Below are 63462 nucleotides of genomic sequence, written 5' to 3'. Positions count from 1 at the left end.
GTACCCCATCTATCCCCCAAAACCCTCCGTCCACCATGCCATCTCACCCCTCCACCCGAACCCTCATCTTCCCTCTCAAAAAACAAAATTAATATCAGTCAAGCTAGTAAAACAAGTGAGTTTCTCCGTCAGACGGCATACTTACTTGGGATCTTCAGCAGGATCATTCCTCACTCAGGGTTTCGGTGCTTTGTGAGCAGGTAAACGAAACATTAAGTGGTTCATTGATTGAACTAAATGTTCACCCTCACACAACTGCGGGTGCATTAACCATTAGTGGGCGTGAACTATTCGAGATAATGCGAAGAATAGAATGTGTCGTGATCAAAATTTGTCGAATTCTCAGGAACGACTCGTAATTTAGTTATTGGTAAACACAGACCATGAATCGTACCCCACTACTGTAAACACCTGGCAGGACCCTCCTGAAGAAGGTCTTGAGGCTTTCAAGGGTGAACAAGCGTAATCATAACACACACATCGAAGTATAAGACAAAGACACACATTACACATGGACGTAGTCTACGTATGTCATGTATAAGGAGAGCCTGAAAGAGATGGGATCTGGCAGAATATCACACGCATATGTGGATCTGCATTTGTCGTCTGTGTCCATGTCCGTGTGTGAGTGTTGACTACATGAATTACATCCACCAGGTGTGGAATAGACTCTGATTCCATTGGGATCTCTGCATTTTAACTATTGTATGTATATATATATAGAATGTGATAATTGAATCATTCTCACATCTCCCTTAAGTCGACATAGCCTGGTGTGGTGTGTAAACATCAGAAAATATGCGTGGTGCTCACCACCTTACACCTCAATTCGCTGCGCAGGACTTAATAGATGCTCGCTAACAGCACTCTCACCCGAAAAGCCCATAAGGCCATGGAGGGGATTTTGTCTGTTTCATGATATGCATGCGTCATCATAACTATCAGAAAGAAGCAGCGGTATCATCATTATCACCCTCTTAGTCAACAGCTTCATTATCCATCTGGAGTTGACATAAATGTGCAGCTCATCGTGTCGTGGGGAGATGTGTCCCTGCCATCGTCATAGGAAGGCATCATTCTTCCATTCAGATCTGTCAGTTGAGTTGAGTGTAAGGGGCTAAACGCTTCCTCGGTGGAACAGCCCGTCCGAAGAAGCTCAAACACAAAGATCCCCCCGTTTCGCCTATTACATGCAGACTGTCAGGGCAAGTGTTGTGAGTGCCAATGAAAGGCCGGCATGGTGCACAATGGAGTCGGTGATCAACCTCACGCCCAGCTTCTTCTGTCTCCTCAGTGCTGATGTTTACACACCGCACCAGCCACTCATTTAGGGCTGAGTCGACCTAGGAAAGACCCATAACCAGTTCAAACATTCGCCACTGTTTATGGGCGAGAATTGAACTTGGGTCCCTGGGTTCGGAGCACACTGTGCTAACCGCTGCAAAGACAAAGATCCCCCATATAGCCTTAACAGACTGTTGGGGCAAGTGCTCTGAGCGACCACCTATGAAGGCCAGCACAGCACACGAGGGGGTCGGTGGCCAGCACCACGCCCGACCGCCTTTATCTCCCTCGTGGCGAAGTTTTTACACATCGCACCAGGTAACTCATTTGAGGCTGCGTTGACTTAGGGGAGAACCAGGACCGGTTCAGATAATCGCCACTGGTGTTGGTGTGCGCCGCGAGCTGGAATCGAACTCGGGTCGCCGGATTCGTAGCGCTGCGCGCTCACCGCGACACTGCCGCAAACACGCGCGCACATATGTGTCGGTGTGTGCGTTTTTTCTCTTGAATTAAAGATTGGAGTCTGATCGACTAATCATGGGCGGGTGTTGTGGATGCTGTGGCAAGATTCACCTTGCCCCACCACTAAGCTCTGATTGGCTAGATAAATAAAATTGATCCATAATAGAGTTTTTTCGGGGTTATATCGCGTAAATATGAAGGTGTCGTTAAACCCACCACCACCCGATACAGTCAATCATTAAGGGTTGTCACGTCAACAAAACATGCCAATTCGCTATTAGTTCAGCACACCGGTGTGTTGTGGAGTAAGGGGCCGTCCATAAATGACGTCACGCACCTAGGGGAGGGGGGCGGTCAGACATTTGTGACGATGTGTGACGAGGGGGGGGGTGAGAAATGTGACGTCACGTAAAAATGCGCAACTTTAAATAAATATAGACAACACGTTCTACTTAATTAAATAGACTTTTTGATAAATGTTTTCTCCTATAACATCAGAGTGCAGCGCCACATTAACTACGCACTACAATGACAATAGTTTAAAGCGATTTAAAGCATGTTTTATTTGGTGGGGGGGGGGGGGCAGAGCTTTGTGACGTCATATTTGAGGGGGGGTCTGACTTTTTGTGACGCCGTGTGACGAGGGGGGGTCAAAAATCATCTAAAATCGCGTGACGTCATTTATGGACGGCCCCTAAACCCACAACATTTACAATTCGAGTACGACGTTTCGTCGGGAATTAAAACCAGCCTCATTCGGCGACAACCAGGGTTGTGGAGAAATCCTCCTGCTTTGTATTCATATTCTTAGGTTTTTTCGGTAAAGTCACGCAGGTAAAACATTAAAATTAATAAAAGTAAAATAAAATAAAAATGACGTTTGGTCTTACATTTCAGGATAAATGTGATGTCGTCACTTCTGAGCCAAGCAGGTGGGAAGACCAGTAGGGGGTGGGTTAATGTATTTACATACATTATAAAGGATCTCTATTATTGGTTGGGTTATTTACAGTTAATCAACATAATGTATGTACATCACGCATGCACATTATGGATACACATGATGTATGTACGTTCTGCCATTTTTGTGTGCAAAAATCGCACTACCTGTTATTGGCTGCTCGCAGTTAAACACCATCGACGTATGGTGACCTTTATAGGCATGCAGTTAAACAGTGTATACCTTAATAATACGCTACCAAGCAGCACTAAGCCTGTAGCTATCAGAGCGGTTAAAATAACTTTTATATCTCTCAATTTCATTAAATTATCTAATTAGTTTTGGGCAGTAATAAATAGTTTTGCACAAACTTCAACATTATCAAAATCGATTGAGTGCCCTTGTTGGCACGCATGTTACGGCATATTTCACATTTATTTATCTGGCTGTCGTCTGATGAGGCTGGTTGTAAAAGTGTGTAGTGGTATCGTGGAAGATTCCTATTTGGGTGCCGCGGTGGTATGCCTGGTATGAAGGAGGTTCGTGGGTTCGATCCCAAATCTGACGCCTGCTGTATATTTGGAGTTTGTGTGTCTCTCTCCCCGTGGTTGCATGTATTTTTCCTCGGGTCCTTCGGATTTACCATCCACATGTAGAATCAACATGCGTTTAGAGTATTTGGCTGATATAAATTTCCACATGATAAGCCACTTCGTTGAGCTATTCATTGTTTGTGGTCAGGTCGCTTCTGAAAAAGAGCTACATAGCTCAGTGGGCCTTACCTGGTAACATAATAAACATATCGTAATTGCCGGCAAATTGTTATACTTGAATTGTAAATGTTATGGGTTGACTGTCCAACACACCGGTGTGCTGAACCAGTAACAAATGAGCATGCTATATTTAATTGACAAACCTTACTAATTGGCTGTGCCAGGTGGTGGCGGGTTTAAAGACACATTTATATTTACGCCATCTCACCCAAAAACCTCTGATGGATAATATTGGTCGCGAAAGCTTACATGTTACATAGAAATGTACTTGAACCACAGAAATTCCGCCGTTCAATGGAGTGCTCCACGGCAATGAATATATACAACTTTTCCCGAGCAGGGAATCTCCTGGTGAGTTTGATAGGCCACCACTGAGAAATCCATCAGGTCCGTAAAATCCTACTTTGGGTATATTTGGACCTGGAAGGTAAACGGAACGAAATACATTAACTATTAACCTGAGGTAATAACAGTTGTATTTTTCATAGTTTGTAAATCTTAAAAAAAAAACTCAACCAAAATTAAAATGTCTCCACCTAGGAGCAATATAAAAGCAGTATATCCGAGTCCAAATTAATTTAGCAGAAGATCTTCTTGCATGAAACCCCTGCAGCACACACAGCTTATGAAGTACAGGCACTGTTTATTGGAGAATGCGTTTTCCAAGAATTGCGTACATTTACTATCCCAAGGTCAGGACTATTGATGCCCACCACACTTGGTTTCCTTCCACGAGATCCCGTAGTTGTAAAGTCGATGCCCAAATTTTAAAATCTGCTTTTACAGTCGTCCACAATCTATATTTAGGTATTCGCCTGATAACCTGCCTTCCTCCATCTTATATACTCGCCTAACCTATCACAACCTTGTTTTTCTGGTGACATCTACAACACTATGCAAAAATGTCCTCATAAACTTCAAAGTTGCTTACCATACCCTTAAAACATCCTTCCATGTGCGCCTTGACATCAAGATGATGATGTACATATGGACATGTTCTTCTTGCTAAACGTGTAGGCGTGTAAGACGTATCAATTCACCAATTAATATCCATCCTGTCAGCTAATGTTATTTCAATCAAATGTGTAAGCATTAGCGGATTTTTTCTATACGTTGCGAGTAACGGATTTGTGTGACCCCTGCAGCCACAGTGTTAAAAGTGATACATTCTTGAATCAAATCATGACAATTCATTAAACTGCCTCACCCCGGCTCGTGCCGCATTGTTTCCTTATCCAGTATGGCCCCACGGGCAGTCATATTTTGTTTTTGGGGTCATCTATCGAGCCAGTGGCATCTTACATGCAGCGTGCCAAAAACTCAGCACAGACTCCCAGAGTAAAGAGAGCAGGCAACGTGTGGAAAGATATCAGAAGCACAGTTGAGGTTGGTCGGCTATCCACAATTCACTGACCGGTAGTGTAGAGACTACAATCCTGTTAACTAGAGCACCATATTGTCTCGGTTTAGGATTGTGAGGGGCCACATGACTCGCATTATCACCTCGTCTTGATGGATGTAGAAGAGGACAACCTATGGGCAGGTTTGAAACACAGCAGGGCCCTACTATCAGAACGGAACAACATCATCAACATCATCTGGTGCAAACCCCTCGGGGTCGTAGTGGTCCCCACGATGGTTCACCGCCGTGCTAAATGCAGGCCAAGGTCATTGTGGTGAAGATCATCCTCAATTGCGTGTGTTCCTATCAACCGGAGCATACCCCGGAGTCGTCTCCAATCCTGCGGTGGGCCGTCGATAATCGTGTGGAGGGCTCTGGTGTGATCAGCTGAAGCGTTCGCCCGGGCAATGTGTCCGAAGAACCTAAATCTTCTGGCAATGTCAGACACTGATGGGCACCCTGTGCGAAGGCAGACCTCGGCGTTAGTGACGAAGTGAATGCGGAGAATTTATCACAGGCACCACTGGTTGCAGGCGTCCAGCTTTGGGCTCAGTGACACTTATTGACCACGTCTCTGAAAAATACAGTAGTACGGGAAGGATAACACATTCCTGCGGAGGGAGCTGGTAGGAACGTTGGGTTGCTCGGTCAATGGCCAGGGTCAACGGCGGCGTGGTGTATTCCGCAAATATGGCCGACTGTGAGGGCGGGCACAAGCCGGCGGGAGTAGGTTAAACGTTGAGTTTTATAAGGGCACCACGGGGTGACCAGCCCCTCCCCACCCAGCTCCACCCCTCCCACCCCCCAACCAGCCCCACCCTCCCCACCCAGCCCCTCCCCACCCTCCCCTCCCCACCCAGCCCCTCCCTCCCCACCCAGCCCCTCCCTGCACGACGGACGGACGGACACAATAATCCGTTGTGGGCTGGTGTAACCAGGAGGTTCCTACCAGTATAACAACATTGTTGTCGGCTCTCTGTTGGCTGTTGTAATGCTGAAGCACTATATGTGTTTGTCGAGCTGTTTAATACATTCGCGTGTAATTGAGATTCTCCTTTTAATTTCTGCCTCGCTGGTTCAGTATGTTGAAAATGAATACGGAGATATTTGTACGATGTGTTTTTCATGCAAAAAATTTGGCCAAAATGTACGAAATATCCCACCAACTGTCGGCCACCCTCATTTTAAGCTCATCGATTAAAATAATAACTAGTCCATCTTCAAACTTTGTTGACAGGTGTCGAAGCTGTAGATAGGCTCATGGTAATATTCTGGAAAGTAGACGTAAGTTTGCTGTTGGTTTAGTGTTGACCCTGCAACAACAGCCTTTTGATTTTTTGTGATTTTATTTTGAATTCATTATTTTCTTTTAGAATAAACATTGCCTTTGAATTTTTATCTTCTGTAAAAAGTACATTAATAAAAAACGTCGACGTGTTCACTCCAATCTTTCAGTCTACTTCGATGTTTTCATTACAAACATTGAAAGTTCGATTTATCGATGTTTTTTTCTCATGTCCCATCAGTAATTCCGAGTCCCATTCGGATTCCTCTCCCACTCGGTTCACGCGAACCTCACCCGCTGACATGAGCGTACAACCAGTGGCCTGCTTGTGAGTTGGCCTAGCCACCTAACTGTGTGTTTTTTTTTATGAGATTGCTATAATTAATTTTGACAAACTCAACACTTGGCACGACATGGCAATGTAGAGCCCATACCGGAAATAGTTCAACTGTTTGAGATTAAATTTTGATTTAAAGCTTTCGTGACTGCAGGGATTCATATTCTTGGTTCTTTCGGTAAAGTCACGTAGAAGGGAAATAATAATATATAACGTTTTTATATTAATATTATTTTATTATTTCCCTTCTACGTGACTTTACCGAAAGAACCAAGAATATGTTTGAGATTAGTGCAATGGCCTTTAGGCTACGTGATAATTTTTTTAGAAAATTTTGTCTCCAAACCTTCTTGGGTAGAGATAACGGCTGATCAACTAACATCACGGATTGAATTTAGTCACTCGTTTCGTAGGTATATAGAGTATAGAAAATAATATGCAGTGTATCTACTTGTTTTCGGAAACTGATTCATCCTCAATATGCATGTAATTGGTATGTTCAGGGAACACACTTTTCAGTCGGCTGTTTGGCTGTGCTGGCATCGCTTCTATCGTCGACTGCAGTGACGTGGTATACAGATCTGCTCCAAGGACAACATGAGATTGTCGAGGCTGTAGACTGTTCTCCATTTCACGTTGTTCTGTTGTAAATAATAACAATTGAAATTTATGAAGTGCCCTTAAACAATCGTTCTCACGATTGTGTAAAGGCATCAAAAGGCGGAAATATTTAACGTCAACGAAGGAAAGAAGAAGTGAGAAAGATGTTTGAAAAGAACTAAAGAGAGAACGCCATTTTAAACAGATATGTTTTTAGTCGAGATTTGAATCTTGATTTGATTCTCGACTAAAAATGAGAACCACTAAACTACTATTTGTATTGAAAAACTAGCCAACTTCCACTCAATATGGGAATATAACAACTGGTCGAAGTAGTTATTTTTTTTTTTATAAACGATTACTAAGAAATTATAAATAATTGTGGTTTATTCTTTTCACATTTAAACTCATAAAATATAATGATTGCCTCAACATTTCTCACGGTTTATCCCAAGAATACATACAACATATGGAGAGTGTTCCCAATGCAACGACACACCTTGCACATGGAACAATATGGCATCTTTCTTGCATTTAAAAATTGAGGCACACCGAAAGAACATTGGAAAGGACATTGGACTCCTTGCTTGGACAATAAGGATGCAATTGTTTATGAACCATACTCTATGCCTAATACTGTAGGAGTATGTTGCTTGAAATGCGATGACAATATGTAAACTTGTGATGTTGTTCATCCATTGACCATGCATGATGTTGCTTTGTGTCCTTTTTCTGTACAGAATTATGTTGCGTTTGTGATCCAGGTCTCCTTGGAAATAGAGACTTTGAGTCTCAACGGCTGCTTACCTGGATTTAAATAGATAGTAACTATAGACTTAGTATGGATAGTCAACAATCAGAAACAACATTTGCGGTTCTTTAGTGTAGTTTCAGCATGCTCGTATGGTGACTTATATTGTACAAAAATAGTTTGGAAACATGTACTTTCTACGGAAATTTTTTAAGTACATTTGGGATGGAAATTCCCAGTTTACAAAAAAAAAACACCCCCTGCCGTAACGAGAGAAGATTATTTTCCAAAATGGTGACTAAGCCTTGTTGGAAAATCCGCGGTGTGCTGCGTTTATAAACATATTAAAATTCCCAAACAAGCAACCGTTTCGAGACATTTTAGGATCGAGGTCACGATATGAATACTATTAAATGGATCTGGCTGAATAGTGGATGAACAATCAAAGCTAAAGATGCCAATCTGTTTGGAGTCGGTTGTCTTAGTATACTGCATTGTACTTTTTATGTCCAATAAATTAGATTCACTAGAATAATAGTAAGTAAGAGGGTTTGCTTAATTACTGAGAGGAGGGTATTGTATTATTCTCAGGTTATGTTACAGAGTGACATTTCTAACGAAACAAAGCAATCTTGTACTCTTCTTGACGTCACCGAGTCTCATCTGCAAAGTTGTGGCTTAATAAATGCATTACATAGCAGGCTTTAATTTTATAGGCCCGAGTATTACCACCCACGTCTGATTCTTTGATGTAATTTATAACTCAAAGGCGCTCTATAAATAAACATAAGATAAAAATGACTCCATTTTCAACCCTCAAGTCAATTTGGGGTTGCGATTTGATTCAAGCATCAAAGTGAGAGGAAAATCTAATCGTTTACTTTTTGTCCCATTTTTGCCACCTCGATTGGATGTTGTTTTTTGTCTCATTTGTACAGTTTTGCTCGTTCCATTAGCCTACAAAGTAGCATTGCAAATCATTTGTATAATGTGTTCATACATTATCATGTTATCGGTTCAATGTATGTACTCCGGAGCATATCTATATACGCACTTGTCAATGCGCATATTACAAAGGATTGTAAGCACGTTCACAAATAGTGTATAATGAATATAGTCTGTAATTTGGTATGATTAGTATAACGAGCTCAATATGTAGTGAATTGCACTTATCGGCTGTCATTCTTCTGCTAAATTAGTCCAATGCAAATGTGTTTAACCAAACAGTTCTGGGCGAAGTTCCCCTTGCCCTCAGCTCCCAGGTGTTGGACCCAACGTCCAGGCAGCGTTTGGGCTGAACAGATAACTTGGCCAAGGTCACAATAACAGTATTGGGAAGTATGCATGATCTGTATACGTGTGCACGCTGACCATAATGTCGGCTTTTGTATGTACGGAACATAAACGAAATAAAAACAAAATCTACGCGAGTTCCCAACCCTCAAACAGGTGGTGCTTTGCTCCCGTTAACAGCACCGAACAATGTATTGGAATTTTCGATTTAAAGCTTCTTTCGTGACTGCAGGGATTCATCTTCTTGGTTCTTTCGGTAAAGTCACGTAGAAGGGAAATAACAAAATAATAAAAATAAAACATAATAAAATAATTCTCACGACGTTTCGGCCACAATACAAGCAGCCGTCCTCAGTCGGAAAGACATCGTCTGTTTCAGACGCTGTCTTTCCGACAGCCCTGTTCTTCACCTGAGGACGGCTGCTTGCGTTGTGGCCGAAACGTCGTGAGAATTATTTTATTATGTTTGATTTTTATTATTTTATTACTTCCCTTCTACGTGACTTTACCGAAAGAACCAAGAAAATGTATTGGAACTTCTACATTTCGACGTCGATAACAAGTCAATCCATATAGTCCGTGTGCTAGAGCAGACATAGGTACCACTTAAGGTAGATCTTTATTAACCCATTTATTTTACGGCTAATAAGAGTGAACTATTTTTTATAACCCACGCATTTCAAATGGTTATCACATAATTCATTGTTATTGGCCACATAAAGAAGTTGGAATTACTTATGTTATGCCACTTCAGGTGGTATCAAGAAGTTAAATATCTGGTGGCTAGATGTGTTCACAATCTGACATCTTTGACGGCTGTGAATTCACAATGGCACCAGTCAGCTTGAAATGCACCTTTTGCAACCTTTAGCTAGTGGCAAAAATTGCACTTCTCCCTCACGACCAGTTGTTTTTAGAAAGGACATGCTGAACACAACAGTGACATCCATACACTTAATGAGGCTTTTGTTAGTGTAAACTCTAACTGAGGTCAGGCCAGGTTACCAGGTTGTTTGTTGAGTTCCAACTCAAATTGTGTCACTTTTAATTTTACGAATGTTTTGATATCACATCTGCACTCGCCTGAACCGTTGTTTTTAACTGCACTGTTTATCTACTTTTGTGATGTATTTGCCAGCTACTATGAATAAATGTAAAAAAAAACACGAGTATGTGTGTATATATATGCCTGGGTTAAATTAGAGAACTTTGTTGTGACACTGGGAGTCTGTTGTTAATAATTAATGTATTGCTTAAGGCCACAACTTCTGCTTTTATAAGCAGGTGGTGTGATGGAATCTTTTAAATATTTAATTGCTCTTGGTTTAGAAAGACAAGATGGAATGGCAGACAGAGAGACCCTGGAAAACAGAATGAGATAGACAGAGACAAAGAGAGAAACAGAAAAGCATATATGAGTGGAAACATTACTCCTACTAAATAACGGGACAATATTCAACACAAAAAGCAAGATTGTATCCAATTGTCATTTGGCATTAATGTGCAGAATTGTGGTTCAAGGCATTTCTAAGCAAGAAGTCCTTGCTTAAACAAATGCTGCTTTATGACAATTGGCTGGAAGACCAGTCGGCTAATGGACTAAAATATCATATAATTAATAATAATCTATGACTTGAATTTTCCGGCTGGCTGCTGGCTGGGCTCCTCTCTACCCTATCATGACGAGTTGAGTTAACTGGCTAAACATTTAATTGAAATGGCGGAAGAAGTTCGGAAGACATTTAATAACAGCGAAACTGAAAAGGTGGGAGGTAATGAACAGTGAAGACTGGCTCGGTTGATAAAAATTGCCTAAACCTTTACATGTGTGCTCCTATTATGCAATTATTTTGCCAGTTTATTCTTTAAATCCTGGAGAATAAAAAAAAAACTCCACAATACCTAAAAAGCAGATTACTTATAATGCTCCAAGTATAGGATTGTGAGAAGAGTATGGACATGACAGCTGTCTTTTATTTTCCATTACAGAGCAACGGGTTCTCTCCTAGTATTTAAAGGTATGTATTCTAAGGGTAAAAACAACAGCACACGAGTCAGGTCCAAGAGAATTGACCTCGGAGATTGAGACAAGTGGTGGACACTAACACATTCCTGCGGAGGGAGCTGGTAGGAACGTTGGGTTGCTCGGTCAATGGCCAGGGCCAACGGCGGCGTGGTGTATTCCGCAAATATGGCCGACTGTGAGGGCGGGCACAAGCCGGCGTGAGTAGGTTAAACGTTGAGTTTTATAAGGGCACCACGGGGTGACCAGCCCCTCCCCTCCCCACCCAGCCCCACCCCTCCAACCCAGCCCCACCCTCCCCACCCAGCCCCTCCCCATTCTTCCCACCCAGCCCCTCCCTCCCCACCCAGCCCCTCCCCACCCTCCCCTCTCCACCCAGCCCCACCCCTCCCATATTTGGATGCACGACGGACGGACGGACACAATGATCCCCTGTGGGCTGGTGGAACCAGGAGGTTCTTACCAGTATTAACCTAGCTCTCTACTGACTGTTGGGTTGGTATGAGAGAAGGGATATACTCTGTTGCTATTGACAGAGAGGAAGAGAATCAGAGTGTGAGAAATAACAGGGGAGAAATCATGGGGAGAGCCTTAGAAACAGAAGGCATTCGATTTGCAAGAATGAAGGAGAAAGGCGAGAGACGGTGAGTGGGACAGAGATAAATCATAGGCAAGTGAAGGGAGAAACAGATAAAGTGACAGAGTTGGGGATGCTACTGCTCATAGAGGGAGAAATACTGCCACTGACAGGCAGGAAGAAAACGGAAAGTGACGGTGAAACTGCGCAGTCAATGTAAGCACACCTAGGCCTCGGCAAGGTAATGTATAAGTTAAAAGGTAAAAACAACGAGCCTACCTTTACCCTACCTTTTACCCCTTACCCCATACAAATTACCCGATTACAGGGTAATTACTAGGGAACTACTACACATGAACAAGGTTTATAACGGTAAATGCTATAAGGTAGAGCGCTTTATTCATATAAAATACTCTCGATTATTCCAATTTTACGCGCTTTCTTTTAACTCACTCTGTCTGTTGTTGTTGTTGTCGTTATTGTTGTATCCTCTAATCTTGAAACTCAACTTTTACCCACTTTTTAATGTGGTACCGACTGCACACTTGGTATACTTAGGTCATACTGATGACAATACTATATTCTATCATTAAACATTTATATGTTTTTAAACATTATTTTTTATGTTATGTTTCGGCTTGGGTCTAATTGTCCACGCTCAACTGACGTTGACTGTAATTGGCCACGGCCCCTTACGTTATGGCGAGCTTCAGGGTCACTTCCTGGAGTCGTGGATTTCTTTAATTACTAGTACATTTCATAAAAGCGTGTTTTTAATAAAGTTTGTTTTAATATTAGTTATTAAATGTAGGCCACGGACTGCGCCACGGAGCTTCTAGCGGTAAACAAGGTACCGTATTTACCGGGTAATACTTCGCGCTACCTTTACCCTACCGGGTAATTCTTCCGAGCTACCTTTACCCTACCCTTTACCTTACCCCTTGGCATGTCGACATCTTTACCCTTTTACCCGGTAAAAAGGGTAAATTACCTTACCTTGCCGAGGCATAAGCATATCCTACCGAGAGGTAGAGAGAGCTCATGCACTGCTGATGCATTTCTTTACAATGCAAGAGCCATTGAGATGTATTATCCACTTTTTCAAGGTGAACCAGTGCCATTGTTGGTTTGTCAGGATATTGTTATTGTTGAGCCAGTATTGTGGTGACACATGCCTGTAATTGGCACTCAGGAACTGAGGTTTGCGGAACACGCAGTGATACTTTTATAAATAATTCCATACAATAGAGGAAATGGCAAAACATTTTGAGCAGGGCGCTTGAGAATGAGTTGAGGATTTTCTGTAAAGAACTATGAATAGTTATAAATCGTCAGTAAATTATTTCGAATGTATGTGGCCTACGCTCGTGAATGTCACCAGGGTTCAAATACAAGTTGTAACAAGTGGTGCAATTTTAATAACTAACGGAATAATTGAGAGTGGAATGTTGTTTAAAATAGCAATTTTATTTTGAAAGAGAATATTTTGGTCATGATTGTATTTCGGTTTTTTTTTTTGCAATTTATCTTTTTTAACCTTTCAACGGTATTCATATTCTTGGTTCTTTCGGTAAAGTCACATGACTTTACCGAAAGAACCAAGAAGATGAATCCATGCAGTCACGAAAGCTTTAAATCGAAATTTCAACGGTATTGTTTGTCAGTGTTTCCCTAGATCCGCCTCTCAGAAGACACATTGTTTCACGAACCCTCTTGTCAAGTCGAAGAATTAGTTTGCAAATCATCCACTTCCAAACGTGTTTTTCTTTACAACTTTAATATATTTTTTTAAGTGTTTCACAGTGTGTCAAAGGCCTACACTCAGATAAAACAAATATCTCTGTATTATATATAAAAATATATCAACTACTGATGAACAACATGTAACATAAGTAAATAGTTTGCATACAAAACTGAATTTGGTAATCATTTGTTGGTCATTTATGTAACCAGATGAGAGTCCAAAGAGATTGTAAGTGAGAATTGGAAAACAGTTCAGGAGAACCCCAGCGAGTCGGAGTTTGGCTCGCAAAATTTTGCACTTCGCCAGACCAATGCCGAGGTTTTAATATAAATCAGCCTCCGACGCCACCTGCAGTACAAATAGGTGGTCGTGGATTTTGTTGCTGTACATATCTCCCCATTGGCCAGTCTCTCTATAACTCTCGTCTCTTGCTTTCTTTCACTCCGTTTATCTCTTTCTTTCTCTCACTCCATTTTTGTATTGATTGTTTCAAATTCTCGGAGGATATTGGCACAACTCAAATGTAAGTACTCTGCAGCACAATACACTATAGCTACAGTGCTGACTTATTTTTTTGTTTTTTATTTTTTATATCTAGCATTAAAAACACAATTGTATTAAGCATTCATGTTTAGATATAGTGTATAGGTTATACAATTGTTTAGGTATTATATGTATATATTATTTTGATGTTCATTGTATTTGCAGCTAGTCGGATTTTTCAGAAAGCCTGATTCGGACTCGCCCTCCGCTAACCAGGGTTTCACTAGTTCCCTAGGTACAGTTATTACGCAAGTTACTATAAATGTAATTTTTAAATATGTAAATGCAGTCACAGTCCTGGTGGCTTAGTATCTCAACATGGCCTTTATGGTCCTAACAGTGAAACCCAATTCCAAAGGCCTGAACCCCAGGTCTTCAGATGTGTTTAATTTGTCCCTTATCATGGGCATTGTGAGCCCTCTGAGAAAGACACCCACCCCAGAATTTGAATTCAGGTTCATGAAGGAGTGCTGATGCAGTGCCCCAACATGGCCATTGCGAGCCTCCTGAGAGAGGATCCTTATCCATAATTGGTTTGGTGGATACCAACTGAAGTCAGCTGTTACAGTCATTGATAGTTTTTGACACAAAATCATCGTTTTCCCTATATAAAAATACAATTGCTATGCGAAATTAAAATATTAAATCCATGTTTGCCACTGATGGAAATACATATATCTAGATAATCTGTTTCATGATATACCATATATGCAGTTTCTATGTTTTCTGTTAAAGGTCAGAATTTACTTCTCCAATTGACGATGGTCATACAAAGCTTGTAAATGTTAGTGGTGATGCCAATGGTGTTATGACTTGCAGACTTGAGCTCATGATGATTTTGGAGATGGCAGCACATTAACCTACCATGGCCCCAAGATTTGAACTCAAAATCACAGCCATGCTTTGACATAGACGCTCAGTGTTGACCTCATTGTAGCTGGCTCATCGGCTCCACGCTTTACCCCAAGCCTCTTAGAGGTGCTCACTAATCGCCACGGTACAGCCATTATTGAGATTCTTTTTATGATGAGGATATCTTTGTAAACACTGGAGTACTAGAGGATGGTAATGGTGGTGATGATGTTAACTCTGGGGTCCTTCTCGAGTGATTGTAACACTTAATGGTGATTTTAAGGTGGGTTTGCTCTTATTTATAGAAACGTATGCACTATATCACGATGGATTGCTTTACATCTCTAATTAGATTGGTTTATTACTTGGTTCCTCACTAGTCTATGCCTACAAGGCACCTTTGGGCACTCTGCTACAACATTTAGGCTTATCGTATTGTTATGCCGATGACACCCAAATTTACATCCGGTTAGGCTTTAACTCTGCAATGCCAGTTTCTGAATTGTCTACAACATTAGAATTAGTGAAATCTTGGTTGCAGCCACATTTTATTTGAATAAATTCCAACAAAACTATGGACATATTGGATCCCTTCTGCAAATACATAAAAATTGGTTTGCCACGTTTGTAAATAGGTGGTCACGATGTCTGCCCATCACAGGTCAGAAATCTTGTTTTTCAGTTTGACCAGTCTCTGTCCTTTGATGCACATGTATCTAGGGTGATTAGAACTTCGTTATTCCACCTTAGAAATACTACCCAGCCACGTCATTTCCTGACCCTATGACTTTAAGAGAGACTGGTTCATGCGTTTGTGTTCGCCCGACTTGATTACTGCAACGCATTACTATTCGAGATTCCAAGTAAGGCAGACTCCACCTTGTTCAGAGAGTCCTTACGCGCACACCATGTCATGGGCACATCTCACCTGCTCTCTTGTCTTTGTATTGCCTACCATGCAACTATCAAGTGGATTATAAAATCCTGCTGCTGACATACAAGGCTCTCAATGGCTTAGCCCCACAATATTTGCAGGAACTAATCTATTTTTACACTTCAACGAGGTCCCTGAGATTTTCGAATTGCCTTATTCTAAATGCTCCTAGGTCAAGGCTCATTTCCTGGGGTCATCGCCTTCTACCAGTGCAGCTCTCAGACTATGCTTGGACTTTGGTGAAAAGACAGAGTCGTTAGAGTTATTTAAGTCTGTCTTGAAAACCCACCTCTTTTAACTGGCCTTTAGCCCGAGCTCTGGCCATTTACGCTAATTTTGTTTATGCCCTCCTTTCCATAATGGGACATTGGGATCTAAGGTTTAAATGCGCCTAACAGATGTAACATTAATTATGATAACTATGGTGGCAATCAAGAGAATATGTTGCATTAAATAACATGATAACCATTTAAATGATCGTCAATATGATGATGGTGGTTGTGATAGTATTTATTTAACAACTGATATTATTTTCTAGATGAAGAAATCATAGGCTATGATGTAATTACAATGATGATGATATCTCAACAGGGATGATGACAAGAATGTATATGATTTTACTGCATTGATGTTACAATGATGATGATGATATGCCAATGATCATGGAATATGGCAAACATGATCATGACACGTAATGGAACAGTTGACAATTCTCATTTCTGATATTGAATAACAGTGGTGGTGATGCTGATTGCATATAGCCTGTAGCAATGTTAAGGAACAAAGTGACGAATTGCACCAACACAAGAAGCCGTTATGTGACAGGCACCAGTCACATGCCATGATCAGGATGCTTTTCAGATTACAGTGTTCGAGTGATGTGGGTCACGTGATGCCAGGCAAATGACATTAGTCACGAGACGTAGGTCACATGACGGCCACGTAGAGTGGAGCGGATGGACTCCCAGCTGTTCCAACGGGGTCCCCAGCTCCCGATGGTGCGGATGAGGATGACACATGCAGGCCTTGAGCGGACTCGCACAGCCCTGGCCTGAACCACACAATCAGAATCATCAACAAATCATAATAATTAAATAGCAGAATCATCATGACATTCACATACGTAATTTGAATGTAATCTCATGAATAACATAATTTCAACTTTAACCGTACAGTGTCATTAGCATCAACATCATCAAGAATGATAACAAGTATTTAAAACAAATAGAATTCTCATCAGGCCCCGTGGTGTAAAATGCAGTCCCCAACCCTGGTTATCCACTCTATCTCTCTGGACTCTCTATGTGCCATAAAGGGCCGTAGCCTGAAACTTCAGTATTATAGTTTTTCTTTTAACGCCATAGTGTCATTGACGAATGTGTTGAGTTTATTGCCAAATTTAGAATACTCATGAAATCAAATGCCAGGCACCCTTTCCAAGTGACCTCCCAGCAGTGGGTGCAGGGGACCAGGCTCTCACCGTGCGCACTGGGACCCCGCTTCCCCCGAGCTCCACCCCATGCCGTGGGGGGGAGTGGAACCACCCTGAGACACACATCATCACCAGGACCACCACCATCATCATCATTAAAAATATACATCTCTTGTGAACAACCAGGTTTTCCATTATAGGCAGAATTGTTCATGAAAGGTCAGTGCTCGTATTTCTCGAACCCTAACCTAACCCAAACCGTCCGACCAAGTCTAGAGCAAGAGTCAAATCTCTCTAGGGCACGAGTCAAAACACGGAGCCAATCGACAGCAGGCTGGGTGCTATACGTTAACAAACTGTGCAACTTTGTGTTCAGCTGCTCATAACATTCGTTTTCGGACTGCTTCGGCATCATGAGAGCTGATTTTGACGCACCCTGCAATATTTTCTCAACGGGTTTGTGAATCGTGACAAAATAAATGAAATAAATAAATATTGCGAATATGTTTCTCTTTTTTATACCACACACCGGTGTAGCACCAATAATGTTCAAATACATTCAACCCACGTAATCACTGGCAGGTTTTTTAGAATCGTAATTTTTGGTGTTATCCAAAATTGTGCCATCAGTGTCACGAGGCAAAGAATCCATTGAGGAATTCTCACGATGACTTCTCCCAAAAAAATATTTGAAGTGGCCTTTTTAGCCACTTTCTCATACATTATTTCCAGAGATTATGGAAATAATGTATTTCCATAAAAGTCAACTATATATCTGCTTTCTAGCACTCTATAAAATCGTGAGGATTTACGTCAGCCAATCAGTCACGACCATCTTAAAATGTATTGTATGTAAATGTAAGAGAGAGTGCATGCATTGCACTCACCGTGCAAGGAGGGAAGTCAAAGGTCATGGTAAGGTCATCGAAATCCTGGGATGTCATGCACCCACCCACCTCCCCACCTTCAAAGCTACTCAATATAAAAACACGCAAACATCCACACACAAAGTTACCAATGAGGGAGTCCGACTTGTTAAAGTCACTAAACTTATAATTGATATTCTGTCGGAATGCTAACCCTAACTTTGGCCCTGTGGATCACATGGGCAGTTTTGTGGTCTAGCAGTAGGACGATTTCTTTACAGTTGATCTTTGCCAAGCATATCTTAATTTCTTGATGCATTTTTTATTTGAAGTTCCAGTTTCATGACTTTAGCCAGCCTTCCTTTTCCAAAAGGTATAATTCTGCCGAGATGAAAAGCCTTTCTTGTATCCCAGAGCAATCGGGGAGGGGGCAGGGGAGGGTCCGCATTTGAAGATGAAGTCCTTAAGGTCCTCCCCCCAATCCCTTGACAAGTGTCACATCCTCTTCAAAGTGTTGGGTGTCCAGTATTCACTTTCCATGGGTGAAAGCCACCAAATACGGACAATACTGAAGGCTAAGTAACGCACAATTAAACAGGTGAAGATCCAAGATATAAACTCGGAGTCAAGAAAGCAAATATTTCGGTATGGGAATCTCTCAGGTTCCTTGAGAGAGATGTATCGGCTGTTTCGAATGACATCCATGCCCAGGCTTCAACTAACCTGTATTATTCAATCAATGAGAATAGTTGTGTACGTAGGGGTGTACTCTGTAGTCTTTTTATATAATTTCGTGGTTAAGGCCTGCGGCTGTGACCCATAGTCCAGCGAATTACCAAGGCAACGGGTTTTAGTTGTTCTGTCATGATGCACATCTGACCATACTGTAGAGTAATGTGGCTTAGTTGAAAGGCCATTAAAGGTGTAATAATACGGGTAGTTTACAGTTCTGGGGTGACAGGAGAGGTCAGGACATTTTCCCAAACTCTTGTCCTGGCAATCAACCATAATAAACCTTTCCATGTTCACTAATCTTCTCCATTTATATACAAAGTCATTACAAGCTGCACGTGATTGATAGTTGATAAGCACATAAAATGTCCTCACACACACAATTGGCGCCCTCTAAATTGTGAATCGGTTTTCTCTCCATGACATTGGGTGTGTTGAACAGTCATCAGGTGTGTGCATCATGAAACAGCTCAATCTGAAGTTGAACAGAGAAGGCCTTGCAAACATGGTGTGTTCCTAAGATTGTTGTCTGGGAAACCGTGGGTTTAGCGTTCGAGGCGAGGAGTCATCTCACCAAGAGGCAGGGAGGTTGTCATAGTTGAACTCAAAGGATGTGTCCCCTAGATTAGAGTTGGGAGAAATTGGCAGGGAGAGGACAGAATCTCCGCCCAGACTGGGCTGCACGCAGAGTGGGATGTAGTCTTTGCCCATCTGCACACACACACACGCACATACACGCAGACACAAATATTCTCTTGTAGCCTTCATAGACTTCGATTTAAAGCTTTCGTGACTGCAGGGATTAATCTTCTTGATTCTTTCGGTAAAGTCACGTAGAATGGAAATAATATTTTAATATGTTTTATTTTTATTATTTTATTATTTCCATTCTACGTGACTTTACCGAAAGAACCAAGAAGACCTTCATAGACTGTTGGTGCAAGTGCTATCAGAAAGCACCTATCAAGGTCGACACGGCACACGTTGAGGTGGTGTGGATAGTACCATGGCCAGCCGCATTTGTGTCCCCAGTACTGATGTTTACACCGCACCAGATACAATTTTTAAGGCCAAGTCGATCAAGGGGATGAAAATAATCAATTCTAGATATCACTCGCCACGAGTGTTAGCCGTGGCCAGGAATCAAACTCCGTGGTTTTGTCACACAATGTGCGAACTGCTGCATCACTGCTCTTTACAACACGTGTGCAAGCAACTACTTATTTAGGCGAGCATGGCACACAATTTCATAATGTGGCCAGCTAAACACCTACCTTAGGCTCCCCATTGCTCATGTTACAAGTTCATACCTCAGCTAGTGTCAATTCGTTCTGTCAAACCTAATCCTAGCCTTAAGTTGATTAAAAAAACTTCAAAAATAAGCCAACAATTGTCAATTTATGGATGGTTCAGTTAATGTGCATTTTTCACAATTGCCATAATGCTAACAATCGAGATTAGTGTCACCCTATTGTTCATTTGAGCAATGAGACACTGACATTAGACTGCCAGTGCGTTACCATATATCGGAGTGGTCTGTGCGTGTATTTGCTTTGTTTAGATGTGAAGGGGTTCAATTGTGATGCGCTGCTCACTCGCTGCACCCGCGTCTGCAGGAGGTCACCCAGCGCTGTCACGAGGTCGGAGAAGCCCGGCCGTTCCCGTGGGTCCGCGCGCCAGCAAGCTCGCATGATGTTATAGCTGCATCACCACCACCACCACCACAACATGAACACCAACATAACGATCCCATCAACATAGGTCAACATCCACACAAACATCACCCAACGTGGGCTGTTCCTTTGTTCGAATTTAGAGCATGTACCCCGTCAAGCACGTTATTATATCTTCATCACCACCATAACATCAACAAGACTACATTATAATCCATCACAACCAACCCATCAACATCAATAAAATCCAACATCGCCTACCATTGGTTATTCCACTCGTTCCATTTTATGCCATGTAGGCACACATTATGTCATGGCTACAATACATCTCCATATACACCATCACAACCCACGACCACTATCACCATTAAAAATAACACCAGCATCAACATCACTCCAACTAACACCTGTCATCACCTCTGTTCACGTGTCACTTGCAGAGTTGTTGGCTGTTCATGTGTGCACTATATATTGGTGTGTATATTCCACATATGTGTTTGCATGCCATGTGTTTTCTAACAATAGTGCCGGGCACATTTTCAAGTGTAGTGATGAAAGTTTATTTACATTGGAAATTGGATTTAAAAAAATCCACTGCTGCACTGCCATCTGCTGGTCACCTCGCAGCCCGTGTCCATAACACCGGGAGTCACAAGCAGACTCAAAATCCTGCTTAGCTCTGGTGCATTCAGGGTGATATGGTCATGATGTCGTTGGCCCTCTTCATGAAAAAATAGTCTGTTGACTGAAACACCAATCATTATATTCATGGTATGATTGTGGCCGATTCGAATTGTGTTGGTGTGCACGCGTGCTTGCTGTGTTGTGTGCGTTAATGTGCGTGTGTCTGTGAGCGTGTTCGTGTGTGTGTGTGCTCCTGCATACATGTCCTCATCCGCATGCTCCGGAGCCCTCATCCTCGACCCTTCCTTGAGTCGACGGCAGAACTCCTCATCAATCTGAACACCGGGGTATGGAGATGCTCCTGTGGACGAGAAGTAGTACATATGCTCATTCATTCACTTGTTCACTCATAGTGACACATTCACCCACTTATTAGCTTATACATGAAATTGTCAAGTCACATTCATTCATTCATTGAAATGTATCCTGGACTGTCTAATGTCAGTGTTAAGCTTGGTGAATGAAAACTATTTTGTGTAGTTATTTATAATCTTTAGTATCATTAACAAAGCTTTTTACTCTTGTGGACTGGGACACAGAGGCTATGTGAGCAACTACAAGATAAGTGGTGTGTTTGTTGGGCTTCATCTTCGTTTAACTCTGTTAGGCTAACCCAATCAATGTTTCCTGCTCATTTATATCTTCACTATTTTTAACTTTGCTGATATCCAGTATTCCCACGTTTATTCATTTAAATAACCCAAACACAGATTTAGCACTCGTTCACAAGCTCATTTAATCAGTTGAACTGCTCGGTCTACATATTAAATTGCTCATCGTACTTTTAGTCTCACTTATTCACGCATGGCCATTATGAGCCCCAAGAGTCCTATGACTTAAACGTAGGTAAGCAGGGGTGCTGGCTTTGACAACTCAGGTCAATAGAGACTCAAGAGTGCTGGCTGGCTCTGCATCCCTGATAAGGCATAGTACAAGTCCCACGAGATAAGATAGGGCATGGAAATGGATGACAGCTCCATAGAACACATAATTGGCTACAGCAAAGCAAATCTTTCATCCAGCAGTGGAAGGAAACAGCTGGTGATGATGTGGACAACGATACTAATGGTGGTGCTAATGGCGGTGAGGATAACACGAGACTCCTCACCAAGTGAGAAAATCTCCCAGCTGAGAATCCCAAAGGACCAGACGTCGCTCTGCACCGAGTAGATCTTGTCGAAGATAGCTTCTGGGGACATCCACTTCAATGGAAGTCGGGCCTTCACACACACACACACGTGCACACATCTTCAGTGTCTAACTCCTGCACTGCGTCTATAGATATGGCTTCATTTGTACATATATATCAAGTTGAATTGTATTTTTTTTTGTTATGTAATTATTCCCAGAGATATGCATTTATATTTTTCAGAATGGTCCTCCTGTGGGATATTCCTTCCGATTGTATTAGCAGCGTGATATCACAAGACGAATACATTTTCATTGAGAACTCTCGCAGCTAGCGGTGCACCACCTTGCGTCAGAGGAAATTCCAGAAAGCAGACATCACGGAACTACTTCTGAAGTCACTTCACTGGGCCTCTTTGTCCACACTAGGTGCGTAGCTCGTATATTCTCTGCAAAGAGTGTTCATCGCATGAAAATGTAATGCAAAACAATCGTATGTCGGTTTCCGCTTCTGTGATTATTCACTTTCTGGGACATTGTCATGGCAAGATATCTCCCTCGCATGGTATGCAAGAGATTGTTGGTTCAATCCAGATCCTGATGCCTGTTTATTTGGAGTTTGCATGTTCTCCCTGTGGTCATATAGATGTTTCTCCCATTCCTCCTGTTTTGCCACTCCACATTTAGAAACATGCATTTAGAGGCTTTGGCTGCCACATTATAAGCCACAATGATGAGCTGCCATGTGCGGCCAGGTCGCCTCTGAAAAAGAACTAATACCTTAGTGGGTTTCATCTGGTAAAAAAACAAAACATTTTTAGTTCAGAGGGTGAACGAAAAACTGTGCAGGTTACAAAGTCTACCATTATTATAATACGACTGAGCTGTAACTCTGATTGTCCAGCGCAAAAATAGACGTACGTCTCCCTTGCGGACGTAGTCAGGGTCCTTGCACACGTCCCTGGCGAGCCCGAAGTCGCAGATCTTCACCACACCGTTGTCGGCCAGCAGAACGTTACGTGCTGCCAGGTCCCTGTGGATGCACTGAGCACGTGGTACGGGACTTTGTTCAATGTATGTTTTATTCTCTCTTTCAAGCTTATTCACCATCGTGAGACGAGATGCAAACATGTCCACTTGCAACACTTGCTGGGTAGTGCATCACACGGTGTTAGAAATAACAGCCCGTGGAAAGTGATATCACAAGCCGACTACTTAAATTCCTTCAAGTTAGCTCTTCGTATCAACACACTATAGGGCACACATTCCCACTGATACGGAAATAAATGTTTATCACACCCTAGTAAAACTGATATTTTTAATTATCAGAACTGAAATAATCCTAATTAAATGAAAATCTAAATGTAACATTTATTTTTACTGGAGACTATCAACTCTTGACACTTGATAACACGGTTTCATCGCGGGCAGCTGAAACCTGGACCTCAGCGCTGCCAGTTCAGAGCTCTGACCCCTCATCCATCTGGCTATCTCTCAGTAATTTCTAATACGTGCATTTAGGCTCAGCATCTTGAGTTTAGGTTTCAAGATTCAGCCCCAGATGACTATTTTCATTATAATTATTTGAATAACTGACTCCACCAGACCACAATTAATGATCAGTGTCTAAATATCTATCTCTTGAAACCTGGATCTGGGAGACCAAGTTTACGAATCAGTGCTTCAAGACCTGATTTAACTGGATTAGGTTTCAAGGTCAGTGCCTAAAAAGTAAATGCTGCTCAGGGAGATGAAATTTCAGGACAAAAGAAGACCTTCTAATCTCTGGTCAATAACTCCACAATAAATGGCAATAACATCCAGAATTTCTATTTACCTTCCGTGATGTCAGGAACTCCATCCCTCGAGCCACCTGGAATGTGTACGCCAGGAGGTCTTCCATCGTCAGTGGCCTCACCTGCTCATCGTCTGAGTCTGGAAGCACACACATATGGCTCTTGTGAAAATTAGCCCGGCAGTTCTGACCGTTAAGATTGCTCACCACATAGCCACTTGTCGTGAAGTCAAGGGTTCAAATCGCCATTACAGCCATCTGTTAATTTCCACATGGATGTCATTAATCCGAATGGGCCGGCCACTGTAACACGGACATTAGAGACCATTTGGGATATTGTGTGGAAATAGTCTAAACGCCATCTGTGCAAAGTCAGGATAATGAACACCAACTTCTGGGAAGCCAATGCAAGTCGTTCTGCACAGAGACTTGCACCCGCCATAAGAATGTGAAAATTCCACCACTTCCTCAGGATCGTCAACGGAGATGAGCGCTCAGCCAGGCTCATTAGAGCGTGGAGCCAAAATAGATTTGTTGACCGCTTCTATCCCAAACCCTTTTCGCATCCCACATCTCCCACCACACACACACACACTATCACCTTCAGCCTCCTCGTCCACATCGCACAGGCTCTTCTCTTCCACGAAACCGGAACTGGCTGAGCTTGCCGAGCTGGCCACACTGTGAAGCCGCTTCTTCTCCGCGTCGCCCGTGGGGCGGCCGACGAGCGACGGCAAGTTCCGCGGATCAGGGCCCCGCTCGCGCTTCCCCGTGCCACGCATCGCGTCGGGCGCAGCACCCGTCAAGGTGACGCGGCCACGGGAAGTTCCCTCTCCTCTCCACTCTGCCTGCTCCGATTCCTCCGATGAGGAGCCGCACCGACCCTGGAGTCGCGACCAGGCCTCCACACCGTGTGGCTGGGGAGGAGACGAGCGCATCCCGTCGTCCGAGTCTGCAGCGATGGCAGCCGGGGGCAAATCCACATAGCCTCCCGTCTCCTCACAAATGATGGAGCAGGCGTTTTTGTCGTGGCGACGATCGTGTGCTGCTTCAGGTCGTGCCGCTTTGCCAGAATCGTGGAGCTGAGCGCGGGATTCCCAGTCGGACTTCTCACTGCCGTTCCGCTTCCCATGTTTTGCGCCCTTGGGGCCAGTGTCACTCTGCGCCAGAAGAGTTCAGAGGTCATCATTTTGAGTGAGCGAAAATATAACGATTCGTCGATTCTGGACGCTTACAATGATTGTACCGAATCATGCATGTGAAAATCGCTAATTTAGAATATGTAAACATTTGTATGAATACGGTATGCTAATTTTACATTTAAGCTGATTTAGTAAAGAATACAAACCTAAACCACGTGCTGTTTTAATGCAACCTCCCCAATTTGACTTGTGTGTTCGTACCACATAGCCAGTGCAGTCCATCACTGATATCATATTAATTTAGTAATTGTGTATACTTGGATTAAACCACATGCAGCATAGGCACATACATATTAATCAACTGAAATTCTATGAATTGTGACGATTCACAGTCAAAATATATTTTAAGAATAAAAACAATTGTTGGTCATTTTAACATCTCATTTACATGGCTTATCATTTTTATGTCTTATTTGTAATTCAAGTTGTCATTGGTTTGTGTGTTTGCATTTGTACTTGTGTTGATTTTTGCGTATTTAAATATGTGCTTGTGATGAGTTATATATTTATGTTTGTGTCAAAGCTTCAATTGGTTTTTGAATGGGTTTTATTCAACACAGGTTTAATGTGTTCATGCTTACATTTGTGTTGAAGTTATGTTTATTGTAGAATTTGTAATTACTATACCTGTATTTTGGTCTAATGTTAGAGTTACATTGAGGTGTGTTGCCATTGCTTGCATTCATATGAAGAGTTCCCCTGAAGCTGCAAGGTTGTTTTTGTTTGTCGTTCTTTAGCTTGTGGTAAGGTTTGTACTTCGTGATGTTTAAATGTCTCGTGATTTTTAAGTTTGTGTTCAGGGATCCGCCCGTGCTTTGTGTTCGTGTCTAATTCAATTGTGTGCTACGTTTATCTTTCGGGTTTGTGTTTAGGTGCAGTGATTTGTTCAACGCTGTGCTTCAGATCGTGTTTCCGGCGGCATTTATATTCACGTTCATGTTGCACATGAACATTTCTGATTAGAAGTGCATTTAAGGCTGTGATTCAAGGTCGATGAATCAAAGTTGCCATTGATTATATAAAAAGTATATATTAAAAACTGTACATGGATGATGATTATGATTAATGTTCCTTATTTTATCGCTTGATTGTCGTAAAGATATGTGATGCGATGTTAGCGATTAAACTGATGAGCTTCACGAGGGTTCTGTTGATGATGGTGATGGTGATGATGACGGACACGTGGTAACGATGGTGACGGCGACAGTCGTGAGTGTGTTCATCACCTGAAACGAGTCCCTTCTGCCACGCAAGTATTCGGACAGGTTTCCGTGGCGGCAGTACTCGACTATAACCATAAGAGGGCCTGTAACCACCAATATCATTGTCATCTCACATTTATAACCATAGACACAATCAACAACATCAGCGATAATTTCACTAACCACAGCCGATTTTATCATTATTATCTTTCAAATATCTCCTACAAAAATATCATAACTATACTGCGTAAATGAATTGTATCACAATATTTGTTTCAATATATCTTACAATTCAGAATATATTTCAACGGGTAAGGCCGTTTGAGGGTGGAGGGAATGTGAAAATTAATTATGTACATACCAAAACGTAACCATGATGACAATACACGATTAAATCCATAAGCATATTCAACATGTGCACTGTGTTCATTGTAAAGTAGACAGTAAAAACCTGGTGATGGCATTCGTGAGATTGCGAGAACTACCTGTAATTGTCAAATATATAAAACAGGAATAATTTAATAAAAGGAGATACGTTAAACGATATGAAAACGGATGATAATGCCAAACAAGAGAGAGCATACACACGACTATGTAAAACTACTTGGAAAAGAATGGAATGAGACATCAGAGAACACAACACAGAAATAATCAAAGTTGCGTTCGCAAGCAGCTTCCAGCTAAACCTGAAACCTGAGTTCAAGACTTCTTTCAAGCGGGTTATTCATTGGGATGTTAATCAAATATGTGTGGATATAATCCACACATACGAATGGGTAACAACTAAAATCTCTGTGCAGATGGATATAAGGATCCACTGCAATCTCCCAACCACTTTGCCATCCGAAGATACAACACCTGGTATTTCCAGGCAGGCCCCCATCAAATAACTGCCGCTACATAATTATGGTTCCCAGACCACCCGTCGCGTTTGCACGGAGCTGTGTTGGAGTCACCTCCTGGACGAGTGCACGCTCCTAAGAGGTTGACCACATTGAGATGGTTTCCGATGTGGATGAGTATCTTGAGTTCAGTCATCAGGGCTTTGTGTTCACTTGCAGTTGCTCCACCTGCACACACCACGGGCGACACACCCAGTAACTTTAGAAATCTGTTTGAGACTCATTGGTTCTTTCAGTAAAGTCACGTAGGTAGAAATAAAATAAAATAAATCACGACGTTTCGATCAGCAGTTGTCCTGCTGTATCGGTTCCGCTTGATGATGGTCACTTGTGTTGCGATCAAAACGTCGTGATTTATTTTATTTATACCTACGTGACTTTACCGAAAGAACCAAAGAGTATGGATTCCTGCAGTCACGAAAGCTTCAAATCAAAATCTGTTTTAGTCAGAGGCTCTACTAATTATAATTATTATTGAGGTGTATAAAATTAGTCACTTGCGCCTCACCACTTCCATCCTAAAAAATGTCTGTGAAGTTTCACGAATTGAAGTCATGATTTTATTCAAGAGTGGATTATTGTTCATCTCGTTTTACCATTCCATGTTTGTTCGTCCCATCTCGACAGTTCAGTTTGCTGTATCACCCTATATGTAAGATTATATCGTTTGCATATGATTTAAATCAATCATTTAAAAAATGTATGCTCATCATTGGACACATGTATTATAAGTGCATTGACCAAATTATATTGGAAGGATACATCGCTGCATGCCATGATACTATTACTTGTGTAAGGCCACAGGAGAGATTTTGAATTAAATTGGCAGAAAAGATCACATATTTTTGTTGTGTTTTTTTTTACATCAGCAGCTGATGGTGTTTTGGATTGATTTTATTTAATTAACATGCAGATTTCTATTTTACACTAGGATATTGGTGTCTGTTTAACACGTAGGCTTTCGAGACCAATATTCATAATACATGTTTTTTGGGTGAGATCGCGTAAATATAAAAGTGTCGTTAAACCCGCCACCACCCGACACGGCCAATTAGTAAGGTTTGTCACGTAAACAGAACATGCCAATTTGTTACTAGTACAGCACACCGGTGTGTTGGAGAGCAAATCCACAACATGTTGGTTTCTATAATCGTAACCTCACAGACCTTTTAGCATCTTGACAGCCACAGTCGTGCAGGTGGAGGACTTGTCAATCCCGAACGCTGAGGCTTCCACCACTCGGCCAAAAGCTCCGTGTCCCAGTGTCTTCCCTGCCATTCAATGCACGCATGTCCATGAAAAACCCACAATACTTAGATATGCACGTAGTCCACGAACCCAGACCAGATATTGAACTTGTCGGTACAAACTGAAGGTGGCATGATTTTCGTAGTTCAAATTTCTTGATGAGGCCAACAACAGCGAATAATGTAATCACCGATTTTAAATGAGTGGGATTATCAAACACTCCAGTCTGATTAGTCAAATAGATACATCGGTGCAACTAAAGTTCAGATATCTTAGGGGGTACCTGGTTCTTCTCTGGTCCACGGGCTAATATAGATGATTGCGAGAGAGCTGAAATTGTTACACACATGTTATCGAGTATGCTTACAATTAGCAAAACTCTGAAATATCTACATTTTGGAATATGGGCCACACCAACATGTATTATTTTGGGAAAAATAACTATAAAAATGTGTATATATGGAGCTAATAAAAAGTTTTTCTGGCATTGCCAGAGCTGACTGATATGATTCGGTATGAGTATTCTAGATCTGGTGGTAAATTTGCAGACCAGTGGATTTAAAGTAAATGCACTATAATACATTAAGTAATACAGTACATATTTAAACATAAATTATAATTTACAGGCATTTATCAATCCACTGCTAGATGATGGCCTCCCCATGCCATGCCGGTCCCTGGGGCTTATTTGACCATACTTCACCATGCAGGATGGTGAGAGGAACACACCCAGGAGGACGTCCACTGCAGAGATCGGTAGCAATTAAATCAGTTGATGTGCCGATGCTCGATAGATCGTTACAACAAAAGACCGTGAAATTGTGATGGCTTGAGAAGGGCTTCATCCGGCAGTGGATTCATCATAGCTGATGATGATGTGAGTTCAAACAGTTATCATGGAGTGAGAGCTGTTAGCACGGCACTCTAGAATCCCTGAATCCTGGGTTCCATTCCCACCCATGATCATAGGTGGCACATTGCATTTCAGCCATACCAGGGTCACCCCTAGACGGATACAGACGCAGTCGAGTGCCTAATTAATGTCACTTTCCGTTGGAAGTATTCTCAGGACATACATTATTGCACGTTGTAATGTTTTTATTTTTATTTTAAACAAAATAACAATACAATTTCAACTTGAATTCAGTTGAAATTCAGATTAGAATGTATTCCAATATGTCCGTTCAATTCCTAACGTAGACATGAAAATGTATAAAAATACACAATGTGCAGGCATAGTGATGAAGCTGATATCTTTAACTTGCTACAATTGCGAACTTGACTTAATAATGGATGTGCATCTTGAATTCAAATCAAGTATCTTGGAGGTGTTTACAGGACTATGACGATCGTCATGACAGAGAGAGGCCTGTGGTGTGTGCCACGTACCCATCTTGAGTCGGTCCCTCGGGAACTCCCACTTGCTGCCATCGTAACTGAGACGCGCACTCTGCTTCCCCGGGGACATCTCCCCAGGGTCCATGATGATGGACAGATACCCAGCCTTCATGTCTGTACCACGGGCCTGCGCCACGTCACCGCCGACATCAGGACACATCATTAGTACCATTACCCACGACATCAGCATCAGTATCATCGCCCACGGCCACATCATAAATACCATTATGCCCTCATCCTGCCCAAACCCACTCACTTTTTTTACAGTTCGAATTACATCTTTAACCTGCTGCATGCTCTCTATTCCAAGTGTTCCTCTATATTTTTTTTTAATACATGTATGCGTCTTCTCCATGCTCCCTAGCAGTACTTACCCCTATGGTCTATATGGCTACACGGTAACAGGGGGTGGGGGAGGGTGGGGGTGGGGGCGGAGTGGGGGGGGATTGTTTCCTCCCTATGAATGCATCATGTGTGGCGCACCCTTCTCATCCTTCGGATGAAGACTGTGAGCAGCACCCAGAAGACCGTGGCCACCACTCCAGCGCAAACCAGCACCACGAGCTGCAGAGATGAGCGTTCCACCCCCCCTGTGCACACGCAGTAAGCGACTCTGTGATATAAAACCGTTATTCAATCCAAGCACCGGTAGGTGAAGGGCCAGGGGGGATCAGCAATTCAGAGCATTCCAGCAACTCATGATTCAACAAATTCTCGAGTGTAGCAAGCTGATGGTTTTTAGCCCAGTCACTATTAACTAGACAACAATCTATATAATTTAAATTAGTTTTTTCACGTAATTTACCACAATCTAGCGCTAATCAGAAATGCCATAAACACGCACGCGCCCACCCCAATGCCCCCCCACCACCCACCTTGGACACGCACGTAGGCGCTCGTGAGCGCTCGCCCGTGCGCGTTCTCTGCCACGCACGTGTACTCCCCCTCATCCTCGCTCGTCACCCTCTGCACCTCCAGCGTCCGGTTTAGGTCCGATAGCAGCACTCCTGTAAATTAGACGTGGCAGAGCTGTTGCGTCTCAACTCCGCAGACACGCTGAGCATCTCCTTTGGGTCGTGTTCTTAGTCTCTGGCTCGGCCTCTGTCTAACACTCAGGCTCAGCTCAGGCTTAAGCCGTTCAGTTGCTTCCAAAGACGCATGACTCAACGGCTCAGTCATGGCTTGGCTCAGCTCTTGAAAATCCTGAGAACGCCAGGGACTTGCCAAAGTAAACCGACTCAAGTTAAGTGCAGCTTTGAGCCGATTCTCTTGAGCCAAAGCCAAACCTGAGCCAAGCCATAGACATACCATCCTGAGCAATTGAGATAAAGACAACATGGTGAGATTTGCAATTAGACCGAGCAACAGCAGCTGCAGCAGCAGCAGCGGCAGCGACGGGAGGGTAGCGTTTACCTGAGTTGTGCAGGAGCGAACGTCTGTTTTGATACCAAGTGATGCGGGGGGCAGGGACCCCGTACACTTGGCAGTGGAGACGCAGGGTCCCGTTGGTGGCGCTCACCAGCACGTCCGACAGGTTCGACAGCACCATGGGCGCCGATGCCGCTGTCCGTGTCGAGGGGAGAGAGGCGTTTATCAGCACAGATCCGCCTTTAGCTCTCTGCATGTTCATATTCTTAGGTTTTTTTCGGTAAAGTCACGTAGGTAAAAAAAGAATATTAATAAAAGTAAAATAAAAAATAAAATAAAAATCACGACGTTTCGGAGGCAACACAAGCTTCCGTCTTCAGGTGGGACCGTCACAGCCACGACAGCTGTATCAAGTGCATGTTCGTTTCTACAAAGTCAACGGCACGTCGGATAGCGACGGGCCCCTTTCGCCAGAATCAAGATGTTGAGTGATAGAAAATAGAGGTGTAAAAAAATGCAAATATTTGTTCGTGTTTTATACCACAGGTGTGTGTGTGTGTGGTGGTAGACACCTGTATTTTCCCCAGAAATTCAAACTGCACGTGGGATGTTGGGACGTCACGAAGCACACCGGACATTGCAGCAGCATTATAATCATTATTGAGCGTGTGACAATTGTGCCTCCCCCCCACCCACCTCTCACGATTCGTTAAAATGTCACAACTTAATTCAAGAATGGATTATGTTTTAAAACATTGTTTTAATTGCCTACAGCTTACATTAACTGACAGCAATAAAGTATGGGTTTATTGGTGTGTGTGTGTGTATACACATGGACCATGGTAAAAGCAAGCCTGCGAGCTAAGAATAGTGGAAACTAATAGGTTCAATAAATGGAGCATATGACTTGGGATTGCAATTTGATTCAAGCATATATTATTATTATTTTGTCTCATTATTTACATCTGATTATTATATTACACTATTTCTTTTCTTTAAATCTCTCCTGTACATATTTGCCCTTTCTATTATCCTAAATGTCACGTCGTCTACGCAGAATTCGCTTAAATCGAGCAAAACGGTTTCACAATTCATTGATTCCACACGCGCGTCGCGAGCGCGAGAACTGATCTAATCGACGAGTTCCCTCCTCACGTGCACCACTCACCCGTGACGCTCAGCACCACGTGGGCGCGCGTGTGCCGCATGGCACCTCCCTGCGTGCGCGCCGCGCACACGTACACGCCCGCGTGCACGCGTGTGACGTTCACCAAGACCAGGCGGCGAATCGCCGTCGCGTTCCAGATCTCGGGGTCCAGCTGGACCCCGATGTCTTTAGGCAGTCCTTCATCCTTGTTTCCTTCTCCCTCTTCTCCCTCTTCTTCTTCTACTACATCACCATCATGATGATGATCATCATCATCTTCATAATCTTCATCCTCATCGTAATCACTGTCATCAACTCCATCACCATTATCACCACCACCACCATCATCATCATTGTCAACATCACTTCCACCATTATCTCTGTTGTCTTGCAAATCGCCTAAAAAAAGTTGTCTTGACGCGCCCGTTTCTAGATCATGGTAATGTAAAGGCTTTTGTCTAAGATCACTGGCAAGTCCATTATTTTCTCGAAGGTGTTGTCCTGAGTCTGCATTCCCCTCCTGTTGCCAGTGATTGTTGCCAATATTGTCACCATCACCTTTGTTCTCATCTCTATCGTCATCCTCGCTGCTTGCAGCATCAACATCAGTGCCATCAATGGTCATGTCAGCTTGAGTGCCAGAGACATCGGACTCTGAAGAATTGCTAATGCTACTGTCTGCAGCCTCCCGTCTCAGTCGCTTTCCTAGCCGTGCCGAATCTTCGCTGGCAATGACAGAAACGCTACTTAAATGTTTTGCACCTCTTCGCTCAACATCCATTCTTCCAGTCTTTGCAACTCCAATCGGACGAAATTTTTGGATTTTTTTGGAATTGGGACCACATCTATCATGACTCACATTCTGTCTTCCTTTCAGCCTCGGTAGGAGAAACTTTCCCTGTGGGAACCCTCCACGTTCCATCTTTGTATCCATTCCCCCAATAAACTCCTCATCGCTGTGATCTACCTCTTCAACACCATAATCTCCACCACCACCACCATCGTAATGATCATCAACTTCGTATTTCACTGCGCTCCTGCCACGAACGTTGCTTGTGCTTCTCTTGTGTCTGTCTCTGCTGCTTTTCCTACTATGAGAACTCTCTTTTTTGCTGCTTCTGCTCCTACTGCTGCTCCGAGTAGTGCCATCATTACTTCCGTTGCTTCTTTGACTGCTCCTGCTGCTGCTACGAGCACTGCCTCTGGCAATGCTTCTGCTGCTTCTCTTCTTGCTTCTACAGCCAACGTCGGTCGAAGAGATGGCACCACCTTCTGGCGGTCGACGACTGTTGGCTTCGGTTCGGTTGGAGCCTCCACCGGCTACCAATCCTCCCGTCGGACCTACGACTCTGCTACTGCGCCGCCGCCGCCGAACTGAGGGTGCGTGGTCATCGATGACAGCCGCCGCGGTCTCGGCCTCGCGTAAAAAAAGCAGCTTAGAGCCCCTACGTGCGCCTCCACCTACTGCTGCCAGCCTCTCCGTTGTAGCAGGTGAGGCCTCTGTAAGGCTCGTGCGGGAACTTTTGCCTTTGACCGCGGTCTTTGCCGGTCCAGAGCCTACATTCTTCTGTTTTCCATGCAGAGCAGACAGCAATGGTGATGATGGTGAGGGCGAGGGTAGTGATGATGATGATGATGGTTTTGATATCGATGATGCCCGTCGTGAAGACTTTGATTTTGAAGATTTTGACGGTTTTGCTGATGAGGGCGATTTAGATGATTTAGATTTTGAACGTTTCAATGCTGCCGATGGTCGTGGTTGTGATGATGAAGAGGACTTGGAAGATTTAGGGGAGGCAGTGCTATTGTGATGGGCGTGGAGGACTTTTTTCTTCCATGACGGAGTCAGAAAGACGAATCGATTGACGGAGCAGCGCAAAGTTATGGTGTCTCCCTCCTCCACCGTGCGCTCACGTGGCCCGACTGAGAAGCCGTCAGGGATGTCTGAGGAGGATGAGAAGCAGGCACGCGTACAGGCATCATCATCAATATTCTTTACTTCACTCGGTCAGAGGTGGCTGCATCAGTCATAATTTCCATGTCAGAAAATCCAACCAGCCCTGCTACAGTATGTTCCTGGATCTAAAATAAGATGACTGCCCATGATTAAACCAAGCCACAACTTGAAAAACAAAACATAATTCTCACCTTGTCGACACTAAGAGCGTCCCCGGTTTTTTAAAACTGAATTTTAAGCTTTATTTATGAGAACAAATACTTTAAAGTGACGGTCAAGGACATCATTATGACAATCTATTCAAGTCACCATTACTTTACTCCCATATGTTCAACATGGCACTGTGGTTGCATCAATCCAGAGCGACGTTGGAGTACTTTTCCACAGCTGTAAATGCATTTTCTCGTTGAGGACGTTTGACTCCTGTGTCAGACAGCCCAGATGATAATCACAATTATAAGCCAAGATGTACAGGAATAATACACATTTCATTATTTAAGTTTCATCTTCCATTAAAGTAGGTTTCTGCTTGTGGGGAGCTTGGAAGCCTTAGCCTACTCATCAATGGCAGCCGAAAAACGTCTTGAAGTTTAGTTTTTGCTTGGTACAGCCTTGCCCAGATCTGAGGCCTATGTTGGATGATCCCCTTGCAGCAGATAATCTTTGCGGAGCGTGAAAGAGACCCTTCAAGTATTGGGAATGAGAGGCCCACTGAAATTACTCTCAAGGAGTTGTGCAGCATCAGCTCGTGACAACATTCCCTGACATGATGCAATGTTCTGTTGGCTGAGGTTGATCTGTAAGAACATGTGATCACCTCTCGATCGCATGCCTTAAACTGGTGTCACTGCCCGCATCTAAACCTAGGATCTCGGCGATGTTGTCCCAGCGCCCAGGCCGAGCGATTCTAAGATGCCATCTCTTGCTTTACACGATATGTCAATTGTTGCCTTTTTTTGTAATGAAAAAAAAATGGTTTCAGTTCTAAATGTTTTAACACACCCACTTTACATATACCCTAACGGAAAAGTATAATTGTGCGCAGTGGGAAGTTGACGGAGCGATGGAGACCGGAGGAAAACGGGAGGAAGAGAGAGAGGTGAGAGAGACACAATCGCTCACCTGTAACGAAGAAGTCGTTAACGTGAGCAACTCTGCCGACCTTGTTACGAGCCTCACAGCGGTACCGCCCAGACACCAAGGCTCGGGAGATGAGAAGCTCGCTCACCGTCTGTACCCAAATCGAACCCGCAGACCAGGCTGATCATATGAATAGGAAAATGCCATTGTGTCATAAAGACCACAATACACGAAGACAATTTTGGGGGCAATCATTTCCAATAATCATTACTGGTAATAGTTGCTGCATAATTTTTTATTGGTAAAAAAAATTCGTATCCCAAATTTGGAAAAATATGATCGCTGCTCCCCTGAGTGGGTATGTATGTATGTATGTTGGAATTTATTTCGCACCCTACATGGCCAACCGTGCTAATCAGAGGTGCAGGTCAATGGGATGGCAACTTGCAATGAGATGACAGACAGGATAAACACTACTCCGCAAGTCTGTATGCTTTGTAGACGAATCATTGTTCCCTAAAACACACTAAAATAACTCTGTTTTCATTGGCAATGCTGGTGATGACGCCTGGCAACATTTTCGTTAGCATGTCCACAGCTTTAACTCATACACATGAGTTACCTACAATTACACACGTTCACATGCAACACTCACATTTCACGCCTTTTTGCGTGTTGTTTGAAACACACAAAGATAAAGGTAAAGATCTCCCATTTAGCCTTAACACACTGTTGGGGCAAGTGCTGTTAACGATCACCTATGAAGGCTGGCACGGCACACAAGGGGGTGGGTGGCCAACACCATGCCTGGCCGCCTTTGTCTCCTCAGTGGTGATGTTTACACATCGCACCAGGTACTCATTTAAGGGGAGGCCCAGAATCAGATCAGATAATCATCACTGGTGTTGGCCATGAGCGGGAATCGAAAGCGGATTACCCGGTTCATAGTGCAGCGCGCTAACCGTTGCACTACCGCTCACACACGCGTGCACACTGGCAATGACCGAAGAATAACCTAAGAAACTGTTTGTGCAAATGCAGTGTGTGAACAACATTAAAGGCATTTTTTTTTCTCACACAGATTTTCTTGGACAAAAAAAGACCACGTACTCTGTCTCAAGGACCGCAAAGTAGGCCAATAACAATTCTACCACCAAGCGATTCAATGAATTGTGACGATTCAGTCTCACGAGTTTAAATAATTCCTTATTTTCGTCTAATTTTTACCACCTCGCTTGGACTGTTTTTATATTTTCTGTCTTGTTTTCGACAGTTATTATTCACGCCATTAGCCCAAATTCAACACTAGAGGATATATGTGTACAAATAGTAAATAATATATTTGCATTATGTTAATCATTGTTTTATTTGTATCATTCTCTCTCCCTCTTTGCCTCCATGTATGTTCTTCGCTGTTGTTTCCTTAAGCTCTAATTAGCATTTTCTGTATCTCCCACTTGATAAATGTCTTCCTTAGATTAACTATTGTATGTAAATACCGTTATTGTGCTATAGAATACATGGCTCAAATGGGAATATTAAATTCATATCAATGAAATGAGCATCTCACAATGGCTCTGTTAACCGGAGAAACAGGTTGGTGGCTGTGTCCTCGATTTAAAATGTCTGCCAATACTTCCTCTCGATACTCCTCCTGTCTCCCTTCTATTTTTCTCTGATCAGATTTTCTGTCCTCACTACCCCTCCTGTTTCTTCCTCTCTTATTAATTTACTCTTTTTTGCCCCTCTCTATAGCCCTCCCTGCCCTGACTTTCACTTCTCTCTCACTCCCCCCTCCCTTCCCATCCGTCTCACAAAACGGTTTCCCATCATGCCTTGTTCTTTCCCTGCAGGATGATGCTGCTTGTCGTGATGCTGGCGATGGGATTATGGGACGGGGACACCTCCTTGGACACTCTCACATTCTGCCACGCCATCGGACTGGTGTGGCACACGTGCTGCCTGCAACAAGAGAGACATCCTTGGGCCACCCAAAGGGAAATAAACCTTCACATATACCATATGTCCAATATAAACCAGAGACAAACACACACAAACGCCATTAAATCCATAATGGAGGCACTTGAACTGTAACAGAGGCATGAACATTCGAGGAGACAGAGTCACTCTTACATCCCCCATGGAGACACGGACGTGTTAACATCTCAGAGAGGCAACAATATCGTAGGGCACCATTCCAACATTTAAACAAAACCGCGACATGATATGTCTGAATGTGCCCCATCATTCCAGATCCTGGAATAGAAGCAGATTGAGTTTGGCTAGTATGTGAGACTGACTGGGAATACCAGATGTGTGTAGGTTTGGGCTGCGAGGTGGCTAGGAGATGGCAGTACCTGACCGTACAGTAATATATTTTGGAATCTGTGTGAAGCTTTAAGTGGTATACACTCTTTTGCACGGGTTTTCTCCAGGTACTCTGGTTGCTTTCCACATACAAAAACACTAATTCGTGGAATAAATAAGCTCAGTTAGTCTTTTTCTGGGTAAATACTGTAAAGTACATCACTACTTTCATTGTAACCCACAGTCACAAAGTCCAAAACTGGGACAAAGCCCAAGGACTAATACCCAGGGAGACATGGACTCCATTGCAACCTTGATTTGGTTTATGAAGCCGACCTCAGACACCTATAGCCCATCTGCTGTCGACATTACGACCATAATCATAATCCTAACCACCTTTGCCCTAATCCAGTGCTCGTCCCAAATTACACTGGAGGCATATTCCAATTTACCTCCACAGAGAATCGATGGCTTGCCACTGTACGGGGCCACAATATGATTTAAGAAGTTTTGTATTTCTTCACTGGCTCATTTGCTTCATCAGTATAAATGTTAAATTTAGCATACAATGTGCATATAGTTTTCATAAGCAATACGTAATATATTCTTAACACATATGATTCGATCCTGTATCACACTCGTTAAAATTAATCACAATCGATCAATTGTTGCATGCCTATTTGACAATACTGCGACCGCCACCGCTGTTTATATATCAACAGGAAGCCCTCCCATTAATCAAGCATGGGCACTGTCCACCTGCATAAATTCTGCCTCTCGTTTTATACATTATCACCACAAAATTGCGTGCCAAGTGACTGAGGGCAAGTCGGATGAAGTTTAGAAAAGTGATGTAAACATGCAGAAAAACTACTATCAACTCCCGTCTGTCACGTTTTTACCATCATAGAACCTCCATAGGGAAACACAGAAATACAAATTGCGAGCGACATTGTGAGAAACCCCAAAATGTCTCACTCCAGGCCAGTTTCTTCTCACATCCGCCCACGGCCCACAATTTGACTGTATAGACAGATACTGTACTCAATCTGTGAAATGTATGTCGATGGAATTTTTTTTGCGAGAAAAGTCATAACCTGGGTATTTATAAACCAAAACAAAACCACGTCTCATTTTGCCACCGGTTTTGTACGAAACTGCAATTTGTACGGGGTCCTCATCCAGTTAAATAAAGGACATTGATTGACTGCATGTGTGGCTGCAGGCGTCACGCTATGGGCATCGACCCCTCCTGGAGATTACGTCCGTGACGGAGAAAATCGCGTCGTGTAGGAGTGGAGTGCACGGAGGTGAGCGAGGGAATGAGATGTGTCTGGTTAACGAGACACGGAGGGGATGCGAGTGGAAGGGCTACGCGCCCTCCGGCTCATTACCATGACATTCAGCTTCCGTTTGATGCGGAAAATGCGTATAACAAACGCAAGCACGCACGCATTCGCGTGTACAAATACGATTGAGCATGCGTATGTTTGTGAGCCAGGGAGCGGCGGCACATTGATTAGTGCACCGTGCATGGTCAACGTCAACAGCGTGTGATGCCTGAACCTGTACTGGGCCTCACCTAGGTCGATTCTGCCTTCAAATTACTGTGTAAACTTCAGCAGTTGGGGTGGAAAAGGTGGTTGGACGTGGTTTCCCCCCCTCCCTCGCATGCCATACCGGCCTTCAATTGAGGGATGTTTGTCTTCGTGTATTTGTGAGTGGGTGCGTTTCTCATGACTGCCAATGCGCATTTTGACGTTGTGTGTAATGAAAGGCACTCGTGTTGAGGATGACGACGATGTAAACGAGTGTTCATAAGCACGGGTGACTATACGTAGCCCTCCGTATGTGTGTGATGTGTGAGTGTATATGTGGGTAACTGCAGGGGGATCTATCACGGCTGGCATGGCATATAAGGTGGTGGTGGTGATGTGGCTGCAGTGCGATGTCTGGTCACCTTAGTCTCTCACCCAATGCACGCCCTCAATATGCACCTCGCCTTGTGGCTACTCTCTCTTTGTTTCCGAGCCCATTTGCCAGTAATTTCAGTCAGTCAACCCATAACACCTGGCCACGTCCCGTGACTTCCTGCCAGCAGCGAGCCTTACTCACATCACGAGACCTCAAGGTGCACTTAGCCTGGCACAGGTACGGTGGTGACGTCACTGAACGGCAGTTGTTGATGTGTACGTGTGTGTGTGTGTGTACGCACTGCTCCGATTGCAGGCAGGGCTGCCACGACCACGTGATGTCCGGAGCCGGGGTCGCATACACAGTGCACCCGAGCGACTGCATGTGGCCCATCGCGTGCACGTGGTGCGCTTTCGGGGACAGGGCCTCCTGTATACTGGGGGGCACTGCGAAGACAAAGAATAGACTTCATCAGACTGCTGTTAGAGCAAGTGCTGTGAGCGAGCACACTGAGACGGCACACGACGGGGTGGTGGTGGGGGGGGCAGCGCCACATCTGATCACCTTTGTCTCCCCAGTGCTGAGGTTTACACACCGCGCAATGTGCTCATTTAAGTCGTTAGCGAGAATCAAACTCGGGTTGCTGGGTCCATAGTGCAGTGCGTTAGCCACTGCGCCACCACTCCCCACACACAAGACAAAGATCCCTCCCGTGCAGCCACAATAATGTCATTTTGCTGTGACGGTGCCACCTGAAGACGGAAGCTTGTGTTGCCTCCGAAACGTCGTGATTTAATTTTTATTTTATTTTTTACCTACGTGACTTTACCGAAAAAAACAAAGAGTATGGGCCCTTGCAGTTACGAAAACTTCAAATCTAGAATCACAATGTTGTTAGGGCAATCGCCGTTCGAGAGCACTTAAAGTGGCCGGCACGACGCGCACAAAGTGGCGATTTGACCAGCACCAAGTACGATCATTTGCATTTATCACTGCAGTGAACTAACCTCTGCACCGCTTGAAAACCTGAGGTATGTAGGTTTTTTTAATTGTAGCATTGTTTTCAGTTACTTCATGTTTAATACACACGTTTTTTCTGTGATTTGGGATTGTTTCCATGTATGATGTTTTCATATAGCATCGAAACACAACTGGGATCTAGATGTGTGCTGTGTTACTTTACGGCCCAGAAATTTGAAATTTTAATCTCAACAGGTATTTACTTTGTTTAAATAAAATATCGCTGCTGATGATGATGACGATGAAAGAGGTTTACTTGATCTGCCCAAATGAGGTTCCAATAGTGTTGATCTGCCCCCTTGAGCCAATGTGAAGCACGCAGGCGCGGCAGACACTCGCACGCTCTCTCACCATTGACGAAGAGGCTGAAGGGGAGCGTCTCTCTCAGGGCACCTCTTGCCATCTCCACTGTCACCGTGTACTTGCCAGTATCGGCCTCCGTGACCTCGGCAATCGTGAGCGAGAGATTGCCACGACCCAGGATTGTTCGCCAGAGGGCCCAGCCTTCTCGCTGCCTGTGGGAGCGCGACAGTCGCGCCACGATGTCCCAATTACCGTGTGTACATTTACACTTGTCACGCAGGCTCTTGTCGAGATTTAGGATTCAAGAAATAGCCTTGTTATGCTATTTCCAAGTGCACAGACAGATATACGTCCGTTTAATTATTTTATTCCCACCATGATCCATAACGCTGCACAGTAGCAGCACGAGATAATATTGCTCCTGCACCACCAATTTCGTCCGGGTAATCCGACAGTGTGAGACTGGGAAGATCCATGGTGGTCCAAAATGATTGCCTTAGCCAATGACAATGAATAATCAGAATCTTTATCCTGGAGAAATCCGATGAGCGACACAGCTCTTTTTGCACAAATTTCCAGTAGAGACAAGTCAGCAAGTTACAACAAACAATAAAAAAACGGCAGGAGTGCAAAGAAGAGAAAGGATAAGCAAGTCACTTAAAATAAATAAATATAAAGCATATAAGTGCAAATTGCATAAGAGAATACATTCCTGCCGATTTTTCAACACATAATGCAAGCTTGGGCAATGAAACATAACAACAAGAAAACCAGTCTCAGGCCACACCAAGACAACACACAGTCCTTCAGAGTTACAAATCACATTTGCAAATGTGATTATATCCAGCACTAATCTTCTGCTTCAGAAGATTTACGATGTTCAGGGAGGAAACAAGGTTGTTCCAAAACTTTGGTGCTGCAATGGCAAAGGCTTTGTCACCTATTCTTTGGTTCTTTCGGTAAAATCACGTGGATAGAAAAATAATAATAAGAAGAAGTGAATAAAAATTATACCAAATTTAATAAAAAGAATAAAAACAAAGAAATCACTAATGTAGACTGTAGCCTGATTCTTAACCTTGGTGAGTGTACTGACAGTCTATAATGTAGACTGTCGCCTGGTTTTAAGCTGGTGAGCGTATTGGCAGTCTATAATGTAGACGTATTCTAAGTCCCAAAACTATTTCTCGGGATGGTCCTACCCTGGGATGTTCGGCCAGTTTGTTTTAAGGAGATTTTTGCATGCGGTGAGGAGGTAAAAAAACGCCATGCTTATACGGGGATAACACTAAAATATCCGCAGTCACAAAACCCACACTTCCTGTACTACCATCCATACGAGGTATGTATGTTTAACTTTTTTCGCACTATATGTAGCCAACCGTGCTAATTGGAGGCGTGGGGGACAGGACAACAAACTAAACACAAAGAGCATTTCTAAAGAAATTCGTTTTCAATCTATATTTAAAAGTGCATCGCTCCAGTGGCTTCCTAATATCGGAAGAAAAAGCGTTCCAAATGGCTGCAGAAGGACATCTGAAAGCACGCGATGCAGTGACTTAGGTGTTGAATCAAATTATGGTATGGTCCGGTTCGGGATAACCAAATACCGATTGAAACGGTTACGGTTCAAATGGTTCGAAACTATCTCAAATGGTTTGTGCATGCGCGCGTACGTGTGTGTGTGTGCGTGCGTGCGTGTGTGTGTGCGTGCGTGTGTGTGTGTGCGTGTGTGTGTGTGTGCGTACGTGTGTGTGTGCGTGTGTGTGCGTGTGTGTGTGTGCGTGTGTGTGTGCGTGCGTGTGCGTGCGTGTGTGTGTGCGTGTGTGTGTGCGTGTGTGCGTGCGTACGTGTGTGTGTGTGCGTGCGTGTGTGCGTGTGTGTGTGTGCATCAATGCGTCCGCGCGGTCCCGCACCAGGTGATGCGCACAGGAGGGGGGTAGGCTCGGACGTGAATGGACATGCGGGGACTGTTCCTGCCCAGCCGAGTTTCCAAGTGTGGACTTCCCTTGTATGACACGTTCAAGAACGGCGCTTCTGCAATTACGGACAGCGAGAGCGCACGCATCCTTTTTAGAGCGATGCAGACAATCATGATGGGGGGGGGGGGGGAGTTACAGACAAATGTAGGCACTGTAGGGAAAATAACACATGTGTGTTGATGAGAGGTCATGAATCAGGCCTTGACCAGTTGAGTGGATGGATAGCAATGGCCAAAATTAGACCAACATACACCTGTCATCGCAGCCAGCCCACAACTTTAATGCCTCCAATCGTCTTTAACAATAATATTCTAAGGCATCGTAAAAAAACCATTCATCTGCTTGGCACAACATTCTCATCCGATCTGTTATGAAATGGCTGTGTTACTAATCTGGATAAAAAAGGCATTGGAGAAGCTCGGTTTTTTTTCTCCATGCCAAAGGCTCTGTAACTCGCGCCGGGCAACTCGAAGTTAGCGATGTTGTGGCAAGAGTCAATCTCCAGGAGGCCCAGAACCGGTTCAGATAATTGAATCGTCGCTGGTATTGGTGGCCGTGAGCAGGAATCAAACTCGGGTGGCCGGGTTCATAGCGCAGTGCACTAACCACTACACTACCGCTCCCAACACACTAACAAAGACCCCCCATATAGCCTTTAACAGACTGTTAGGACAAGTGCTGTCACCTTCACGCACACACGTACCATACACAACCACATTCTTGCTCTTCATGTAATTGTCGTCACCGTCCGCCCTGCACGCATACTCCCCTGCATCCTCCATCTGCACGTTCTGCAGGGTGAGTGTCGCCACGAAGTAGAAATCCTCGTACACCTTCTTCATCATCTGATGCGTGACCACCTCACGGCTCACCTGCCTCGCGCGACCAACACACTCCTCAATCGCACTCTCCGGTCGCGCCACCCATTCACGCCCCTTAAAATGAGCTACTCAGCCGGTGTAGTGGTAGTCGTAGTGACACATATCTACTGTGGCCATGCAACCCAAACTGTGGACTACATAGGAAAGCACTGTAGTCGGTGCTCCTTCAACGAATGTAGAATAGTAAAACTACGCAGACTGTCTCTCCTGAAGCCTTTTCCCAGTTAGCAGCCATCGACGCTCCTGAACGTATTGCTATCATATGCAAGAATAGTATGGAATAATTACCCGGGAAAATCAAAGTCTTCAAAATGTTTTTGAGGTTTAGATTATGTTAGTCGGGGGTAAGGCCTCTTCTGATTTGCCCTTACTCGCCATCTACTAATAGTGATATTTGTGCCATTCCAATACAACGAAGCCATCACGAAAGTGCTATATTTCACAAATGGGTATAGTTCGGCATGATCATGCTGTGGTTTTACGCAATTAAATAATTTGCGAGAAATGTTGTTCGTTAAAAGTTTAAGAAAGTGTGAAAATTCGTGATCCTTTGTGAAAATTCGCAATAATTAGTTTTCCGGTCGTGTGTGCATATATTCCTACCGAGCGGCGCGGGTAGTCCCAGCTGAATTTCACTCTCACGTTGGGCTCCGTCCTGACCTCACAAGTGACGGTCAGATTCTCACCGACAGCCCGCTCACCACCACCCTCCACCGACACGCGTATGGACAACATCTTCCCTGTACCGCACAAAACATCGTCAACGGCGGTCATTTATTAACGAGTGGTGGCAACATCTCTAGAAATCTGTGTCAGGTGTGCTTTGCTTCAAGGGGTAGTGCAGCAGTGAAGGCTCGCTCAGGGGAAGGTCACAAAGCAGACTGATTTAGCGATCTCCAGTGACCATGGCTCACGATGCGATTAAATCATCCATTATTGCACAACACCACTAGAGGCTGAAGGGGTGACATGAACAACATACGGATGCGAAAATGTTGATCTCTAGACACATGAGCTGAGTACATGAGCTGAAAATTTGATGTTATGAGATTAATTTGATGTTATGAGATAATTGACTAATCAATGCATCTTACACCGCTAGCAGCTTCCCTGCTTCTTGTTGCTGGAGGCCAGTTGCCGAAATCTTCCCAGTTGCACCATTCAAGGGTCTCCGTCACAGGGTCTAACTCTGACATTACTGATCCAGGTCCTGCCGATCCGAATAAATTCACTCCTCCAGCCCATGCTACACTTATGCGGCTGAACAACATTTGCATAGGCTACACGTGTATGAGTTATTAGGCGAACACGCAGGGTTTAGGAATTGTTTCACTACCGTGGACCAAACACATGCTCCTCATCATATTCTGTAATAGACCAACGAATTTCAGTTACAGTACCATTGCACCTGACCTCTGTAGACTATGAAAAAACATTCAACTCAGTAAAAATCAATCCAGTCACCCACGGTCTCATAAACTAAAACCTAAAAAAATATTTAGAATTAATCCAATCAATTTACAAACACGCAACATGCACACGAAGGTCACGTGAAGAGAGGACCAACATACGCATATATATAAATAGGGAAGTCAGACAAGGTCAGATCACGTCCTTTAACAAAAAACTAATTAGCAATTTGTGAAGAGATTTTTGTTGTTTATATTTGCTGCATTGCCTCATCTTTACGTTATTTTGGGTTCTTGAATCATAATGGTAGCACGATCATGACTGTGGTTACATGACTATTGAGACCATTTGAGATAAGTGTTGTAGAGAATTCGTACGGACACACACACACACTCAGAGGCGCATGTTGGCACGCACCCACGAACTGTAGGAACACCATCCCCGACGGATGGGTTTGCCCTCCACGCGTTGCCGCACACTTGAAGTTGAGGGAGAGACCTGAGTAGTTCCGGATCTCGAACCCACGACCCCGGTCCAGACGCACATTAGTCCCGTCGACAGGGAGTACTCTCTCTGGGAAGAGCTGTGAGATTTGGAAACCCGAGTGAGGCGAGGAGTTATACGCATGAGTGGGTGTCTTGGACGTATTTGTAAAAAAAAAAGATGCACTGTTGTGGAACATTATGGTAAATAAAATATGTATTTTTTGTAAAGAGTGCTGTTCATAAATAAACGTAAACATGCATATGTTTTAGTTCATCAGGCTATGGGCATTGCATATGCAAGTCACAGTGCGATTGTGGTCATGCAACTGAAACTATGGACAATATAGTAAACCACTGTAGCCTGTGCCCCGTCAATGAAGGAATAGCACAACTACACCAACTCTCTCTCTCTCCTTAAGCCTTCTCGTGGCTATCAGCCCTCAACATTGGCATGTAGGAAGTACAACATGATACAACATAATTTGTTAAGCACCAAACGCTGGATAGGTTTCAACACTCTGGATCTCATCAGCAGTCACAGTTGTGAAATAAATACTGCTGGGTTGCCAGATGTTATTGGCAAGCAAACTCCGAATATTTCGATTTAAAGCTTTCGTGACTGCAGGGATTCATCTTCTTGGTTCTTTCGGTATCATTGGAAGGACGTAATAAACCATTTCGGATCTTAACTGATTGTGTTCACGTTTACGGTGACTTTCAGACCGCAGTCCACTCACTGGCATTGACTATATATCTTGTATTCTCCACAGGGAATGGATTCTTTGCTCCGCTGCAGGTCTCCTAACACCACTCTCCCATTGACATATTTCGTTGCTTCCTCTTGGTATCTTTCACGCGACGGTCAATGGTATAGTGTATAGCAGATTGTATAAACAGTATAAAACTGTAATGTGTAATACAATGTGTAAGGTAATATACAGTATCGTAATTGTATAGTGAATATACAGCAGTGTGGTATACAGTAGGGTGGGTAGAATAATACTTAGGGTAATATTATAGTCGAAGGTATAGAGTGTGTATAGTAATACAGTATATAATTAAATGTTGAGTTTGTCTATGGTAGTATATAGTACGGGTAGACCCGTGTGATGTAAGAGAAAAAAGTTTAGTTGGAAGCATATTATATTTTTTGCGACATAGAATTGTAATGTATTACTTAATGTTAGTAGCTCAGCTTATTGGAGAGTATATTTAGTATACTGATGATACTATGTAGTTTATACTTTAGTTTTTTACGTGGTGGTTTAGTAACTGCAGCTACATACTATTAACATTCCTTCCCTTTGTTAATGCTACCCCCTATCCCCTCCCTTTGATGCTGCTAATCCTGTATAATGCACGGGCATAATATGACTTTGAAACCCCCCGCCCACCTCCTACACCATTTTCCATAAATATGCTAAATTCCTCTTGATATGCAAATTCTTTTGTCAAGGCGCTCTTCTTCCCCCTCCAACCCAGCTTAAATATACGCTCCAAGCTTGGTGGTGTTTCATTCTTCACCTGAGGACGGCTGCTTGCGTTGTAGTCGTGAGAATTATTTTATTATGTTTTATCTTTATTATTTTATTATTTCCCTTCTACGTGACTTTACCGAAAGAACCAAGAAGATAAACTCCGAATACACAATGGGACCAATTCAGAGGTGGCAGGGTAACTCAGTGGTCAGAACATTAAGCCAGCAGCATTCAGATCACGGGTTCGAATCCAAATTTCAGCCACCTGTGACTAAAAAACAAAGCTCTCAAGTGGAGTAAGTCGATGGTCTCAAAACAGCCACCAGTAAACCCATGATTACAAAAAACCCTTTCTATTCAATTTAGGGTTTTGACTTATTTTGGCTATGTACAAAATCTTATGTTTTTTTAAAGTAGGTTTGACTGCTATGCAGGCAGCATTTCTCTATAACAGTGAATGTGGGAAATGGCTTCCTTATTGTGTGCATAACAAAGGGTTATTGAAGAGATCATAAAGGGATATCTCAGATATTCCTTCTGCGGAACCATTCTCCAAAACAAAGGGCGATGCACTGCTCTGTGAGCATTCCAAACGGATTTGTCTCAAGACGTGACGTCGACAGCACCTATGGAATAAGTTTGGAAATATAATGGAAAACGATTTTAACAAATACGACCATTGTGTCATATACTATCCTCTGCCATAGGAATGTGGAATTTCCCACATGAACTCATTTCCAAAACAGACGTGTGCGCATCCCATGTTTATTGGTGCAGGGAGACATTGCCTTTTGTTTGAAACGCGTATGTCTGCATGCATACTTGTACTACTCTGCTTTTTGGCTCTAACACATGTGTATGTATGCGTGCGTAAATACGCGTCACGTCACCTGCATTAGCGTAAGCTCTGAGTCGGGGTGAGTTGCACGGCACGGGATGAGCGCCGATTGGTCCTTGCGCGCATATACGACTGTGATGTCATTATCAGGGAGCACTTGTCGAATTGGATCTACATCAACATCGACAAAATCATCAACAACCTTAAAATGAACATGAAAAACCATTCATAATAACAACATTCAACATCACCATCAACATGATCAGGATTCATACTCTCAAACAGCCACGTCAACGCCAATGTCAGCACCCTCACTAAAGACCCAAGAACCCTCACTATTGACGAAGTTAACATGACCACCATCAACGACACTCGACATCAATCTTCCCCCAGCCACCAACGTTATCTACATCGACACCATCAACATCAGCACCATTCACCAACATCACCACCATCAAGATCATTATCATCACAAAATCGCCAATTATATTATTATCAATAACACCACTATCACAACACCACTATCAACACAATAAAACATATTACCACTATCGCTAATGAAGCTAGTTTCAACATTAACAACACAAATAACACCATTGCAATATCAATTCCATCAGCATAACTGGAAAGTTATGGGATTAATGATCATAATTCAGGGTTGCAATTCTGTAAGAAAATTCATGATTTCGTCTCGTTTTTACCATCTCATTTGTATTGCTTCTCTCTTTGTTTTGTCTCAGTTGTGCAAGTTGTGTTCACTCCATGAGGCTAAGTGTAACAGAATTTAATTAACATTTCAACTGGATCAAGTGGAATCGATTCTCATACACACAATTTAATGCGTTCATCATCAAGTTAAGAATCGAATTTAATCTGTGTATCAATCCATCGTTACATGCCTATTAATTTGCTTCTTGACAAATAACGTGACCGCCACTACGTACAAGAACATGAGCTCTCCGCCCCTCCCCCCTCCATTGAAAACTATTCCTGCTTGGCGCGCCAAGGTGGCCAGATGTGAACTACATCGCCTGATATACAGGAGGTCGTGGGTTCAATCCTGATCCGGACGTCTGTATTTTGGAGTTTGCATGTTCGCCCCGTAGTCACGTGATTTTTTTCCGGTTTTCCCCTCGACATGAAGAAACATGCGTTTAGAGTATTTGGCTGCTATAAATTTCCACATGATAAGCCACTTCGTTGAGCTATCATCTGTGGCAAGATCGCTTCTGAAAATAGCTGTATAGTTCAGTGAGCCTTACCTGGTAAAATAAAAATCCCAGCCATATATGTCACGCAATACCACTGCATTTCCTCCGATTGTGTTCAATAATATTATTTTCAGCCAAGTAAAACCATGAATTTGCTTCCCAAAACAATCTCACCTGACCTGTCGTGGATTGGCTATTTTAAACTAAACTGTAAAACTATCAAGTCATGAATAGATTAGTTTAATACTCTACCTAAGGAGGCATTGAAGACGGTTGGCTTTATTTTCCGTTCTAGAGTCTCTGTAACTCTGCACAATTATGACTATGCCTATACAAAGCACAAATTAGGTCGAATTTGTGATGGTGCTGTGATATCTGGGGTGAACCACGTCGTTCTTATCTCTCTGCGCCTGATAGAATTGAAAATAAAGCAGTGATCCAGAACTCACCAATCCACTCCAATCACTTTCTTGGGCACTGCTGACCTGCGTAAAAGCGAACCATTTTGCCTTGTAAAAAAAATCCCAAATTACACACTCACAAGCAACATGAACATAATCCGTTTACAATTCACCATCACCATCATCAGGAGCACTGTCCACGGGAATGTCGGTAACGTACCTGCTACGTACACATGCACTTTCGCCGCCCTGTGTTTACGAGTCCCTCTCCCATGCTGCGTGCAGGTGTAAGCGCCCGTGTCCTCGACTCTTGCGGATGGGACGAGCAGCGCCACGCAGCGTGTGAACCCACGCGGGCACGACCCTGACGGCGATCTCGACCCGGCCACATCCGAACTCGCATTTTCACCCGAGCCAAGAGGGCCCGACCACGCAAGGGAACCACGGCCACTGCACGAGAAACACGGCGCCCCCCGCCCCACTTCATGTCTTTTTTGTTGCGGTTGCACCCGAGTCAAGAGCCGCATGGCTCACAGGGTTATCTCCATACAGTATATATAAAAGGCAAAGTTGTGATTATGTGTGTCTGTTCAAAATGTTTAGCGTACTTCCCGACATGCAACAAACTGGAAATTTGCCATGTGGGTACTTTCCAGACTGTACACCATGCAAACATTATAAAAATACACATTTTTTTTTGGGGGGGGGGGGGGAGCTCAATAATGCATACATTTTTTGCACGGCAAGTGAGCTGTGACGTCACATCTGTCACGTGACCCGCGCATGTGGCAGCGTAACGCATTGTAGTGTAGTGGTTAGCGCGCTGCGCTACGAACCCGGCGACCCGAGTTCGATTCCCGCTCACGGCCACCACCGGTGACGATTCTTTTAACCGGTCCTGGGCCTCCCCTAGGTCGACTCAGCCTCAAACAAGTAACTGGTATGGTGTGTGAACATCGCCACTGGGAAGACAAAGGCGGCCGGGCGTGGTGAATCCAAGTCCCGGGCGAAACCGGGTAGGAAAGCTAGTACCTAATAAATGAAACTGAAACTTCTCTAGTTACTAAGTTCGATCCCTGCCTGGAATTGTGTCCCTCTATGACTGCATTGCTTTTGATGAGCTGACATTGTTGGCCTTGTTTTTAATAGGCAAGTAGTTTGCCCTATCATATCATGGCCTTTCAAATAATAATAAAATAACTCAATTGGGATTATAGCAAATCATCGCCCCCTCTACTGGCAGACTAATGTCCCAGGTCACTCTTGCAAATAAGACTCACCCTGGGCTGTTAAGTTCTCATCTGGTTAAACAAAATAAACTCAAAACGTCAGTGGCAAAATACTCTTCAGATGCATGTGTGTGTAGCACATGTGCGCACTTGTTCACACCTGCACATGATTTCAATCTTCTTGCCGACCTCCGTAACGTACACATCTGAGGGTAAATCAATCACTGGGCTCTTTTGTGGACGGGAATGGGCACCGACTGTGAAAAACACACACACACAAGGAATACATTTACAAATTCGGTACGCGCATATCCCAATAAGCATGTATCGTTGGGCCAACGTTGGTATGTGGTTAGAAATGTTGGACCAACAAGTTGGTGGCCCAATGCTGCACGTTTACTGGGACATTCCTTAAATTTCCTGCTAGAATGACATTTCCACTTCAGCCATTTTTGCAGCACAGTCAAACTTGTGGAAGCTCAACTCATTGGAGGGACGGCTTTCCAGTTTCGGGGAAAGTCCGGCCAACTGAAAAAAAACATTAAGTAGTCATATTTATTTAAGCAACATTGCAATTGTGGCCGTGCAACCCAAACTATGCACCATATAGTAAACCAATGTTTACAGCGCTCCTTAAATTGATGAGGAACAGCAAAACTACACGAACGCACTGATAAAGCCTTCTCGCTGTAGCCTGAAGACGTTGAGTGACATTTAGCACCTGAACATATTGCCGCCATACACAAGAAGAGAATCACTAAATTGTGTTTACATTTACATTTAATGAACAAACTAAATAATAACAATTTCATCATCATTAGCCATGGTCAATCCACTACTGGATGAAGGCCTTCCCCAACCCAACACCAGCTCTCATGATCCTGGGATGTAATAAACCACCAGCACCTAATTATCACTCCATCTCCATGGTGTACGTACTTTTTGATGCATACAATTCCTTGTCAACCAGTTATTATTCTTTTACCGTCGGCCATTATCATTTTGAGCCACGTGTTCTGCACACAATTTGTAAAAAGTCATGAAGATGTCATTAACCTGCATTATGTTCTCGAAACCATGTGTTCCGCTTTCTATGCCTCAATGTAATTCCAAGTACGTGTCTCTCCATGCTGCTTTGCGCACTTTTCACTTTGTGTTCCATATTTTTCATGAATTGCCGTGTTTCTGAACCGCGTGTCAGAATCGCAGGTAGTACACTGCAATATTACTCTCTCTTCTATAAGAACAATGGTATGTTACTTCATCATCATCATCAACAACAACAATTTGCTTGTAATCCACCCCTTTATTTAACCTTTTTTTATTTCGGCCTACATTCAATATCTGGCCAAGTTGTGCACATATTCTGCTACGTTTTCCAGTTGTGTCTCGTGTGTACAACCATACGTGCATGTGTGTGTGTGCATGTTGACACGTGGACGTGCACATGCACACACGTGTTTGCTACGTTTGTACTCTCACCCAAGTGAGGAGCGGTAGCGCAGTGGCTCTTGGCGCACGACGCTAGGAACCCCGGCGACCCGAGTTCGATTTCCGCTCACAGCCAACATCGGTTACAAATATCTAAACCTGTCCTGGGTCTCCCCTAGGTTGACTCAGCCTTAATCGAGTACCACTTTTTCGGTGTGGTGTAAATATCAGCACGGGGGGTGGAGGGCGGGGGGAGGGCCAAAGGCAGTCGATCATTGGTGCTGACCACCTACCCATCCCCTCGTGTGCCGTATCAGTGTTCATATCGGTGCTTGCTAACAACAGCACTTGCCCCCTCAAGAGTTTGTTCAAGGCGATACGGGGGACCTTTGTCTTTGTTGTACGTGCGCGTGCTCACGCGAGCGCGCGTGTGAGCGGCCCGAGACAGGATATCCTCCTCATTGGGGCTCCCTTCCTTCCCATGCAGACCACCCCCCCCCCAGCGTTCTCCTCGCAGCCATTGTGTGCGCGGAACTTGAAATGTAAAGAGAGTCAGAGAGGAGGCTCTAACCCCCTATCTTGACCCACAACCCGCCCCCCCCCGCTGTGCCGTTCACTGTCCTTTACATAACCAAGGTGACCAAGAGCCCACGGACATCCACGAGCTCTTTTCAATGACCTGGCATTCCAGAGTCTTCTTCGTTTGGCTGATGTTGATATAGAACAATAATTTTACGTTGAAGTGGCTGATGTTGATATAGAACAAGAATTTTACGTTGAAGTGGCTGATGTTGATATAGAACAATAATTTTACATTGAAGTGGCTGATGTTGATATAGAACAATAATTTTACATTGAAGTGGCTGATGTTGATATAAAACAAGAATTTTACGTTGAAGTGATTGAGCTAAATTATTGCGGCAGGTTTCTATTATTGCGTATGGCGGCTATATGTTCGGGAACTAAATGCCAATGTCGATGTATGCTAGCAACTACAAGGAGAGAGTTGGTGTAGTTTTGCTGTTCCTTTGTTGAGGGAGCGCAGACTACAGTGGTAATCCTCTACATGTTGTGTATGGCTGTGATGATGCCTCCATATCTCTCTCTCTCTGAGTCCATGGGTCTCAGTATGCATTTATAGATATCGCTGAGTCTAAGAGTAGTTGTGAGTCCATGGGTCTCATTGGGAATCTATTGATCTGTCTTCTTCGTGTGGCTGATGTTGACGTAGGGCACCAACTAAGTTTACGTTGAAGTGGCAGAGCCAGATAATTGGGTCAAGAGTACTGGAGTGGTGTATCGCTGTGATGACGCCTTCATATTTGTGAATTGGGCATTGAGTCGTTATGTTCCATGGTTCTGTTCTGCCGGGTGACCACAGTTGTCACTCACCGCAGGGGTTTCATTGTTCAATTTGTCTAGAGCAAGGTGGGGGGGGGGGGCATTTATTCCAGGGATTTAATGTGTCCCCCCTCTGTTCTTGTCTTGTTTTAAAACGTAGTCTTACAGTCACGTGATGATTCATTGACTGAAATGTATTCCTACGAGCGTGTATTAGTTTAAAGATGTATGTAAATAATACTTGCACAAATAAGAGAACAAAATGCCAATGGAAATGAGATGACCTTTGCAAAATGTTAATTCTCCAATTTAATAATGACTACAACTCTTAACAATTCATGGAATCTCTGGAAGGAAGGGTTAAGGTTAGTGGGGGAGGGTAGGGGAAGAGGGGAGGGGGGTGAATAAATACATGCCTAGAAAACACATTTGTCATGAACACTGTGGCCTGAAAATAAAATAAATTATTATAGACAACATTTCAGACAATGGCACATACATGCCGAGCAGTTGCTTGAAGAAATGTGTATCCTAAATTATTTTCTTCTGTTAAAAGACCCCTGGTAATTTTTGTATGTTTGAAACATACGTAGATAAATACTACTCAAATCATGAAATACGGGAATTGGGAGAGAGGTACCTACTACATTGGTCAGAGCTCTATAGATTCAGCAAGCATAACCCATCAAATTAAGGCCATACCTCCGTATATTTTTAATCGCTCAGATTTCTTTGTATATACTGCGAGGATTTCCACTCCTGTGCTGCTCTAAAACCTTAGTGAACCTGCCAAGGTGCATGAATCAGAAGCACGGAAATTGACAAAGAAAATGGAACAACAGCAGCAAAGTGCGCAGATAAGCGTGGAGACGAGCATGCTTGTAATTACACTGAGCGACATAGAGACGAACACATGGATCAGAGAACCTATGAAACATTTTATTCTCTGTTGATAAAAGTAAATGGGATTGGGCACGTCATGCTGCTAGAAGAAATGGCGGCCAAAGTTTGAGACTGACGACTGAATGACAGCCAAAGGCAGGAACCCAAGAGCACATCCACTGCAGAGGATGAGCGATTAAATAAGACCACGTGTAGGGTCTATCAGTGTTAGGCAGCAGCTGAGGGAGGCCTTCATCTATCAATGGATAGAGTTTGGTTCTCTTGGCTCCGAGGTTAAACTGTAATTAATTTAACACATTCCTGCGGAGGGAGTAGGAACGTTGGGTTGCTCCTTCAATGGCCAGGGTCAACGGCGGCGTGGTGTATTCCGCAAATATGCCCGACTGTGAGGGCGGGCACAAGCCGGCGTGAGTAGGTTAAACGTTGAGTTTTATAAGGGCACCACGGGGTGACCAGCCCTTCCCCACCCAGCCCCACCCCTCCCACCCCCCACCCAGCCCCTCCCCACCCTCCCCACCCAGCCCCTCCCCATCCTCCCCACCCAGCCCCTCACTCCCCACCCAGCCCCTCCCTGCACGACGGACGGACACAATAATCTCCTGTGGGCTGGTGTAACCAGGAGGTTCCTACCAGTATTATTCACAAGTAGGGGTGTAACAATGCATTGATCAATAGATTAATATATATTCTTACGCTCATGACACACATACCTAATCGCTTTAAGGGTCTATTTTTTTCTATGTACACTAATTGTTTCACATGACCCCTGAAGCCACAAATGATCACTTATCACAATGTAGAAAGAAAATTATCACGTCCCTGAATCGATAAAGTGATCAAATCGGCGGCGATGGCTTGTAGGGAAAAGTATTATTCCATGAGCCCAGATCAGATATTTCACTTGTTGGTACCATCTGAGGATAACATAACTTTAGTGGTTACAATTCCTTTATGTGGCCAATAACGGTGAATTATGTGAAACCATTTGAAATGAGTTGGTTATCAAATAATCCACTCTTATTGGCCATATAAATAAATCGGTAAGACTAAAGTTTTGCTATCTTAGGTGGAACCAATTTTTGCTCTGGCCTATATGAATTATTCCAAACACAGTCTATGAGCATGTCTGCCATTTTCCCCTGTTTTTGTAAAAGCCTAGAACGGTGCCAGTCAGAGACAGTGGTTGACAGTCGCTTGCAACATTTTATAGGATGAATAAACGAGCACCCTACTCCTTGGGTACGCCTGTTTGTGTCCTTGCACGATTAACACTTAATGAGCAGATGAAGGTTACACAATGGCTGGCAAAAGAAGCGTTTATCCTCCCTAGACCAATAACACGCCCAATTAGAATGCGGAAGGATGTATAGTCTTGCACCATAACCCCAGATTTAGATGAGGCTTCAAAACATCGGGGAACATCAATGCAAGGTTAGGAGACGCAGGCTCCTGTCTAAAAAAACCATTTACATTCTACTGGCACCGCCCAAACAATCCCGAGGGACTTGGGGGACATTAGACCACTTTGATTTGGGGCTCGAACGGAACCAGAAGTTGAGTCTTGAGCCAATGCCCTGAAAGCTCCACAGTTTCTTAATACTAGATTTGAAGCTTTCGTGACTGCAAGGATTCATATTCTTAGGTTTTTTCGGTAAAGTCACGTAGGTAAAAAATTAAAATTAATAAAAGTAAAATAAAAAATAAAATAAAAATCACGACGTTTCGGAGGCAACACAAGCTTCCGTCTACAGCAATCGTGCTGTGACGGTTCCACCTGAAGACGGAAGCTTGTGTTGCCTCCGAAACGTCGTGATTTTTATTTAATTTTTATTTAACTTTTATTAATTTAAATTTTTTACCTACGTGACTTTACCGAAAAATACTAAGAATAGTTTCTTAATAGTCAGTTCAAAGACACCAATCCAGAAGTCCGGTCTCTTTGAGATTCAAAAATATGGTCCAGAGACCCTGTGCCCTTGAGTTTAGTCCCAACATGGTGATGATGGGTCATTAACAGTACAACTAAAGTTTTGATGCACTGAATCATTTTAGGGTGTGGCATAGATTTTGAATTAACTGTGCGCATATGAATGCAGACCCAAAAATCCGTCTTTGCAGATATGCCTGTTGTTTAAAAAATGTCTATAAAATCAGATACGTTATTTAAACAAGATGAGAACCTGTTGAGACTAAAAGTCTATTTTTAAAGGTAGACCTGGTTATTAAAAACTGAGCAATATATAATTAATCATGTGGTCAAACAACAGCAAAAAGGATCAGAATTGTAAACAATTACATTGCCTTACAAAAAATCTGCTGCTAAACTTTTAACCTTGTCCCATAAACGAGATAGCCACATGACCCCGATCATCTTCCTTGGTTGCGATGTGTTTACTCCCTCGCCTGGTATAGAGAAGGGCTTTGGTTCGATCTCGACCCTGACGCCTGTATATTTGGAGTTTGCATGTTCTCTCCGTGGTCACGTGGATTTTTCTCCAGATCCTCCGGTTTCTCCCTCCACATTTAGAAACATGGGTTTCGGGTATTTGGCTGCTATATATTTCTAATGATAAGCCACTTCGTTGAGCTATCATTTGTGGCCAGGTCGCTTCTGAAAATAACTACTTAGCTCAGTGGGCCTTACCTGCTAAAATAAAATTAAACATTTTTTTATAAATAGTTTCTAGTTTAATCCAGTCCCCCAACTGTTTCCCAATCCAGAATCCATTTCAAGATCAAACTCACCGTAATATTCTTACATGAACTCACCCCTACCTACCTCTGCCCTCTAACCTCACTCTACTCCCCTCCATGGACTCTCAGCTCCAGTAATCAAGGCTGTATTAACTTTGAAATGGAAAAATATATATATTCATACGATGACTTTTTATCGATACAGAACACTCGTTTCGTCCAATCCAATATAGAATTAAAAAAAAGCTGATCCAGAAGCCTTGTGTCATCCAATACAGAACTTGTTAGTATTTATCTGACAGAACCCTTGCGTTATCCAATACAGAACTTGTTATTATTGATCCGACAGCAGTACGTATAGATAGAAAACGCTACTATTCAAACCTTGGGTCAATTGCGCTCGTTCATTTAGGTTCAGTGTAACAATATTACTCATAAACCTGAAGGGAATACATGCTTCCAGAATGTTACTATTAGTAAAAATGTACCCATATTATATACAATATTCTCAGTTATATTTTAGATCGTGCAGAAGCCATCAAGACACATCTTTCACATTTACACGGGTGGTTACCTGGGGAGTAATACAGGGATCAGCAAATAAAGCAAAGCATACTTTAATTGGTACCATTCCCGTGACATAGAATTATCTATTAACTGAATATCCAGTGTCTCCCTGCTCCAATGAGTCTGTGTGACGCAGCGTTTATCTCAATTAGTGGTCTTGACCAAGTTATGGAAATTCCACATTCTCATGGCGTGGTCGGTCAACAGTCAACGTTCAACTGAAACGTTTGCTCACAACCCCCCATGACCGACACGGTATAGAAACACGTTCACCCCGCAATGGCTTAACAAAGGGCCGACGCGTATTTTATTTTATGCTGACTTAGCTTAGCCAGAAAAAAAGTCTTGTCGAGTCTCGAGATTCTTTCGGAGAGAGGGTCCTGCCTTTAGATACTTGGACATATACATGAGTAATAATATTATATATTTATTGATGTATTCATGTGTGACCAGGAAAGAGCCCATTGGCACTCGAAGAATGCGCAAGGCACGACTCCAGGTGGCTGTTATAGACAGATGCAACAATCCATTGCCATACTGTCCAGTGTGATCACAAATGTGAGTTTTCATCCCGGTCAGGGGCCGCTGACTTAGCCATCATGCCTCCGTGTGGTCGATAAAATTAATACTGCTTTGTTTGGAGTCAAAAGTGACGTTTTATATGCGAAATGTCCATAACTGTGAAACATGAACGCCGCCCCCACGCATTTGAAAGCGACAACATTAACCATTTATTGGATTATCCTCATCATTATAATTATCATCATGTCAACTTGTAACGCGCCACACGGAATTTGCTCGCTCTCAAGGAGAGATAATTACTCGGAGGCGCGAGGAACTACAGATCAGTGGGAAGGCAGCAGCCAGGCGGTGAGCAGGCTTACAACAATTGCTGAAGCTCTGCGGTCCCGATATATTAAGATGTTTTCAGCCAATTAATGAGCGTTTACGTATCAATTACTGCGCCGTTGTGCTCATGAATGAATGATGCCCCGCGTACACAGCGATCGATCTACTCACGTGTGCAGACGCAGGCGAGGAGTGCGACCGCGAGGAACATAGCGGTCATCTCTCCAGTGACCGCAGGCCGAGAGCCGCAGGCCCCAGTGTTATACCGCCTCTTAATACGAATGCGGATACACTCTTTATTAACATACACTGATTGCAATTATACACACAGCCTTGCCCTACATAGCCAATGGAGCAGTGGAACTATAGACAGCTAATACACAGGTGTCGGACGTGCAGGTGTTGGAAAAATATGCGAATACCGTACAATAACTTATAATGTGCACTTTATATTTGCAAAATGTTGTGTTAACTTGTATAGGTGTGTGTGTGTAGTTATGTGCCGTCAGATCTGTAAATTGCGCATATATGGTTCTATGATGGCAAGCGATGTTCTTTCCTTGATAGTTATATTAGTTTGTATACGCGTACGTGTCGTAGTGTGTACACGTGTAACCGTACAACAGAACTATGAACAAGACGTATTCCTGAGTAAGTCTGTTAAGGTATATAATAGTTAAGTAAACACTGCATGCGTGTGTACGTGTCTCTGTGTGAATATCGGATTATTGTGACCAAGTCCCATTAAAGTTAGCCATACTAATCCATTATCAATCTTTCACCAGCACGTTCACGCTTGTCCGTGTCTCTCTAAGTATGTTTTGCTGTCGTATATGCGCGTGTATCTCTGCATCTCCCTATGCAAACGCTCCCTTTCTCTGTCTTCTATATTCTTCGATCTACGTTCTGGTCGTTCGCTCGTGTGTCCCTCTACCTCCTTCTCCAAATCTTCCCCAACCCCCTCTGCTGTATGTGTGTGTGTTTGATATCCACGGCACCTCGCCTCGTGGCTGTTTGTGTGTGAGAGATGTGTGGGAATCCGCACGCACGCACACGCACGCCCGCTATCCCCGTATAAATGCGCCGCGGAAACGTGACGCGTTTCCCCGTGTTCCTGTGTTCCCGTGCACACGCCCGGGCACCTCACCCACCCGGCACACCACGACTCCCAATCCCACGCAGAGAGGCGACCCGTCAAACAACGCCGACCGAGTCACGATTCCCATCAGTTGGTTGAAGCAATCACCGACTCTACTGATGAAACATTTCACGTCGAAACAGACCCTACACCTGGAGAGTTTCGTCACAGTAAAGCAAATGCAGCTGACAAAGTAATCACTCCCACAAGGTGCTGTGGCCGGTGGAGATGTGTCAAAAAATACTTACATGTTTTTTGGGCGAGATACAAATATATGTGACGGAGGTGTATTGTCTGCTTATTTATTTTGTTAATAAAGGGGGTGTATGTCTATAGCGTCTTTCTATGGCATGTCTCGTTTATGCTCGCTTTTTGGTATTGTTTAACTCGTACATCCCGTCTCCTTGTGTATTTGTCTATTTGTGCCCAGATTAGCTTTGAATTAGCATATAAGTTGCATAGATCGTAAATCGTCGATTTTGACGGATCCACTATTCGACATAATTGCACCTTGGGGTTATCGCGATAAGGAGATGTGCAGCATAAGGTACAGGGTAACACAATATCGTTGTATCGTGACTATCGTTGCTCTTTTGTTTTCTTAAATATTTAACTTCAAAAATGTTTACGAAATAACAGAAAAGTTAATAGCAATGAAAGCTATTTACAAACTACATTTAATGAACTTCTTCTTCTTCTTTCATATGGTTGATGTAGAGTAACAACTACAATTTAATATTCAGGTGGTCAAGCCAGATAACCGAGTCAGTAGTAGCGAAGTGTAACGCTGTGATGTCTCCTTCCTATTTGTGGATCGGGTAAAGCGTCATTATAAGTTGTATTGTCTGTTCTGAATGACCTCAGTCGTACACTCGAGATTTTAAAATTGTATATTTGTCCATCAGGTATCGGCATATGCCATGGTTTGTGCGGATGTGGTTTTAGGGTGGCCCATGAGCCTCGTGGAAAATACAACCCAGGGATTTTCTGTGTTGGGTCTTTCACAATAAATATGTTTGTGAGTTTCTTGGAACTACATTAAGCTCTCCAAGCTTCATCGGGGTTGAACTCGCATTATTTAAGGTTAAGCGCATGGGTCCAAAAAGGCTTGCGTGACTGAAAGTGATCACAAGGGTCGCAGCGGATGGGTGGGGGAGAAATGTGTGACAGCACAGGCAGCCAGGGTGATGGGGTCGACTTGAGGGTTCCAGTGATACACCAGATTGCAGTGTTCGGTTGGACATCAACAAGTCGAGTGTGACTACTTCTGGTGCACACTGGTGCACAGTACTCAGCTACAGAGTACACAAGGACTATCGCTGATGTCCGTAGTACTTGTGCTGATGCTCCACAGCTTGTGCTTGCCAGCTTCTGGACCAGGTTGACCCTTACATTGGTCTTGACAGCTACCTTTTTCAGGTGGTCGTGGAAGGTTAGTGTATGGTCCAGCGTCACTCAGAGATAGATTGTAGTGGGGTCCTGTCACAGTGCTGCCACACAAGGTCACTTTTAGTGTGTGCTTGGTGCTGCTATTATCAAGATGAAATGCAATGACTCTTGTTTTGTGGAGATTTTTCTTGAACCTCTATTTCCTGAAATATTCCCTCGTGGTGTTTAAGTCTTGGTTCAGAGTGGATTCGATGTTGTTAAAAGTGGCTTCTTGCGTTGCCAGGGCAAGGTCATCCGCACATACAAATTTGTGTGACCCGGTTGATGGCATGTCACTTGTATAGACATTGAAAAGCATTTTCGCAAGTACTGAACCTTGTGGCAATCCATTGTTAAGGAAATGGGGTGAGTTGAATTTGTTGCCCATACAGGCAAGCAGTCGCCTATTGTTCAGCATCATCCATATCAGGCATATTGTTTCGAGGCAGGGAATGGTTTTTGCGAGCTTCAGCATGAAACCCTTAATCAAGACCATGTCGTAGGCTGATGACAATTCCACAAAGGCGGAGGAATTCTCGGGGGACATCATCGCTGCTGGTAGCCTTGGATTTATTCTGGAATCCGGCCTCGATGTGTGTCACAAGGACCAAAACTTGTTCACAGCAACTGCGTCTAGGCCAGTATCCCGATTGTTATTCAGGGATCACTGACTCGACAAGGGGTCTGCTTCTCCGCAGCATGATGCATTCCAGGGGTTTATAGGTCGTGCACAGGAGTGATATCGGCATATAGCTTCCTGGGTCATTGGTAGGCTTGCCTAGTTTGGGTATGGCAATGACCATCACCTCCCGCCATGCTTTTGGGATGCATTGAGTTTTGCCAACCATTGAAGTCCCTTAGGGCCTTAATTATGGAGGAATTCTCGGGGGACATCATCGCTGCTGGTAGCCTTGGCTTTCTTCATTGGAGTCAGACCCTCTCTCACTTCCTCTGTGCTGATGGCGGTGGGGATTTGAGGTCATTGACTGGTGTAATTGCCAATATATCGATCTCTTGATGTTTTTTGTCGAGCAGTCCTTTTGTGTTCTACACTAGTTTGGAGGCTATTGAGTTAGGCAGGACTCTTGCGGTCTGGTATTGTTGTGTTAGCAGCACCCTGTTGTCGTAGTTGGTCCCAGGTACGGTGGATGGAGTGTGAAGTTCAGGTCTTCAACGCACTCAATCCCCCGTTGGCGTTTGGCTGAGTCTATAAACTCTCACAAGGCCTTTCCAACCCGTGGGTTGCCCGACTGGTTGTACTGTATGAGCAGATCTTGGGTCTCTTTTGTCCAGCGGGGAGTGTATTCTTTCTGGAAAGCTCGGGGAATGCTTTTCTTGGCGGCTGCAGTACAGAGGCCAACAAAACGGTGATAGCATTCCGGTCTCGCAGGAATTTGACTTACCACCCTCTCTGCAGCATCCTTATAATGGTACCAGTCAGCTTTGACCAGGTTCCACCTTGGTAATCATTTTGACACAATCACAGGGATTTCGATGTCAATGTGAATGATAATGGGCCTACTATGACTTTTGGGGAAGCTTGGGAGTAGTTTCCGGGATACGTAAAGTGTGCTCCCACTTGGATCTTTTGAAACGATGGTGAGGTCTGGGTTGTAATCGCATTGCCAGTGAGCAGAGTGGAAAGTTGATTTCTGCTTGGGATCGAAAACTAGGTGCAGATGTTCAGTAAACATCCAGTGAGGTCTTTGCCATTGACCTGATCTACTGCATAGCCCCGCATACTATGGTGGCTGTTAAAGTCTCCAACGTATAGGCCTGGGATTGATGCATTTGGTAGTTGCTGGCCTTGGCCATTTTGAATTAGGAGCTTTGTACACGTTAGTGATGTGCAGCTCTGCTATCTAGATGCTGGTAGTGTAGGTGGAATCTTTCAATTGATGGGAAGGTGTATACCTCTGTGATAGTGTTCTTAATGTACATGGCCAAGCTTTATTTTGGGTGGTAGTGGCTCGCCATCAGGTTGTATCCAAATATGTGGTAGCGACTTGCATGTAGGGCATCTAAGACATAGTTTTTC

The 63462-nt window shown here is 43.6% G+C and overlaps 1 protein-coding gene across 1 annotated transcript; it reads right to left on the bottom strand.

Annotated features, from left to right (window-relative positions):
- Positions 1-13242: 13242 nt before the first annotated feature.
- On the bottom strand, positions 13243-59925 carry LOC144932628 (vascular endothelial growth factor receptor 1-like). The gene is made up of 30 exons (XM_078856878.1): positions 59030-59925; positions 51234-51330; positions 50065-50294; positions 48285-48403; positions 45849-46014; positions 44625-44761; positions 43844-44012; positions 43075-43195; positions 41207-41370; positions 40137-40281; positions 37450-37576; positions 35657-35765; positions 32599-34521; positions 31476-31625; positions 30938-31069; positions 30546-30652; positions 30054-30189; positions 28583-28687; positions 27471-27584; positions 26539-26618; positions 24712-25270; positions 24153-24250; positions 23237-23359; positions 22296-22407; positions 21389-21488; positions 20426-20531; positions 19405-19541; positions 18120-18204; positions 17281-17345; positions 13243-16851 (listed from the first exon to the last, which is right to left on the bottom strand). The coding sequence occupies exons 1-30, from the start codon at positions 59076-59078 to the stop codon at positions 16728-16730; spliced, it is 5889 nt and encodes a 1962-aa protein (XP_078713004.1). The 5' UTR covers positions 59079-59925; the 3' UTR covers positions 13243-16727.
- Positions 59926-63462: the final 3537 nt, after the last annotated feature.

This window comes from Lampetra fluviatilis, chromosome 5 (assembly GCF_964198595.1).
Source record: "Lampetra fluviatilis chromosome 5, kcLamFluv1.1, whole genome shotgun sequence".
In the NCBI taxonomy this organism is placed as follows: Eukaryota; Metazoa; Chordata; class Hyperoartia; order Petromyzontiformes; family Petromyzontidae; genus Lampetra; species Lampetra fluviatilis.
Note: the sequence above shows the minus strand (reverse complement) of the source record. Positions and strands in the feature narration are given on the sequence as shown.

Bases quoted from the DNA above. Each gene is read 5' to 3' on its own strand.
- LOC144932628 (XM_078856878.1), bottom strand. From the start codon at position 59,078: ATGACCGCTATGTTCCTCGCGGTCGCACTCCTCGCCTGCGTCTGCACA. The intron at 48,404-50,064 runs GTACGTTACCGA...ATGTTGATGTAG, and splicing joins AGTGCATGTGTACGTAGCAG to ATCCAATTCGACAAGTGCTC. The intron at 34,522-35,656 runs GTGAGCGATTGT...CATCCTCCTCAG, and splicing joins TAACGACTTCTTCGTTACAG to ACATCCCTGACGGCTTCTCA.